At 39.0% G+C, this 72,089-nt stretch overlaps 4 pseudogenes; 2 read left to right on the top strand and 2 right to left on the bottom strand.

Annotated features, from left to right (window-relative positions):
• Positions 1-58,066: 58,066 nt before the first annotated feature.
• LOC134946464 (5S ribosomal RNA) lies at positions 58,067-58,184 on the bottom strand (annotated as a pseudogene).
• Positions 58,185-58,323: 139 nt separating this feature from the next.
• Positions 58,324-58,441, bottom strand: LOC134946243 (5S ribosomal RNA; annotated as a pseudogene).
• A 1,843-nt stretch (positions 58,442-60,284) lies between these two features.
• LOC134946063 (5S ribosomal RNA) lies at positions 60,285-60,402 on the top strand (annotated as a pseudogene).
• A 139-nt stretch (positions 60,403-60,541) lies between these two features.
• On the top strand, positions 60,542-60,659 carry LOC134946463 (5S ribosomal RNA; annotated as a pseudogene).
• The last annotated feature ends 11,430 nt before the right edge of the window (positions 60,660-72,089 follow it).

Here is a 72,089-nt window from a genome sequence, read left to right as displayed (position 1 = left end):
TTTAAAGCAGAAATTGGGGCACTTTTGAAATTTTCATTTTTGACCAACCGGGGCTTAGGGAATTTCTCATATGCCACAAAACGGTTGAAGCTCCTGTTCAAAAATCATGCTCCGAAATCAACTTCTGTCACCTCAGTGATACATTTTGGGATAGTACCTAAAGTTTAAAGCAGAAATTGGGGCACTTTTGAAATTTTCATTTTTGACCAAAATCGATGGGTCCGGGGCTTAGGGAATTTCTCATATGCCACATAACGGTTGAAGCTCCAGTTAAAAAATGATGCTCCGAAATCAACTTCTGTCACCTTAGTGATACATTTTGGGATAGTACCTAAAGTTTAAAGCAGAAATTGGGGCACTTTTGAAATTTTCATTTTTGACCAAAATCGACATGTCTGGGGCTTATGGAATTTCTCATATGCCACAAAACGGTTGAAACTCCTGTTCAAAAATCATGCTCCGAAATCAACTTCTGTCACCTCAGTGATAAAATTTGAGATAGTACCTAAAGTTTAAAGCAGAAATTGGGGCACTTTTGGAATTTTCATTTTTGACCAAAATCGACAAGTCCGGTGCTTAGGGAATTTCTCATATTCTGCAAAATGGTTGAAGCTCCTGTTCAAAAATCATGCTCCGAAATCTACTTCTGTCACCTCAGTGATACATTTTGGGATGGTAACTAAAGTTTAAAGCAGAAATTTGGGGCACTTTTGGAATTTTCATTTTTGACCAATATCGATGGGTCCGGGGCTTAGGGAATTTCTCATATGCTGCAAAATGGTTGAAGCTCCTGTTCAAAAATCATGCTCCGAAATCAACTTCTGTCACCTCAGTGATAAAATTTGGGATGGTACCTAAAGTTTAAAGCAGAAATTGGGGCACTTTTGGGATTTTCATTTTTGACCAAAATCGATGGGTCCGAGGCTTAGGGAATTTCTCATATGCTGCAAAATGGTTGAAGCTCCTGTTCAAAAATCTTGCTCTGAAATCAACTTCTGTCACCTCAGTGATACATTTTGGGATGGTACCTAAAGTTTAAAGCAGAAATTGGGGCACTTTTGGGATTTTCATTTTTGACCTATATCGATGGGTCCGGGGCTTAGGGAATTTCTCATATGCTGCAAAATGGTTGAAGCTCCTGTTCAAAAATCATGCTCCGAAATCAACTTCTGTCACCTCAGTGATAAAATTTGGGATGGTACCTAAAGTTTAAAGCAGAAATTGGGGCACTTTTGGGATTTTCATTTTTGACCAAAATCGATGGGTCCGAGGCTTAGGGATTTTCTCATATGCTGCAAAATGGTTGAAGCTCCTGTTCAAAAATCATGCTCCGAAATCAACTTCTGTCACCTCAGTGATAAAATTTGGGATGGTACCTAAAGTTTAAAGCAGAAATTGGGGCACTTTTGGGATTTTCATTTTTGACCTAAATCGATGGGTCCGAGGCTTAGGGAATTTCTCATATGCTGCAAAATGGTTGAAGCTCCTGTTCAAAAATCTTGCTCTGAAATCAACTTCTGTCACCTCAGTGATACATTTTGGGATGGTACCTAAAGTTTAAAGCAGAAATTGGGGCACTTTTGGGATTTTCATTTTTGACCAAAATCGATGGGTCCAGGGCTTAGGGAATTTCTCATATGCTGCAAAACGGTTGAAGCTCCTGTTCAAAAATCATGCTTCGAAATCAACCTCCTGTCACCTCAGTGATAAAATTTGGGATGGTACCTAAAGTTTAAAGCAGAAATTTGGGCACTTTTGGAATTTTAATTTTTGACCAAAATCGATGGGTCCGGGGCTTAGGGAATTTCTCATATGCCACATAACGGTTGAAGCTCCAGTTCAAAAATGATGCTCCGAAATCAACTTCTGTCACCTTAGTGATACATTTTGGGATAGTACCTAAAGTTTAAAGCAGAAATTGGGGCACTTTTGAAATTTTCATTTTTGACCAAAATCGACAGGTCTGGGGCTTATGGAATTTCTCATATGCCACAAAACGGTTGAAACTCCTGTTCAAAAATCATGCTCCGAAATCAACTTCTGTCACCTCAGTTATACATTTTGGGATAGTACCTAAAGTTTAAAGCAGAAATTGGGGCACTTTTGAAATTTTCATTTTTGACCAAAATCGACAGGTCCGGGGCTTAGGGAATTTCTCATATGCCACATAACGGTTGAAGCTCCTGTTCAAAAATGATGCTCCGAAATCAACTTCTGTCACCTCAGTGATACATTTTGGGATGGTAACTAAAGTTTAAAGCAGAAATTGGGGCACTTTGGGGATTTTAATTTTTGACCAAAATCGATGGGTCCAGGGGTTAGGGAATTTCTCATATGCTGCAAAATGGTTGAAGCTCCTGTTCAAAAATTATGCTCCGAAATCAACTTCTGTCACCTCAGTGATATATTTTGGGATGGTAACTAAAGTTTAAAGCAGAAATTGGGGCACTTTTGGAATTTTCATTTTTGATCAAAATCGACAGGTTCGGGGCTTAGGGAATTTCTCATATGCCGCAAAACGGTTGAAGCTCCTGTTCAAAAATCATGCTCCAAAATCAACTTCTGTCACCTCAGTGATACATTTTGGGATGGTAACTAAAGTTTAAAGCAGAAATTGGGGCACTTTTGGGATTTTCATTTTTGACCAAAATCGATGGGTCCAGGGGTTAGGGAATTTCTCATATGCTGCAAAATGGTTGAAGCTCCTGTTCAAAAATCATGCTCCGAAATCAACTTCTGTCACCTCAGTGATACATTTTGGGATGGTAACTAAAGTTTAAAGCAGAAATTGGGGCACTTTTGGAATTTTCATTTTTGACCAAAATCGATGGGTCCGAGGCTTAGGGAATTTCTCATATGCCGCAAAATGGTTGAAGCTCCTGTTCAAAAATCATGCTCTGAAATCAACTTCTGTCACCTCAGTGATACATTTTGGGATGGCACCTAAAGTTTAAAGCAGAAATTGGTACACTTTTGGAATTTTCATTTTTGACCAAAATCGATGGGTCCAGGGCTTAGGGAATTTCTCATATGCTGCAAAACTGTTGAAGCTCCTGTTCAAAAATCATGCTTCGAAATCAACTTCTGTCACCTCAGTGATAAAATTTGGGATAGTACCTAAAGTTTAAAGCAGAAATTGGGGCACTTTTGAAATTTTCATTTTTGACCAAAATCGACTGGTCTGGGCTTAGGGAATTTCTCATATGCTACATAACGGTTGAAGCTCCTGTTCAAAAATGATGCTCCGAAATCAACTTCTGTCACCTTAGTGATACATTTTTGGGATAGTACCTAAAGTTTAAAGCAGAAATTGGGGCACTTTTGAAATTTTCATTTTTGACCAACCGGGGCTTAGGGAATTTCTCATATGCCACAAAACGGTTGAAGCTCCTGTTCAAAAATCATGCTCCGAAATCAACTTCTGTCACCTCAGTGATACATTTTGGGATAGTACCTAAAGTTTAAAGCAGAAATTGGGGCACTTTTGAAATTTTCATTTTTGACCAAAATCGATGGGTCCGGGGCTTAGGGAATTTCTCATATTCCACATAACGGTTGAAGCTCCAGTTCAAAAATGATGCTCCGAAATCAACTTCTGTCACCTTAGTGATACATTTTGGGATAGTACCTAAAGTTTAAAGCAGAAATTGGGGCACTTTTGAAATTTTCATTTTTGACCAAAATCGACAGGTCTGGGGCTTATGGAATTTCTCATATGCCACAAAACGGTTGAAACTCCTGTTCAAAAATCATGCTCCGAAATCAACTTCTGTCACCTCAGTGATAAAATTTGGGATGGTACCTAAAGTTTAAAGCAGAAATTGGGGCACTTTTGGAATTTTCATTTTTGACCAAAATCGACAAGTCCGGTGCTTAGGGAATTTCTCATATTCTGCAAAATGGTTGAAGCTCCTGTTCAAAAATCATGCTCCGAAATCAACTTCTGTCACCTCAGTGATACATTTTGGGATGGTAACTAAAGTTTAAAGCAGAAATTGGGGCACTTTTGGAATTTTCATTTTTGACCAAAATCGATGGGTCCGGGGCTTAGGGAATTTCTCATATGCTGCAAAACGGTTGAAGCTCCTGTTCAAAAATCATGCTCCGAAATCAACTACTGTCACCTCAGTGAAACATTTTGGGATGGTACCTAAAGTTTAAAGCAGAAATTGGGGCACTTTTGGAATTTTCATTTTTGACCAATATCGATGAGTCCGGGGCTTAGGGAATTTCTCATATGCCACAAAACGGTTGAAGCTCCTGTTCAAAAATGATGCTCCGAAATCAACTTCTGTCACCTTAGTGATACATTTTGGGATAGTACCTAAAGTTTAAAGCAGAAATTGGGACACTTTTGAAATTTTCATTTTTGACCAAAATCGACAGGTCTGGGGCTTAGGGAATTTCTCATATGCCACAAAACGGTTGAAGCTCCTGTTCAAAAATGATGCTCCGAAATCAACTTCTGTTACCTTAGTGATACATTTTGGGATAGTACCTAAAGTTTAAAGCAGAAATTGGGGCACTTTTGAAATTTTCATTTTTGACCAACCGGGGCTTAGGGAATTTCTCATATGCCACAAAACGGTTGAAGCTCCTGTTCAAAAATCATGCTCCGAAATCAACTTCTGTCACCTCAGTGATACATTTTGGGATAGTACCTAAAGTTTAAAGCAGAAATTGGGGCACTTTTGAAATTTTCATTTTTGACCAAAATCGATGGGTCCGGGGCTTAGGGAATTTCTCATATGCCACATAACGGTTGAAGCTCCAGTTCAAAAATGATGCTCCGAAATCAACTTCTGTCACCTTAGTGATACATTTTGGGATAGTACCTAAAGTTTAAAGCAGAAATTGGGGCACTTTTGAAATTTTCATTTTTGACCAAAATCGACATGTCTGGGGCTTATGGAATTTCTCATATGCCACAAAACGGTTGAAACTCCTGTTCAAAAATCATGCTCCAAAATCAACTTCTGTCACCTCAGTGATAAAATTTGAGATGGTAACTAAAGTTTAAAGCAGAAATTGGGGCACTTTTGGAATTTTCATTTTTGACCAAAATCGACAAGTCCGGTGCTTAGGGAATTTCTCATATTCTGCAAAATGGTTGAAGCTCCTGTTCAAAAATCATGCTCCGAAATCTACTTCTGTCACCTCAGTGATACATTTTGGGATGGTAACTAAAGTTTAAAGCAGAAATTTGGGGCACTTTTGGAATTTTCATTTTTGACCAATATCGATGGGTCCGGGGCTTAGGGAATTTCTCATATGCTGCAAAATGGTTGAAGCTCCTGTTCAAAAATCATGCTCCGAAATCAACTTCTGTCACCTCAGTGATAAAATTTGGGATGGTACCTAAAGTTTAAAGCAGAAATTGGGGCACTTTTGGGATTTTCATTTTTGACCAAAATCGATGGGTCCGAGGCTTAGGGAATTTCTCATATGCTGCAAAATGGTTGAAGCTCCTGTTCAAAAATCTTGCTCTGAAATCAACTTCTGTCACCTCAGTGATACATTTTGGGATGGTACCTAAAGTTTAAAGCAGAAATTGGGGCACTTTTGGGATTTTCATTTTTGACCTATATCGATAGGTCCGGGGCTTAGGGAATTTCTCATATGCTGCAAAATGGTTGAAGCTCCTGTTCAAAAATCATGCTCCGAAATCAACTTCTGTCACCTCAGTGATAAAATTTGGGATGGTACCTAAAGTTTAAAGCAGAAATTGGGGCACTTTTGGGATTTTCATTTTTGACCAAAATCGATGGGTCCGAGGCTTAGGGAATTTCTCATATGCTGCAAAATGGTTGAAGCTCCTGTTCAAAAATCATGCTCCGAAATCAACTTCTGTCACCTCAGTGATAAAATTTGGGATGGTACCTAAAGTTTAAAGCAGAAATTGGGGCACTTTTGGGATTTTCATTTTTGACCAAAATCGATGGGTCCGAGGCTTAGGGAATTTCTCATATGCTGCAAAATGGTTGAAGCTCCTGTTCAAAAATCTTGCTCTGAAATCAACTTCTGTCACCTCAGTGATACATTTTGGGATGGTACCTAAAGTTTAAAGCAGAAATTGGGGCACTTTTGGGATTTTCATTTTTGACCAAAATCGATGGGTCCAGGGCTTAGGGAATTTCTCATATGCTGCAAAACGGTTGAAGCTCCTGTTCAAAAATCATGCTTCGAAATCAACCTCCTGTCACCTCAGTGATAAAATTTGGGATGGTACCTAAAGTTTAAAGCAGAAATTTGGGCACTTTTGGAATTTTAATTTTTGACCAAAATCGATGGGTCCGGGGCTTAGGGAATTTCTCATATGCCACATAACGGTTGAAGCTCCTGTTCAAAAATGATGCTCCGAAATCAACTTCTGTCACCTCAGTGATACATTTTGGGATGGTAACTAAAGTTTAAAGCAGAAATTGGGGCACTTTTGGAATTTTCATTTTTGACCAAAATCGATGGGTCCGAGGCTTAGGGAATTTCTCATATGCCGCAAAATGGTTGAAGCTCCTGTTCAAAAATCATGCTCTGAAATCAACTTCTGTCACCTCAGTGATACATTTTGGGATGGCACCTAAAGTTTAAAGCAGAAATTGGTACACTTTTGGAATTTTCATTTTTGACCAAAATCGATGGGTCCAGGGCTTAGGGAATTTCTCATATGCTGCAAAACTGTTGAAGCTCCTGTTCAAAAATCATGCTTCGAAATCAACTTCTGTCACCTCAGTGATAAAATTTGGGATAGTACCTAAAGTTTAAAGCAGAAATTGGGGCACTTTTGAAATTTTCATTTTTGACCAAAATCGACTGGTCTGGGCTTAGGGAATTTCTCATATGCTACATAACGGTTGAAGCTCCTGTTCAAAAATGATGCTCCGAAATCAACTTCTGTCACCTTAGTGATACATTTTTGGGATAGTACCTAAAGTTTAAAGCAGAAATTGGGGCACTTTTGAAATTTTCATTTTTGACCAACCGGGGCTTAGGGAATTTCTCATATGCCACAAAACGGTTGAAGCTCCTGTTCAAAAATCATGCTCCGAAATCAACTTCTGCCACCTCAGTGATACATTTTGGGATAGTACCTAAAGTTTAAAGCAGAAATTGGGGCACTTTTGAAATTTTCATTTTTGACCAAAATCGATGGGTCCGGGGCTTAGGGAATTTCTCATATTCCACATAACGGTTGAAGCTCCAGTTCAAAAATGATGCTCCGAAATCAACTTCTGTCACCTTAGTGATACATTTTGGGATAGTACCTAAAGTTTAAAGCAGAAATTGGGGCACTTTTGAAATTTTCATTTTTGACCAAAATCGACAGGTCTGGGGCTTATGGAATTTCTCATATGCCACAAAACGGTTGAAACTCCTGTTCAAAAATCATGCTCCGAAATCAACTTCTGTCACCTCAGTGATAAAATTTGGGATGGTACCTAAAGTTTAAAGCAGAAATTGGGGCACTTTTGGAATTTTCATTTTTGACCAAAATCGACAAGTCCGGTGCTTAGGGAATTTCTCATATTCTGCAAAATGGTTGAAGCTCCTGTTCAAAAATCATGCTCCGAAATCAACTTCTGTCACCTCAGTGATACATTTTGGGATGGTAACTAAAGTTTAAAGCAGAAATTGGGGCACTTTTGGAATTTTCATTTTTGACCAAAATCGATGGGTCCGGGGCTTAGGGAATTTCTCATATGCTGCAAAACGGTTGAAGCTCCTGTTCAAAAATCATGCTCCGAAATCAACTACTGTCACCTCAGTGAAACATTTTGGGATGGTACCTAAAGTTTAAAGCAGAAATTGGGGCACTTTTGGAATTTTCATTTTTGACCAATATCGATGAGTCCGGGGCTTAGGGAATTTCTCATATGCCACAAAACGGTTGAAGCTCCTGTTCAAAAATGATGCTCCGAAATCAACTTCTGTCACCTTAGTGATACATTTTGGGATAGTACCTAAAGTTTAAAGCAGAAATTGGGACACTTTTGAAATTTTCATTTTTGACCAAAATCGACAGGTCTGGGGCTTAGGGAATTTCTCATATGCCACAAAACGGTTGAAGCTCCTGTTCAAAAATGATGCTCCGAAATCAACTTCTGTTACCTTAGTGATACATTTTGGGATAGTACCTAAAGTTTAAAGCAGAAATTGGGGCACTTTTGAAATTTTCATTTTTGACCAACCGGGGCTTAGGGAATTTCTCATATGCCACAAAACGGTTGAAGCTCCTGTTCAAAAATCATGCTCCGAAATCAACTTCTGTCACCTCAGTGATACATTTTGGGATAGTACCTAAAGTTTAAAGCAGAAATTGGGGCACTTTTGAAATTTTCATTTTTGACCAAAATCGATGGGTCCGGGGCTTAGGGAATTTCTCATATGCCACATAACGGTTGAAGCTCCAGTTCAAAAATGATGCTCCGAAATCAACTTCTGTCACCTTAGTGATACATTTTGGGATAGTACCTAAAGTTTAAAGCAGAAATTGGGGCACTTTTGAAATTTTCATTTTTGACCAAAATCGACATGTCTGGGGCTTATGGAATTTCTCATATGCCACAAAACGGTTGAAACTCCTGTTCAAAAATCATGCTCCAAAATCAACTTCTGTCACCTCAGTGATAAAATTTGAGATGGTAACTAAAGTTTAAAGCAGAAATTGGGGCACTTTTGGAATTTTCATTTTTGACCAAAATCGACAAGTCCGGTGCTTAGGGAATTTCTCATATTCTGCAAAATGGTTGAAGCTCCTGTTCAAAAATCATGCTCCGAAATCTACTTCTGTCACCTCAGTGATACATTTTGGGATGGTAACTAAAGTTTAAAGCAGAAATTTGGGGCACTTTTGGAATTTTCATTTTTGACCAATATCGATGGGTCCGGGGCTTAGGGAATTTCTCATATGCTGCAAAATGGTTGAAGCTCCTGTTCAAAAATCATGCTCCGAAATCAACTTCTGTCACCTCAGTGATAAAATTTGGGATGGTACCTAAAGTTTAAAGCAGAAATTGGGGCACTTTTGGGATTTTCATTTTTGACCAAAATCGATGGGTCCGAGGCTTAGGGAATTTCTCATATGCTGCAAAATGGTTGAAGCTCCTGTTCAAAAATCTTGCTCTGAAATCAACTTCTGTCACCTCAGTGATACATTTTGGGATGGTACCTAAAGTTTAAAGCAGAAATTGGGGCACTTTTGGGATTTTCATTTTTGACCTATATCGATAGGTCCGGGGCTTAGGGAATTTCTCATATGCTGCAAAATGGTTGAAGCTCCTGTTCAAAAATCATGCTCCGAAATCAACTTCTGTCACCTCAGTGATAAAATTTGGGATGGTACCTAAAGTTTAAAGCAGAAATTGGGGCACTTTTGGGATTTTCATTTTTGACCAAAATCGATGGGTCCGAGGCTTAGGGAATTTCTCATATGCTGCAAAATGGTTGAAGCTCCTGTTCAAAAATCATGCTCCGAAATCAACTTCTGTCACCTCAGTGATAAAATTTGGGATGGTACCTAAAGTTTAAAGCAGAAATTGGGGCACTTTTGGGATTTTCATTTTTGACCAAAATCGATGGGTCCGAGGCTTAGGGAATTTCTCATATGCTGCAAAATGGTTGAAGCTCCTGTTCAAAAATCTTGCTCTGAAATCAACTTCTGTCACCTCAGTGATACATTTTGGGATGGTACCTAAAGTTTAAAGCAGAAATTGGGGCACTTTTGGGATTTTCATTTTTGACCAAAATCGATGGGTCCAGGGCTTAGGGAATTTCTCATATGCTGCAAAACGGTTGAAGCTCCTGTTCAAAAATCATGCTTCGAAATCAACCTCCTGTCACCTCAGTGATAAAATTTGGGATGGTACCTAAAGTTTAAAGCAGAAATTTGGGCACTTTTGGAATTTTAATTTTTGACCAAAATCGATGGGTCCGGGGCTTAGGGAATTTCTCATATGCCACATAACGGTTGAAGCTCCTGTTCAAAAATGATGCTCCGAAATCAACTTCTGTCACCTCAGTGATACATTTTGGGATGGTAACTAAAGTTTAAAGCAGAAATTGGGGCACTTTTGGGATTTTAATTTTTGACCAAAATCGATGGGTCCAGGGGTTAGGGAATTTCTCATATGCTGCAAAATGGTTGAAGCTCCTGTTCAAAAATTATGCTCCGAAATCAACTTCTGTCACCTCAGTGATATATTTTGGGATGGTAACTAAAGTTTAAAGCAGAAATTGGGGCACTTTTGGAATTTTCATTTTTGACCAAAATCGACAGGTCCGGGGCTTAGGGAATTTCTCATATGCCGCAAAACGGTTGAAGCTCCTGTTCAAAAATCATGCTCCAAAATCAACTTCTGTCACCTCAGTGATACATTTTGGGATGGCACCTAAAGTTTAAAGCAGAAATTGGTACACTTTTGGAATTTTCATTTTTGACCAAAATCGATGGGTCCAGGGCTTAGGGAATTTCTCATATGCTGCAAAACTGTTGAAGCTCCTGTTCAAAAATCATGCTTCGAAATCAACTTCTGTCACCTCAGTGATAAAATTTGGGATAGTACCTAAAGTTTAAAGCAGAAATTGGGGCACTTTTGAAATTTTCATTTTTGACCAAAATCGACTGGTCTGGGCTTAGGGAATTTCTCATATGCTACATAACGGTTGAAGCTCCTGTTCAAAAATGATGCTCCGAAATCAACTTCTGTCACCTTAGTGATACATTTTTGGGATAGTACCTAAAGTTTAAAGCAGAAATTGGGGCACTTTTGAAATTTTCATTTTTGACCAACCGGGGCTTAGGGAATTTCTCATATGCCACAAAACGGTTGAAGCTCCTGTTCAAAAATCATGCTCCGAAATCAACTTCTGTCACCTCAGTGATACATTTTGGGATAGTACCTAAAGTTTAAAGCAGAAATTGGGGCACTTTTGGGATTTTTATTTTTGACCAAAATCGATGGGTCCGGGGCTTAGGGAATTTCTCATATTCCACATAACGGTTGAAGCTCCAGTTCAAAAATGATGCTCCGAAATCAACTTCTGTCACCTTAGTGATACATTTTGGGATAGTACCTAAAGTTTAAAGCAGAAATTGGGGCACTTTTGAAATTTTCATTTTTGACCAAAATCGACAGGTCTGGGGCTTATGGAATTTCTCATATGCCACAAAACGGTTGAAACTCCTGTTCAAAAATCATGCTCCGAAATCAACTTCTGTCACCTCAGTGATAAAATTTGGGATGGTACCTAAAGTTTAAAGCAGAAATTGGGGCACTTTTGGAATTTTCATTTTTGACCAAAATCGACAAGTCCGGTGCTTAGGGAATTTCTCATATTCTGCAAAATGGTTGAAGCTCCTGTTCAAAAATCATGCTCCGAAATCAACTTCTGTCACCTCAGTGATACATTTTGGGATGGTAACTAAAGTTTAAAGCAGAAATTGGGGCACTTTTGGAATTTTCATTTTTGACCAAAATCGATGGGTCCGGGGCTTAGGGAATTTCTCATATGCTGCAAAACGGTTGAAGCTCCTGTTCAAAAATCATGCTCCGAAATCAACTACTGTCACCTCAGTGAAACATTTTGGGATGGTACCTAAAGTTTAAAGCAGAAATTGGGGCACTTTTGGAATTTTCATTTTTGACCAATATCGATGAGTCCGGGGCTTAGGGAATTTCTCATATGCCACAAAACGGTTGAAGCTCCTGTTCAAAAATGATGCTCCGAAATCAACTTCTGTCACCTTAGTGATACATTTTGGGATAGTACCTAAAGTTTAAAGCAGAAATTGGGACACTTTTGAAATTTTCATTTTTGACCAAAATCGACAGGTCTGGGGCTTAGGGAATTTCTCATATGCCACAAAACGGTTGAAGCTCCTGTTCAAAAATGATGCTCCGAAATCAACTTCTGTTACCTTAGTGATACATTTTGGGATAGTACCTAAAGTTTAAAGCAGAAATTGGGGCACTTTTGAAATTTTCATTTTTGACCAACCGGGGCTTAGGGAATTTCTCATATGCCACAAAACGGTTGAAGCTCCTGTTCAAAAATCATGCTCCGAAATCAACTTCTGTCACCTCAGTGATACATTTTGGGATAGTACCTAAAGTTTAAAGCAGAAATTGGGGCACTTTTGAAATTTTCATTTTTGACCAAAATCGATGGGTCCGGGGCTTAGGGAATTTCTCATATGCCACATAACGGTTGAAGCTCCAGTTCAAAAATGATGCTCCGAAATCAACTTCTGTCACCTTAGTGATACATTTTGGGATAGTACCTAAAGTTTAAAGCAGAAATTGGGGCACTTTTGAAATTTTCATTTTTGACCAAAATCGACATGTCTGGGGCTTATGGAATTTCTCATATGCCACAAAACGGTTGAAACTCCTGTTCAAAAATCATGCTCCGAAATCAACTTCTGTCACCTCAGTGATAAAATTTGAGATGGTAACTAAAGTTTAAAGCAGAAATTGGGGCACTTTTGGAATTTTCATTTTTGACCAAAATCGACAAGTCCGGTGCTTAGGGAATTTCTCATATTCTGCAAAATGGTTGAAGCTCCTGTTCAAAAATCATGCTCCGAAATCTACTTCTGTCACCTCAGTGATACATTTTGGGATGGTAACTAAAGTTTAAAGCAGAAATTTGGGGCACTTTTGGAATTTTCATTTTTGACCAATATCGATGGGTCCGGGGCTTAGGGAATTTCTCATATGCTGCAAAATGGTTGAAGCTCCTGTTCAAAAATCATGCTCCGAAATCAACTTCTGTCACCTCAGTGATAAAATTTGGGATGGTACCTAAAGTTTAAAGCAGAAATTGGGGCACTTTTGGGATTTTCATTTTTGACCAAAATCGATGGGTCCGAGGCTTAGGGAATTTCTCATATGCTGCAAAATGGTTGAAGCTCCTGTTCAAAAATCTTGCTCTGAAATCAACTTCTGTCACCTCAGTGATACATTTTGGGATGGTACCTAAAGTTTAAAGCAGAAATTGGGGCACTTTTGGGATTTTCATTTTTGACCTATATCGATGGGTCCGGGGCTTAGGGAATTTCTCATATGCTGCAAAATGGTTGAAGCTCCTGTTCAAAAATCATGCTCCGAAATCAACTTCTGTCACCTCAGTGATAAAATTTGGGATGGTACCTAAAGTTTAAAGCAGAAATTGGGGCACTTTTGGGATTTTCATTTTTGACCAAAATCGATGGGTCCGAGGCTTAGGGAATTTCTCATATGCTGCAAAATGGTTGAAGCTCCTGTTCAAAAATCATGCTCCGAAATCAACTTCTGTCACCTCAGTGATAAAATTTGGGATGGTACCTAAAGTTTAAAGCAGAAATTGGGGCACTTTTGGGATTTTCATTTTTGACCAAAATCGATGGGTCCGAGGCTTAGGGAATTTCTCATATGCTGCAAAATGGTTGAAGCTCCTGTTCAAAAATCTTGCTCTGAAATCAACTTCTGTCACCTCAGTGATACATTTTGGGATGGTACCTAAAGTTTAAAGCAGAAATTGGGGCACTTTTGGTATTTTCATTTTTGACCAAAATCGATGGGTCCAGGGCTTAGGGAATTTCTCATATGCTGCAAAACGGTTGAAGCTCCTGTTCAAAAATCATGCTTCGAAATCAACCTCCTGTCACCTCAGTGATAAAATTTGGGATGGTACCTAAAGTTTAAAGCAGAAATTTGGGCACTTTTGGAATTTTAATTTTTGACCAAAATCGATGGGTCCGGGGCTTAGGGAATTTCTCATATGCCACATAACGGTTGAAGCTCCTGTTCAAAAATGATGCTCCGAAATCAACTTCTGTCACCTCAGTGATACATTTTGGGATGGTAACTAAAGTTTAAAGCAGAAATTGGGGCACTTTTGGGATTTTAATTTTTGACCAAAATCGATGGGTCCAGGGGTTAGGGAATTTCTCATATGCTGCAAAATGGTTGAAGCTCCTGTTCAAAAATTATGCTCCGAAATCAACTTCTGTCACCTCAGTGATATATTTTGGGATGGTAACTAAAGTTTAAAGCAGAAATTGGGGCACTTTTGGAATTTTCATTTTTGACCAAAATCGACAGGTCCGGGGCTTAGGGAATTTCTCATATGCCGCAAAACGGTTGAAGCTCCTGTTCAAAAATCATGCTCCAAAATCAACTTCTGTCACCTCAGTGATACATTTTGGGATGGTAACTAAAGTTTAAAGCAGAAATTGGGGCACTTTTGGGATTTTTATTTTTGATAAAAATCGATGGGTCCAGGGGTTAGGGAATTTCTCATATTCTGCAAAATGGTTGAAGCTCCTGTTCAAAAATCATGCTCCGAAATCAACTTCTGTCACCTCAGTAATACATTTTGGGATGGTAACTAAAGTTTAAAGCAGAAATTGGGGCACTTTTGGAATTTTCATTTTTGACCAATATCGATGGGTCCGGGGCTTAGGGAATTTCTCATATGCTGCAAAATGGTTGAAGCTCCTGTTCAAAAATCATGCTCCGAAATCAACTTCTGTCACCTCAGTGAAAAAAATTGGGATGGTACCTAAAGTTTAAAGCAGAAATTGGGGCACTTTTGGAATTTTCATTTTTGACCAAAATCGATGGGTCCGAGGCTTAGGGAATTTCTCATATGCCGCAAAATGGTTGAAGCTCCTGTTCAAAAATCATGCTCTGAAATCAACTTCTGTCACCTCAGTGATACATTTTGGGATGGTACCTAAAGTTTAAAGTAGAAATTGGTGCACTTTTGGAATTTTCATTTTTGACCAAAATCGATGGGTCCAGGACTTAGGGAATTTCTCATATGCTGCAAAACGGTTGAAGCTCCTGTTCAAAAATCATGCTTCGAAATCAACTTCTGTCACCTCAGTGATAAAATTTGGGATAGTAACTAAAGTTTAAAGCAGAAATTGGGGCACTTTTGGAATTTTCATTTTTGACCAAAATCGACAGGTCCGGGGCTTAGGGAATTTCTCATATGCCACATAACGGTTGAAGCTCCTGTTCAAAAATGATGCTCCGAAATCAACTTCTGTCACCTCAGTGATAAATTTTGGGATGGTAACTAAAGTTTAAAGCAGAAATTGGGGCACTTTTGGAATTTTAATTTTTGACCAAAATCGACAGGTCCGGGGCTTAGGGAATTTCTCATATGCCGCAAAACGGTTGAAGCTCCTGTTCAAAAATCATGCTCCAAAATCAACTTCTGTCTCCTCAGTGATACATTTTGGGATGGTAACTAAAGTTTAAAGCAGAAATTGGGGCACTTTTGGGATTTTCATTTTTGACCAAAATCGATGGGTCCAGGGGTTAGGGAATTTCTCATATGCTGCAAAATGGTTGAAGCTCCTGTTCAAAAATCATGCTCCGAAATCAACTTCTGTCACCTCAGTGAAAAAAATTGGGATGGTACCTAAAGTTTAAAGCAGAAATTGGGGCACTTTTGGAATTTTCATTTTTGACCAAAATCGATGGGTCCGAGGGTTAGGGAATTTCTCATATGCCGCAAAATGGTTGAAGCTCCTGTTCAAAAATCATGCTCTGAAATCAACTTCTGTCACCTCAGTGATACATTTTGGGATGGTAACTAAAGTTTAAAGCAGAAATTGGGGCACTTTTGGAATTTTCATTTTTGACCAATATCGATGGGTCCGGGGCTTAGGCAATTTCTCATATGCTGCAAAATGGTTGAAGCTCCTGTTCAAAAATCATGCTCCGAAATCAACTTCAGTCACCTCAGTGATAAAATTTGGGATGGTACCTAAAGTTTAAAGCAGAAATTGGGGCACTTTTGGAATTTTCATTTTTGACCAAAATATATGGGTCCGGGGCTTAGGGAATTTCTCATATGCCGCAAAACGGTTGAAGCTCCTGTTCAAAAATCATGCTCCGAAATCAACTTCTGTCACCTCAGTGAAACATTTTGGGATGGTAACTAAAGTTTAAAGCAGAAATTGGGGCACTTTTGGGATTTATATTTTTGACCAAAATCGATGGGTCCAGGGGTTAGGGAATTTCTCATATGCTGCAAAATGGTTGAAGCTCCTGTTCAAAAATCTTGCTCTGAAATCAACTTCTGTCACATCAGTGATACATTTTGGGATGGTACCTAAAGTTTAAAGCAGAAATTGGGGCACTTTTGGGATTTTCATTTCTGACCAAAATCGATGGGACCAGGGGTTAGGGAATTTCTCATATTCTGCAAAATGGTTGAAGCTCCTGTTCAAAAATCATGCTCCGAAATCAACTTCTGTCACCTCAGTAATACATTTTGGGATGGTAACTAAAGTTTAAAGCAGAAATTGGGGCACTTTTGGAATTTTCATTTTTGACCAATATCGATGGGTCCGGGGCTTAGGGAATTTCTCATATGCCGCAAAACGGTTGAAGCTCCTGTTCAAAAATCATGCTCCAAAATCAACTTCTGTCACCTCAGTGATACATTTTGGGATGGTAACTAAAGTTTAAAGCAGAAATTGGGGCACTTTTGGGATTTTCATTTTTGACCAATATCGATGGGTCCAGGGGTTAGGGAATTTCTCATATGCTGCAAAATGGTTGAAGCTCCTGTTCAAAAATCATGCTCCGAAATCAACTTCTGTCACCTCAGTGAAAAAAATTGGGATGGTACCTAAAGTTTAAAGCAGAAATTTGGGCACTTTTGGAATTTTCATTTTTGACCAAAATCGATGGGTCCGGGGTTTAGGGAATTTCTAATATGGCGCAAAACGGTTGAAGCTCCTGTTCAAAAATGATGCTCCGAAATCAACTTCTGTCACCTCAGTGATACATTTTGGGATAGTACCTAAAGTTTAAAGCAGAAATTGGGGCACTTTTGAAATTTTCATTTTTGACCAAAATCGACAGGTCCGGGGCTTAGGGAATTTCTCATATGCTGCAAAACGGTTGAAGCTCCTGTTCAAAAATCATGCTCCAAAATCAACTTCTGTCACCTCAGTACATTTTGGGATGGTAACTAAAGTTTAAAGCAGAAATTGGGGCACTTCTGGGATTTTAATTTTTGACCAAAATCGATGGGTCCAGGGGTTAGGGAATTTCTCATATGCTGCAAAATGGTTGAAGCTCCTGTTCAAAAATCATGCTCCGAAATCAACTTCTGTCACCTCAGTGATATATTTTGGGATGGTAACTAAAGTTTAAAGCCGAAATTGGGGCACTTTTGGAATTTTCATTTTTGACCAAAATCGACAGGTCCGGGGCTTAGGGAATTTCTCATATGCTGCAAAACGGTTGAAGCTCCTGTTCAAAAATCATGCTCCAAAATCAACTTCTGTCACCTCAGTACATTTTGGGATGGTAACTAAAGTTTAAAGCAGAAATTGGGGCACTTTTGGAATTTTCATTTTTGACCAAAATCGATGGGTCCGGGGCTTAGGGAATTTCTCATATGCCGCAAAACGGTTGAAGCTCCTGTTCAAAAATCATGTTCCGAAATCTACTGTCACCTCAGTGAAACATTTTGGAATGGTACCTAAAGTTTAAAGCAGAAATTGGGGCACTTTTGGGATTTTCATTTCTGACCAAAATCGATGGGTCCAGGGGTTAGGGAATTTCTCATATGCTGCAAAATGGTTGAAGCTCCTGTTCAAAAATCATGCTCCGAAATCAACTTCTGTCACCTCAGTGAAAAAAATTGGGATGGCACCTAAAGTTTACAGCAGAAATTGGGGCACTTTTGGAATTTTCTTTTTTGACCAAAATCGATGGGTCCGAGGCTTAGGGAATTTCTCATATGCCGCAAAATGGTTGAAGCTCCTGTTCAAAAATCATGCTCTGAAATCAACTTCTGTCACCTCAGTGATACATTTTGGGATGGTACCTAAAGTTTAAAGTAGAAATTGGTGCACTTTTGGAATTTTCATTTTTGACCAAAATCGATGGGTCCAGGACTTAGGGAATTTCTCATATGCTGCAAAACGGTTGAAGCTCCTGTTCAAAAATCATGCTTCGAAATCAACTTCTGTCACCTCAGTGATAAAATTTGGGATGGTACCTAAAGTTTAAAGCAGAAATTTGGGCACTTTTGGAATTTTCATTTTTGACCAAAATCGATAGGTCCGGGGCTTAGGGAATTTCTCATATGCCGCAAAACGGTTGAAGCTCCTGTTCAAAAATCATGCTCCAAAATCAACTTCTGTCACCTCAGTGATACATTTTGGGATGGTAACTAAAGTTTAAAGCAGAAATTGGGGCACTTTTGGGATTTTCATTTTTGACCAAAATCGATGGGTCCAGGGGTTAGTGAATTTCTCATATGCTGCAAAATGGTTGAAGCTCCTGTTCAAAAATCATGCTCCGAAATCAACTTCTGTCACCTCAGTGAAAAAAATTGGGATGGTACCTAAAGTTTAAAGCAGAAATTGGGGCACTTTTGGAATTTTCATTTTTGACCAAAATCGATGGGTCCGAGGGTTAGGGAATTTCTCATATGCTGCAAAACGGTTGAAGCTCCTGTTCAAAAATGATGCTCCGAAATCAACTTCTGTCACCTCAGTTATACATTTTGGGATAGTAACTAAAGTTTAAAGCAGAAATTGGGGCACTTTTGGAATTTTCATTTTTGACCAAAATCGACAGGTCCGGGGCTTAGGGAATTTCTCATATGCCACATAACGGTTGAAGCTCCTGTTCAAAAATGATGCTCCGAAATCAACTTCTGTCACCTCAGTGATACATTTTGGGATGGTAACTAAAGTTTAAAGCAGAAATTGGGGCACTTTTGGAATTTTAATTTTTGACCAAAATCTACAGGTCCGGGGCTTAGGGAATTTCTCATATGCCGCAAAACGGTTGAAGCTCCTGTTCAAAAATCATGCTCCGAAATCAACTTCTGTCACCTCAGTGAAAAAAATTGGGATGGTACCTAAAGTTTAAAGCAGAAATTGGGGCACTTTTGGAATTTTCATTTTTGACCAAAATCGATGGGTCCGGTGCTTAGGGAATTTCTCATATGCCACAAAATGGTTGAAGCTCCTGTTCAAAAATCATGCTCTGAAATCAACTTCTGTCACCTCAGTGATACATTTTGGGATGGTACCTAAAGTTTAAAGTAGAAATTGGGGCACTTTTGGAATTTTCATTTTTGACCAAAATCAATGGGTCCAGGACTTAGGGAATTTCTCATATGCTGCAAAACGGTTGAAGCTCCTGTTCAAAAATCATGCTTCGAAATCAACTTCTGTCACCTCAGTGATAAAATTTGGGATGGTACCTAAAGTTTAAAGCAGAAATTTGGGCACTTTTGGAATTTTCAATTTTTACCAAAATCGATGGGTCCGGGGCTTAGGGAATTTCTCATATGCCGCAAAACGGTTGAAGCTCCTGTTCAAAAATGATGCTCCGAAATCAACTTCTGTCACCTCAGTTATACATTTTGGGATAGTACCTAAAGTTTAAAGCAGAAATTGGGGCACTTTTGGAATTTTCATTTTTGACCAAAATCGATGGGTCCGAGGCTTAGGGAATTTCTCATATGCCGCAAAATGGTTGAAGCTCCTGTTCAAAAATCATGCTCTGAAATCAACTTCTGTCACCTCAGTGATACATTTTGGGATGGTACCTAAAGTTTAAAGTAGAAATTGGGGCACTTTTGGAATTTTCATTTTTGACCAAAATCGATGGGTCCAGGACTTAGGGAATTTCTCATATGCTGCAAAACGGTTGAAGCTCCTGTTCAAAAATCATGCTTCGAAATCAACTTCTGTCACCTCAGTGATAAAATTTGGGATGGTAACTAAAGTTTAAAGCAGAAATTGGGGCACTTTCGGGATTTTCATTTTTGACCAAAATCGATGGGTCCAGGGGTTAGGGAATTTCTCATATGCTGCAAAATGGTTGAAGCTCCTGTTCAAAAATCATGCTCCGAAATCAACTTCTGTCACCTCAGTGATACATTTTGGGATGGTAACTAAAGTTTAAAGCAGAAATTGGGGCACTTTTGGAATTTTCATTTTTGACCAAAATCGATGGGTCCGGGGCTTAGGGAATTTCTCATATGCCGCAAAACGGTTGAAGCTCCTGTTCAAAAATCATGTTCCGAAATCTACTGTCACCTCAGTGAAACATTTTGGGATGGTACCTAAAGTTTAAAGCAGAAATTGGGGCACTTTTGGGATTTTTATTTTTGATAAAAATCGATGGGTCCAGGGGTTAGGGAATTTCTCATATTCTGCAAAATGGTTGAAGCTCCTGTTCAAAAATCATGCTCCGAAATCAACTTCTGTCACCTCAGTGATACATTTTGGGATGGTAACTAAAGTTTAAAGCAGAAATTGGGGCACTTTTGGAATTTTCATTTTTGACCAATATCGATGGGTCCGGGGCTTAGGGAATTTCTCATATGCTGCAAAATGGTTGAAGCTCCTGTTCAAAAATCATGCTCCGAAATCAACTTCTGTCACCTCAGTGATAAAAGTTGGGATGGTACCTAAAGTTTAAAGCAGAAATTGGGGCACTTTTGGAATTTTCATTTTTGACCAAAATCGATGGGTCCGAGGCTTAGGGAATTTCTCATATGCCGCAAAATGGTTGAAGCTCCTGTTCAAAAATCATGCTCTGAAATCAACTTCTGTCACCTCAGTGATACATTTTGGGATGGCACCTAAAGTTTAAAGCAGAAATTGGTACACTTTTGGAATTTTCATTTTTGACCAAAATCGCTGGGTCCAGGGCTTAGGGAATTTCTCATATGCTGCAAAACTGTTGAAGCTCCTGTTCAAAAATCATGCTTCGAAATCAACTTCTGTCACCTCAGTGATAAAATTTGGGATAGTACCTAAAGTTTAAAGCAGAAATTGGGGCACTTTTGAAATTTTCATTTTTGACCAAAATCGACTGGTCTGGGCTTAGGGAATTTCTCATATGCTACATAACGGTTGAAGCTCCTGTTCAAAAATCATGCTCCGAAATCAACTTCTGTCACCTCAGTGATACATTTTGGGATAGTACCTAAAGTTTAAAGCAGAAATTGGGGCACTTTTGAAATTTTCATTTTTGACCAAAATCGATGGGTCCGGGGCTTAGGGAATTTCTCATATGCCACATAACGGTTGAAGCTCCAGTTCAAAAATGATGCTCCGAAATCAACTTCTGTCACCTTAGTGATACATTTTTGGATAGTACCTAAAGTTTAAAGCAGAAATTGGGGCACTTTTGAAATTTTCATTTTTGACCAAAATCGACAGGTCTGGGGCTTATGGAATTTCTCATATGCCACAAAACGGTTGAAACTCCTGTTCAAAAATCATGCTCCGAAATCAACTTCTGTCACCTCAGTGATAAAATTTGGGATGGTACCTAAAGTTTAAAGCAGAAATTGGGGCACTTTTGGAATTTTCATTTTTGACCAAAATCGACAAGTCCGGTGCTTAGGGAATTTCTCATATTCTGCAAAATGGTTGAAGCTCCTGTTCAAAAATCATGCTCCGAAATCAACTTCTGTCACCTCAGTGATACATTTTGGGATGGTAACTAAAGTTTAAAGCAGAAATTGGGGCACTTTTGGAATTTTCATTTTTGACCAAAATCGATGGGTCCGGGGCTTAGGGAATTTCTCATATGCTGCAAAACGGTTGAAGCTCCTGTTCAAAAATCATGCTCCGAAATCAACTACTGTCACCTCAGTGAAACATTTTGGGATGGTACCTAAAGTTTAAAGCAGAAATTGGGGCACTTTTGGAATTTTCATTTTTGACCAATATCGATGAGTCCGGGGCTTAGGGAATTTCTCATATGCCACAAAACGGTTGAAGCTCCTGTTCAAAAATGATGCTCCGAAATCAACTTCTGTCACCTTAGTGATACATTTTGGGATAGTACCTAAAGTTTAAAGCAGAAATTGGGACACTTTTGAAATTTTCATTTTTGACCAAAATCGACAGGTCTGGGGCTTAGGGAATTTCTCATATGCCACAAAACGGTTGAAGCTCCTGTTCAAAAATGATGCTCCGAAATCAACTTCTGTTACCTTAGTGATACATTTTGGGATAGTACCTAAAGTTTAAAGCAGAAATTGGGGCACTTTTGAAATTTTCATTTTTGACCAACCGGGGCTTAGGGAATTTCTCATATGCCACAAAACGGTTGAAGCTCCTGTTCAAAAATCATGCTCCGAAATCAACTTCTGTCACCTCAGTGATACATTTTGGGATAGTACCTAAAGTTTAAAGCAGAAATTGGGGCACTTTTGAAATTTTCATTTTTGACCAAAATCGATGGGTCCGGGGCTTAGGGAATTTCTCATATGCCACATAACGGTTGAAGCTCCAGTTCAAAAATGATGCTCCGAAATCAACTTCTGTCACCTTAGTGATACATTTTGGGATAGTACCTAAAGTTTAAAGCAGAAATTGGGGCACTTTTGAAATTTTCATTTTTGACCAAAATCGACAGGTCTGGGGCTTATGGAATTTCTCATATGCCACAAAACGGTTGAAACTCCTGTTCAAAAATCATGCTCCGAAATCAACTTCTGTCACCTCAGTGATAAAATTTGAGATGGTACCTAAAGTTTAAAGCAGAAATTGGGGCACTTTTGGAATTTTCATTTTTGACCAAAATCGACAAGTCCGGTGCTTAGGGAATTTCTCATATTCTGCAAAATGGTTGAAGCTCCTGTTCAAAAATCATGCTCCGAAATCAACTTCTGTCACCTCAGCGATACATTTTGGGATGGTAACTAAAGTTTAAAGCAGAAATTGGGGCACTTTTGGAATTTTCATTTTTGACCAAAATCGATGGGTCCGGGGCTTAGGGAATTTCTCATATGCCGCAAAACGGTTGAAGCTCCTGTTCAAAAATCATGCTCCGAAATCAACTACTGTCACCTCAGTGAAACATTTTGGGATGGTACCTAAAGTTTAAAGCAGAAATTGGGGCACTTTTGGGATTTTTATTTTTGACCAAAATCGATGGGTCCAGGGGTTAGGGAATTTCTCATATTCTGCAAAATGGTTGAAGCTCCTGTTCAAAAATCATGCTCCGAAATCTACTTCTGTCACCTCAGTGATACATTTTGGGATGGTAACTAAAGTTTAAAGCAGAAATTGGTGCACTTTTGGAATTTTCATTTTTGACCAATATCGATGGGTCCAGGGCTTAGGGAATTTCTCATATGCTGCAAAACGGTTGAAGCTCCTGTTCAAAAATCATGCTTCGAAATCAACTTCTGTCACCTCAGTGATAAAATTTGAGATGGTACCTAAAGTTTAAAGCAGAAATTGGGGCACTTTTGGAATTTTAATTTTTGACCAAAATCGATGGGTCCGGGGCTTAGGGAATTTCTCATATTCTGCAAAATGGTTGAAGCTCCTGTTCAAAAATCATGCTCCGAAATCAACTTCTGTCACCTCAGTGATACATTTTGGGATGGTAACTAAAGTTTAAAGCAGAAATTGGGGCACTTTTGGAATTTTCATTTTTGACCAATATCGATGGGTCCGGGGCATAGGGAATTTCTCATATGCTGCAAAATGGTTGAAGCTCCTGTTCAAAAATCATGCTCCGAAATCAACTTCTGTCACCTCAGTGATAAAATTTGGGATGGTAACTAAAGTTTAAAGCAGAAATTGGGGCACTTTTGGAATTTTCATTTTTGACCAAAATCGATGGGTCCGGGACTTAGGGAATTTCTCATATGCCGCAAAACGGTTGAAGCTCCTGTTCAAAAATCATGCTCCGAAATCAACTACTGTCACCTCAGTGAAACATTTTGGGATGGTACCTAAAGTTTAAAGCAGAAATTGGGGCACTTTTGGGATTTTTATTTTTGACCAAAATCGATGGGTCCAGGGGTTAGGGAATTTCTCATATTCTGCAAAATGGTTGAAGCTCCTGTTCAAAAATCATGCTCCGAAATCTACTTCTGTCACCTCAGTGATACATTTTGGGATGGTAACTAAAGTTTAAAGCAGAAATTTGGGGCACTTTTGGAATTTTCATTTTTGACCAATATCGATGGGTCCGGGGCTTAGGGAATTTCTCATATGCTGCAAAATGGTTGAAGCTCCTGTTCAAAAATCATGCTCCGAAATCAACTTCTGTCACCTCAGTGATAAAATTTGGGATGGTACCTAAAGTTTAAAGCAGAAATTGGGGCACTTTTGGGATTTTCATTTTTGACCAAAATCGATGGGTCCGAGGCTTAGGGAATTTCTCATATGCTGCAAAATGGTTGAAGCTCCTGTTCAAAAATCTTGCTCTGAAATCAACTTCTGTCACCTCAGTGATACATTTTGGGATGGTACCTAAAGTTTAAAGCAGAAATTGGGGCACTTTTGGGATTTTCATTTTTGACCTATATCGATGGGTCCGGGGCTTAGGGAATTTCTCATATGCTGCAAAATGGTTGAAGCTCCTGTTCAAAAATCATGCTCCGAAATCAACTTCTGTCACCTCAGTGATAAAATTTGGGATGGTACCTAAAGTTTAAAGCAGAAATTGGGGCACTTTTGGGATTTTCATTTTTGACCAAAATCGATGGGTCCGAGGCTTAGGGAATTTCTCATATGCTGCAAAATGGTTGAAGCTCCTGTTCAAAAATCATGCTCCGAAATCAACTTCTGTCACCTCAGTGATAAAATTTGGGATGGTACCTAAAGTTTAAAGCAGAAATTGGGGCACTTTTGGGATTTTCATTTTTGACCAAAATCGATGGGTCCAGGGCTTAGGGAATTTCTCATATGCTGCAAAACGGTTGAAGCTCCTGTTCAAAAATCATGCTTCGAAATCAACCTCCTGTCACCTCAGTGATAAAATTTGGGATGGTACCTAAAGTTTAAAGCAGAAATTTGGGCACTTTTGGAATTTTAATTTTTGACCAAAATCGATGGGTCCGGGGCTTAGGGAATTTCTCATATGCCACATAACGGTTGAAGCTCCAGTTCAAAAATGATGCTCCGAAATCAACTTCTGTCACCTTAGTGATACATTTTGGGATAGTACCTAAAGTTTAAAGCAGAAATTGGGGCACTTTTGAAATTTTCATTTTTGACCAAAATCGACAGGTCTGGGGCTTATGGAATTTCTCATATGCCACAAAACGGTTGAAACTCCTGTTCAAAAATCATGCTCCGAAATCAACTTCTGTCACCTCAGTTATACATTTTGGGATAGTACCTAAAGTTTAAAGCAGAAATTGGGGCACTTTTGAAATTTTCATTTTTGACCAAAATCGACAGGTCCGGGGCTTAGGGAATTTCTCATATGCCACATAACGGTTGAAGCTCCTGTTCAAAAATGATGCTCCGAAATCAACTTCTGTCACCTCAGTGATACATTTTGGGATGGTAACTAAAGTTTAAAGCAGAAATTGGGGCACTTTTGGGATTTTAATTTTAGACCAAAATCGATGGGTCCAGGGGTTAGGGAATTTCTCATATGCTGCAAAATGGTTGAAGCTGCTGTTCAAAAATTATGCTCCGAAATCAACTTCTGTCACCTCAGTGATATATTTTGGGATGGTAACTAAAGTTTAAAGCAGAAATTGGGGCACTTTTGGAATTTTCATTTTTGACCAAAATCGACAGGTCCGGGGCTTAGGGAATTTCTCATATGCCGCAAAACGGTTGAAGCTCCTGTTCAAAAATCATGCTCCAAAATCAACTTCTGTCACCTCAGTGATACATTTTGGGATGGTAACTAAAGTTTAAAGCAGAAATTGGGGCACTTTTGGGATTTTCATTTTTGACCAAAATAGATGGGTCCAGGGGTTAGGGAATTTCTCATATGCTGCAAAATGGTTGAAGCTCCTGTTCAAAAATCATGCTCCGAAATCAACTTCTGTCACCTCAGTGATACATTTTGGGATGGTAACTAAAGTTTAAAGCAGAATTTGGGGCACTTTTGGAATTTTCATTTTTGAACAAAATCGATGGGTCCGGGGCTTAGGGAATTTCTCATATGCCGCAAAACGGTTGAAGCTCCTGTTCAAAAATCATGTTCCGAAATCTACTGTCACCTCAGTGAAACATTTTGGGATGGTACCTAAAGTTTAAAGCAGAAATTGGGGCACTTTTGGGATTTTTATTTTTGATAAAAATAGATGGGTCCAGGGGTTAGGGAATTTCTCATATTCTGCAAAATGGTTGAAGCTCCTGTTCAAAAATCATGCTCCGAAATCAACTTCTGTCACCTCAGTAATACATTTTGGGATGGTAACTAAAGTTTAAAGCAGAAATTGGGGCACTTTTAAAATTTTCATTTTTGACCAATATCGATGGGTCCGGGGCTTAGGGAATTTCTCATATGCTGCAAAATGGTTGAAGCTCCTGTTCAAAAATCATGCTCCGAAATCAACTTCTGTCACCTCAGTGAAAAAAATTGGGATGGTACCTAAAGTTTAAAGCAGAAATAGGGGCACTTTTGGAATTTTCATTTTTGACCAAAATCGATGGGTCCGAGGCTTAGGGAATTTCTCATATGCCGCAAAATGGTTGAAGCTCCTGTTCAAAAATCATGCTCTGAATTCAACTTCTGTCACCTCAGTGATACATTTTGGGATGGTACCTAAAGTTTAAAGTAGAAATTGGGGCACTTTTGGAATTTTCATTTTTGACCAAAATCGATGGGTCCAGGACTTAGGGAATTTCTCATATGCTGCAAAACGGTTGAAGCTCCTGTTCAAAAATCATGCTTCGAAATCAACTTCTGTCACCTCAGTGATAAAATTTGGGATGGTACCTAAAGTTTAAAGCAGAAATTTGGGCACTTTTGGAATTTTCAATTTTTACCAAAATCGATGGGTCCGGGGCTTAGGGAATTTCTCATATGCCGCAAAACGGTTGAAGCTCCTGTTCAAAAATGATGCTCCGAAATCAACTTCTGTCACCTCAGTTATACATTTTGGGATAGTACCTAAAGTTTAAAGCAGAAATTGGGGCACTTTTGAAATTTTCATTTTTGACCAAAATCGACAGGTCCGGGGCTTAGGGAATTTCTCATATGCCACATAACGGTTGAAGCTCCTGTTCAAAAATGATGCTCCGAAATCAACTTCTGTCACCTCAGTGATACATTTTGGGATGGTAACTAAAGTTTAAAGCAGAAATTGGGGCACTTTTGGGATTTTAATTTTTGACCAAAATCGATGGGTCCAGGGGTTAGGGAATTTCTCATATGCTGCAAAATGGTTGAAGCTCCTGTTCAAAAATCATGCTCCGAAATCAACTTCTGTCACCTCAGTGATATATTTTGGGATGGTAACTAAAGTTTAAAGCCGAAATTGGGGCACTTTTGGAATTTTAATTTTTGACCAAAATCGACAGGTCCGGGGCTTAGGGAATTTCTCATATGCCGCAAAACGGTTGAAGCTCCTGTTCAAAAATCATGCTCCAAAATCAACTTCTGTCACCTCAGTGATACATTTTGGGATGGTAACTAAAGTTTAAAGCAGAAATTGGGGCACTTTTGGGATTTTCATTTTTGACCAAAATCGATGGGTCCAGGGGTTAGGGAATTTCTCATATGCTGCAAAATGGTTGAAGCTCCTGTTCAAAAATCATGCTCCGAAATCAACTTCTGTCACCTCAGTGATACATTTTGGGATGGTAACTAAAGTTTAAAGCAGAAATTGGGGCACTTTTGGAATTTTCATTTTTGACCAAAATCGATGGGTCCGGGGCTTAGGGAATTTCTCATATGCCGCAAAACGGTTGAAGCTCCTGTTCAAAAATCTTGTTCCGAAATCTACTGTCACCTCAGTGAAACATTTTGGGATGGTACCTAAAGTTTAAAGCAGAAATTGGGGCACTTTTGGGATTTTTATTTTTGATAAAAATCGATGGGTCCAGGGGTTAGGGAATTTCTCATATTCTGCAAAATTGTTGAAGCTCCTGTTCAAAAATCATGCTCCGAAATCAACTTCTGTCACCTCAGTGATACATTTTGGGATGGTAACTAAAGTTTAAAGCAGAAATTGGGGCACTTTTGGAATTTTCATTTTTGACCAATATCGATGGGTCCGGGGCTTAGGGAATTTCTCATATGCTGCAAAATGGTTGAAGCTCCTCTTCAAAAATCATGCTCCGAAATCAACTTCTGTCACCTCAGTGATAAAATTTGGGATGGTACCTAAAGTTTAAAGCAGAAATTGGGGCACTTTTGGAATTTTCTTTTTTGACCAAAATCGATGGGTCCGAGGCTTAGGGAATTTCTCATATGCCGCAAAATGGTTGAAGCTCCTGTTCAAAAATCATGCTCTGAAATCAACTTCTGTCACCTCAGTGATACATTTTGGGATGGCACCTAAAGTTTAAAGCAGAAATTGGTACACTTTTGGAATTTTCATTTTTGACCAAAATCAATGGGTCCTGGGCTTAGGGAATTTCTCATATGCTGCAAAACTGTTGAAGCTCCTGTTCAAAAATCATGCTTCGAAATCAACTTCTGTCACCTCAGTGATAAAATTTGGGATGGTACCTAAAGTTTAAAGCAGAAATTGGGGCACTTTTGAAATTTTCATTTTTGACCAAAATCGACAGGTCTGGGTCTCATATGCTACATAACGGTTGAAGCTCCTGTTCAAAAATGATGCTCCGAAATCAACTTCTGTCACCTTAGTGATACATTTTGGGATAGTACCTAAAGTTTAAAGCAGAAATTGGGGCACTTTTGAAATTTTCATTTTTGACCAACCGGGGCTTAAGGAATTTCTCATATGCCACAAAACGGTTGAAGCTCCTGTTCAAAAATCATGCTCCGAAATCAACTTCTGTCACCTCAGTGATACATTTTGGGATAGTACCTAAAGTTTAAAGCAGAAATTGGGGCACTTTTGAAATTTTCATTTTTGACCAAAATCGATGGGTCCGGGGCTTAGGGAATTTCTCATATGCCACATAACGGTTGAAGCTCCAGTTCAAAAATGATGCTCCGAAATCAACTTCTGTCACCTTAGTGATACATTTTGGGATAGTACCTAAAGTTTAAAGCAGAAATTGGGGCACTTTTGAAATTTTCATTTTTGACCAAAATCGACAGGTCTGGGGCTTATGGAATTTCTCATATGCCACAAAACGGTTGAAACTCCTGTTTAAAAATCATGCTCCGAAATCAACTTCTGTCACCTCAGTGATAAAATTTGAAATGGTACCTAAAGTTTAAAGCAGAAATTGGGGCACTTTTGGAATTTTCATTTTTGACCAAAATCGACAAGTCCGGTGCTTAGGGAATTTCTCATATTCTGCAAAATGGTTGAAGCTCCTGTTCAAAAATCATGCTCCGAAATCAACTTCTGTCACCTCAGTGATACATTTTGGGATGGTAACTAAAGTTTAAAGCAGAAATTGGGGCACTTTTGGAATTTTCATTTTTGACCAAAATCGATGGGTCCGGGGCTTAGGGAATTTCTCATATGCTGCAAAACGGTTGAAGCTCCTGTTCAAAAATCATGCTCCGAAATCAACTTCTGTCACCTCAGTGATACATTTTGGGATGGTAACTAAAGTTTAAAGCAGAAATTGGGGCACTTTTGGAATTTTCATTTTTGACCAATATCGATGGGTCCAAGGCTTAGGGAATTTCTCATATGCCACAAAACGGTTGAAGCTCCTGTTCAAAAATGATGCTCCGAAATCAACTTCTGTCACCTCAGTGATACATTTTGGGATGGTAACTAAAGTTTAAAGCAGAAATTGGGGCACTTTTGGAATTTTCATTTTTGACCAATATCGATGGGTCCGGGGCTTAGGGAATTTCTCATATGCTGCAAAATGGTTGAAGCTCCTGTTCAAAAATCATGCTCCGAAATCAACTTCTGTCACCTCAGTGATAAAAGTTGGGATGGTACCTAAAGTTTAAAGCAGAAATTGGGGCACTTTTGGAATTTTCATTTTTGACCAAAATCGATGGGTCCGAGGCTTAGGGAATTTCTCATATGCCGCAAAATGGTTGAAGCTCCTGTTCAAAAATCATGCTCTGAAATCAACTTCTGTCACCTCAGTGATACATTTTGGGATGGCACCTAAAGTTTAAAGCAGAAATTGGTACACTTTTGGAATTTTCATTTTTGACCAAAATCGCTGGGTCCAGGGCTTAGGGAATTTCTCATATGCTGCAAAACTGTTGAAGCTCCTGTTCAAAAATCATGCTTCGAAATCAACTTCTGTCACCTCAGTGATAAAATTTGGGATAGTACCTAAAGTTTAAAGCAGAAATTGGGGCACTTTTGAAATTTTCATTTTTGACCAAAATCGACTGGTCTGGGCTTAGGGAATTTCTCATATGCTACATAACGGTTAAAGCTCCTGTTCAAAAATGATGCTCCGAAATCAACTTCTGTCACCTTAGTGATACATTTTGGGATAGTACCTAAAGTTTAAAGCAGAAATTGGGGCACTTTTGAAATTTTCATTTTTGACCAACCGGGGCTTAGGGAATTTCTCATATGCCACAAAACGGTTGAAGCTCCTGTTCAAAAATCATGCTCCGAAATCAACTTCTGTCACCTCAGTGATACATTTTGGGATAGTACCTAAAGTTTAAAGCAGAAATTGGGGCACTTTTGAAATTTTCATTTTTGACCAAAATCGACAGGTCTGGGGCTTATGGAATTTCTCATATGCCACAAAACGGTTGAAACTCCTGTTCAAAAATCATGCTCCGAAATCAACTTCTGTCACCTCAGTGATACATTTTGGGATGGTAACTAAAGTTTAAAGCAGAAATTGGGGCACTTTTGGAATTTTCATTTTTGACCAAAATCGATGGGTCCGGGGCTTAGGGAATTTCTCATATGCTGCAAAACGGTTGAAGCTCCTGTTCAAAAATCATGCTCCGAAATCAACTACTGTCACCTCAGTGAAACATTTTGGGATGGTACCTAAAGTTTAAAGCAGAAATTGGGGCACTTTTGGAATTTTCATTTTTGACCAATATCGATGAGTCCGGGGCTTAGGGAATTTCTCATATGCCACAAAACGGTTGAAGCTCCTGTTCAAAAATGATGCTCCGAAATCAACTTCTGTCACCTTAGTGATACATTTTGGGATAGTACCTAAAGTTTAAAGCAGAAATTGGGACACTTTTGAAATTTTCATTTTTGACCAAAATCGACAGGTCTGGGGCTTAGGGAATTTCTCATATGCCACAAAACGGTTGAAGCTCCTGTTCAAAAATGATGCTCCGAAATCAACTTCTGTTACCTTAGTGATACATTTTGGGATAGTACCTAAAGTTTAAAGCAGAAATTGGGGCACTTTTGAAATTTTCATTTTTGACCAACCGGGGCTTAGGGAATTTCTCATATGCCACAAAACGGTTGAAGCTCCTGTTCAAAAATCATGCTCCGAAATCAACTTCTGTCACCTCAGTGATACATTTTGGGATAGTACCTAAAGTTTAAAGCAGAAATTGGGGCACTTTTGAAATTTTCATTTTTGACCAAAATCGATGGGTCCGGGGCTTAGGGAATTTCTCATATGCCACATAACGGTTGAAGCTCCAGTTCAAAAATGATGCTCCGAAATCAACTTCTGTCACCTTAGTGATACATTTTGGGATAGTACCTAAAGTTTAAAGCAGAAATTGGGGCACTTTTGAAATTTTCATTTTTGACCAAAATCGACAGGTCTGGGGCTTATGGAATTTCTCATATGCCACAAAACGGTTGAAACTCCTGTTCAAAAATCATGCTCCGAAATCAACTTCTGTCACCTCAGTGATAAAATTTGAGATGGTACCTAAAGTTTAAAGCAGAAATTGGGGCACTTTTGGAATTTTCATTTTTGACCAAAATCGACAAGTCCGGTGCTTAGGGAATTTCTCATATTCTGCAAAATGGTTGAAGCTCCTGTTCAAAAATCATGCTCCGAAATCAACTTCTGTCACCTCAGTGATACATTTTGGGATGGTAACTAAAGTTTAAAGCAGAAATTGGGGCACTTTTGGAATTTTCATTTTTGACCAAAATCGATGGGTCCGGGGCTTAGGGAATTTCTCATATGCCGCAAAACGGTTGAAGCTCCTGTTCAAAAATCATGCTCCGAAATCAACTACTGTCACCTCAGTGAAACATTTTGGGATGGTACCTAAAGTTTAAAGCAGAAATTGGGGCACTTTTGGGATTTTTATTTTTGACCAAAATCGATGGGTCCAGGGGTTAGGGAATTTCTCATATTCTGCAAAATGGTTGAAGCTCCTGTTCAAAAATCATGCTCCGAAATCTACTTCTGTCACCTCAGTGATACATTTTGGGATGGTAACTAAAGTTTAAAGCAGAAATTGGTGCACTTTTGGAATTTTCATTTTTGACCAATATCGATGGGTCCAGGGCTTAGGGAATTTCTCATATGCTGCAAAACGGTTGAAGCTCCTGTTCAAAAATCATGCTTCGAAATCAACTTCTGTCACCTCAGTGATAAAATTTGAGATGGTACCTAAAGTTTAAAGCAGAAATTGGGGCACTTTTGGAATTTTAATTTTTGACCAAAATCGATGGGTCCGGGGCTTAGGGAATTTCTCATATTCTGCAAAATGGTTGAAGCTCCTGTTCAAAAATCATGCTCCGAAATCAACTTCTGTCACCTCAGTGATACATTTTGGGATGGTAACTAAAGTTTAAAGCAGAAATTGGGGCACTTTTGGAATTTTCATTTTTGACCAATATCGATGGGTCCGGGGCATAGGGAATTTCTCATATGCTGCAAAATGGTTGAAGCTCCTGTTCAAAAATCATGCTCCGAAATCAACTTCTGTCACCTCAGTGATAAAATTTGGGATGGTAACTAAAGTTTAAAGCAGAAATTGGGGCACTTTTGGAATTTTCATTTTTGACCAAAATCGATGGGTCCGGGGCTTAGGGAATTTCTCATATGCCGCAAAACGGTTGAAGCTCCTGTTCAAAAATCATGCTCCGAAATCAACTACTGTCACCTCAGTGAAACATTTTGGGATGGTACCTAAAGTTTAAAGCAGAAATTGGGGCACTTTTGGGATTTTTATTTTTGACCAAAATCGATGGGTCCAGGGGTTAGGGAATTTCTCATATTCTGCAAAATGGTTGAAGCTCCTGTTCAAAAATCATGCTCCGAAATCTACTTCTGTCACCTCAGTGATACATTTTGGGATGGTAACTAAAGTTTAAAGCAGAAATTTGGGGCACTTTTGGAATTTTCATTTTTGACCAATATCGATGGGTCCGGGGCTTAGGGAATTTCTCATATGCTGCAAAATGGTTGAAGCTCCTGTTCAAAAATCATGCTCCGAAATCAACTTCTGTCACCTCAGTGATAAAATTTGGGATGGTACCTAAAGTTTAAAGCAGAAATTGGGGCACTTTTGGGATTTTCATTTTTGACCAAAATCGATGGGTCCGAGGCTTAGGGAATTTCTCATATGCTGCAAAATGGTTGAAGCTCCTGTTCAAAAATCTTGCTCTGAAATCAACTTCTGTCACCTCAGTGATACATTTTGGGATGGTACCTAAAGTTTAAAGCAGAAATTGGGGCACTTTTGGGATTTTCATTTTTGACCTATATCGATGGGTCCGGGGCTTAGGGAATTTCTCATATGCTGCAAAATGGTTGAAGCTCCTGTTCAAAAATCATGCTCCGAAATCAACTTCTGTCACCTCAGTGATAAAATTTGGGATGGTACCTAAAGTTTAAAGCAGAAATTGGGGCACTTTTGGGATTTTCATTTTTGACCAAAATCGATGGGTCCGAGGCTTAGGGAATTTCTCATATGCTGCAAAATGGTTGAAGCTCCTGTTCAAAAATCATGCTCCGAAATCAACTTCTGTCACCTCAGTGATAAAATTTGGGATGGTACCTAAAGTTTAAAGCAGAAATTGGGGCACTTTTGGGATTTTCATTTTTGACCAAAATCGATGGGTCCAGGGCTTAGGGAATTTCTCATATGCTGCAAAACGGTTGAAGCTCCTGTTCAAAAATCATGCTTCGAAATCAACCTCCTGTCACCTCAGTGATAAAATTTGGGATGGTACCTAAAGTTTAAAGCAGAAATTTGGGCACTTTTGGAATTTTAATTTTTGACCAAAATCGATGGGTCCGGGGCTTAGGGAATTTCTCATATGCCACATAACGGTTGAAGCTCCAGTTCAAAAATGATGCTCCGAAATCAACTTCTGTCACCTTAGTGATACATTTTGGGATAGTACCTAAAGTTTAAAGCAGAAATTGGGGCACTTTTGAAATTTTCATTTTTGACCAAAATCGACAGGTCTGGGGCTTATGGAATTTCTCATATGCCACAAAACGGTTGAAACTCCTGTTCAAAAATCATGCTCCGAAATCAACTTCTGTCACCTCAGTTATACATTTTGGGATAGTACCTAAAGTTTAAAGCAGAAATTGGGGCACTTTTGAAATTTTCATTTTTGACCAAAATCGACAGGTCCGGGGCTTAGGGAATTTCTCATATGCCACATAACGGTTGAAGCTCCTGTTCAAAAATGATGCTCCGAAATCAACTTCTGTCACCTCAGTGATACATTTTGGGATGGTAACTAAAGTTTAAAGCAGAAATTGGGGCACTTTTGGGATTTTAATTTTAGACCAAAATCGATGGGTCCAGGGGTTAGGGAATTTCTCATATGCTGCAAAATGGTTGAAGCTGCTGTTCAAAAATTATGCTCCGAAATCAACTTCTGTCACCTCAGTGATATATTTTGGGATGGTAACTAAAGTTTAAAGCAGAAATTGGGGCACTTTTGGAATTTTCATTTTTGACCAAAATCGACAGGTCCGGGGCTTAGGGAATTTCTCATATGCCGCAAAACGGTTGAAGCTCCTGTTCAAAAATCATGCTCCAAAATCAACTTCTGTCACCTCAGTGATACATTTTGGGATGGTAACTAAAGTTTAAAGCAGAAATTGGGGCACTTTTGGGATTTTCATTTTTGACCAAAATAGATGGGTCCAGGGGTTAGGGAATTTCTCATATGCTGCAAAATGGTTGAAGCTCCTGTTCAAAAATCATGCTCCGAAATCAACTTCTGTCACCTCAGTGATACATTTTGGGATGGTAACTAAAGTTTAAAGCAGAATTTGGGGCACTTTTGGAATTTTCATTTTTGAACAAAATCGATGGGTCCGGGGCTTAGGGAATTTCTCATATGCCGCAAAACGGTTGAAGCTCCTGTTCAAAAATCATGTTCCGAAATCTACTGTCACCTCAGTGAAACATTTTGGGATGGTACCTAAAGTTTAAAGCAGAAATTGGGGCACTTTTGGGATTTTTATTTTTGATAAAAATCGATGGGTCCAGGGGTTAGGGAATTTCTCATATTCTGCAAAATGGTTGAAGCTCCTGTTCAAAAATCATGCTCCGAAATCAACTTCTGTCACCTCAGTAATACATTTTGGGATGGTAACTAAAGTTTAAAGCAGAAATTGGGGCACTTTTAAAATTTTCATTTTTGACCAATATCGATGGGTCCGGGGCTTAGGGAATTTCTCATATGCTGCAAAATGGTTGAAGCTCCTGTTCAAAAATCATGCTCCGAAATCAACTTCTGTCACCTCAGTGAAAAAAATTGGGATGGTACCTAAAGTTTAAAGCAGAAATTGGGGCACTTTTGGAATTTTCATTTTTGACCAAAATCGATGGGTCCGAGGCTTAGGGAATTTCTCATATGCCGCAAAATGGTTGAAGCTCCTGTTCAAAAATCATGCTCTGAAATCAACTTCTGTCACCTCAGTGATACATTTTGGGATGGTACCTAAAGTTTAAAGTAGAAATTGGGGCACTTTTGGAATTTTCATTTTTGACCAAAATCGATGGGTCCAGGACTTAGGGAATTTCTCATATGCTGCAAAACGGTTGAAGCTCCTGTTCAAAAATCATGCTTCGAAATCAACTTCTGTCACCTCAGTGATAAAATTTGGGATGGTACCTAAAGTTTAAAGCAGAAATTTGGGCACTTTTGGAATTTTCAATTTTTACCAAAATCGATGGGTCCGGGGCTTAGGGAATTTCTCATATGCCGCAAAACGGTTGAAGCTCCTGTTCAAAAATGATGCTCCGAAATCAACTTCTGTCACCTCAGTTATACATTTTGGGATAGTACCTAAAGTTTAAAGCAGAAATTGGGGCACTTTTGAAATTTTCATTTTTGACCAAAATCGACAGGTCCGGGGCTTAGGGAATTTCTCATATGCCACATAACGGTTGAAGCTCCTGTTCAAAAATGATGCTCCGAAATCAACTTCTGTCACCTCAGTGATACATTTTGGGATGGTAACTAAAGTTTAAAGCAGAAATTGGGGCACTTTTGGGATTTTAATTTTTGACCAAAATCGATGGGTCCAGGGGTTAGGGAATTTCTCATATGCTGCAAAATGGTTGAAGCTCCTGTTCAAAAATCATGCTCCGAAATCAACTTCTGTCACCTCAGTGATATATTTTGGGATGGTAACTAAAGTTTAAAGCCGAAATTGGGGCACTTTTGGAATTTTAATTTTTGACCAAAATCGACAGGTCCGGGGCTTAGGGAATTTCTCATATGCCGCAAAACGGTTGAAGCTCCTGTTCAAAAATCATGCTCCAAAATCAACTTCTGTCACCTCAGTGATACATTTTGGGATGGTAACTAAAGTTTAAAGCAGAAATTGGGGCACTTTTGGAATTTTCATTTTTGACCAAAATCGATGGGTCCGGGGCTTAGGGAATTTCTCATATGCCGCAAAACGGTTGAAGCTCCTGTTCAAAAATCTTGTTCCGAAATCTACTGTCACCTCAGTGAAACATTTTGGGATGGTACCTAAAGTTTAAAGCAGAAATTGGGGCACTTTTGGGATTTTTATTTTTGATAAAAATCGATGGGTCCAGGGGTTAGGGAATTTCTCATATTCTGCAAAATTGTTGAAGCTCCTGTTCAAAAATCATGCTCCGAAATCAACTTCTGTCACCTCAGTGATACATTTTGGGATGGTAACTAAAGTTTAAAGCAGAAATTGGGGCACTTTTGGAATTTTCATTTTTGACCAATATCGATGGGTCCGGGGCTTAGGGAATTTCTCATATGCTGCAAAATGGTTGAAGCTCCTCTTCAAAAATCATGCTCCGAAATCAACTTCTGTCACCTCAGTGATAAAATTTGGGATGGTACCTAAAGTTTAAAGCAGAAATTGGGGCACTTTTGGAATTTTCTTTTTTGACCAAAATCGATGGGTCCGAGGCTTAGGGAATTTCTCATATGCCGCAAAATGGTTGAAGCTCCTGTTCAAAAATCATGCTCTGAAATCAACTTCTGTCACCTCAGTGATACATTTTGGGATGGCACCTAAAGTTTAAAGCAGAAATTGGTACACTTTTGGAATTTTAATTTTTGACCAAAATCAATGGGTCCTGGGCTTAGGGAATTTCTCATATGCTGCAAAACTGTTGAAGCTCCTGTTCAAAAATCATGCTTCGAAATCAACTTCTGTCACCTCAGTGATAAAATTTGGGATGGTACCTAAAGTTTAAAGCAGAAATTGGGGCACTTTTGAAATTTTCATTTTTGACCAAAATCGACAGGTCTGGGGCTTAGGGAATTTCTCATATGCTACATAACGGTTGAAGCTCCTGTTCAAAAATGATGCTCCGAAATCAACTTCTGTCACCTTAGTGATACATTTTGGGATAGTACCTAAAGTTTAAAGCAGAAATTGGGGCACTTTTGAAATTTTCATTTTTGACCAACCGGGGCTTAAGGAATTTCTCATATGCCACAAAACGGTTGAAGCTCCTGTTCAAAAATCATGCTCCGAAATCAACTTCTGTCACCTCAGTGATACATTTTGGGATAGTACCTAAAGTTTAAAGCAGAAATTGGGGCACTTTTGAAATTTTCATTTTTGACCAAAATCGATGGGTCCGGGGCTTAGGGAATTTCTCATATGCCACATAACGGTTGAAGCTCCAGTTCAAAAATGATGCTCCGAAATCAACTTCTGTCACCTTAGTGATACATTTTGGGATAGTACCTAAAGTTTAAAGCAGAAATTGGGGCACTTTTGAAATTTTCATTTTTGACCAAAATCGACAGGTCTGGGGCTTATGGAATTTCTCATATGCCACAAAACGGTTGAAACTCCTGTTTAAAAATCATGCTCCGAAATCAACTTCTGTCACCTCAGTGATAAAATTTGAAATGGTACCTAAAGTTTAAAGCAGAAATTGGGGCACTTTTGGAATTTTCATTTTTGACCAAAATCGACAAGTCCGGTGCTTAGGGAATTTCTCATATTCTGCAAAATGGTTGAAGCTCCTGTTCAAAAATCATGCTCCGAAATCAACTTCTGTCACCTCAGTGATACATTTTGGGATGGTAACTAAAGTTTAAAGCAGAAATTGGGGCACTTTTGGAATTTTCATTTTTGACCAAAATCGATGGGTCCGGGGCTTAGGGAATTTCTCATATGCTGCAAAACGGTTGAAGCTCCTGTTCAAAAATCATGCTCCGAAATCAACTTCTGTCACCTCAGTGATACATTTTGGGATGGTAACTAAAGTTTAAAGCAGAAATTGGGGCACTTTTGGAATTTTCATTTTTGACCAATATCGATGGGTCCAAGGCTTAGGGAATTTCTCATATGCCACAAAACGGTTGAAGCTCCTGTTCAAAAATGATGCTCCGAAATCAACTTCTGTCACCTTAGTGATACATTTTGGGATAGTACCTAAAGTTTAAAGCAGAAATTGGGACACTTTTGAAATTTTCATTTTTGACCAAAATCGACAGGTCTGGGGCTTAGGGAATTTCTCATATGCCACAAAACGGTTGAAGCTCCTGTTCAAAAATGATGCTCTGAAATCAACTTCTGTTACCTTAGTGATACATTTTGGGATAGTACCTAAAGTTTAAAGCAGAAATTGGGGCACTTTTGAAATTTTCATTTTTGACCAACCGGGGCTTAGGGAATTTCTCATATGCCACAAAACGGTTGAAGCTCCTGTTCAAAAATCATGCTCCGAAATCAACTTCTGTCACCTTAGTGATACATTTTGGGATAGTACCTAAAGTTTAAAGCAGAAATTGGGACACTTTTGAAATTTTCATTTTTGACCAAAATCGACAGGTCTGGGGCTTAGGGAATTTCTCATATGCCACAAAACGGTTGAAGCTCCTGTTCAAAAATGATGCTCTGAAATCAACTTCTGTTACCTTAGTGATACATTTTGGGATAGTACCTAAAGTTTAAAGCAGAAATTGGGGCACTTTTGAAATTTTCATTTTTGACCAACCGGGGCTTAGGAAATTTCTCATATGCTGCAAAATGGTTGAAGCTCCTGTTCAAAAATCTTGCTCTGAAATCAACTTCTGTCACCTTAGTGATACATTTTGGGATAGTACCTAAAGTTTAAAGCAGAAATTGGGGCACTTTTGAAATTTTCATTTTTGACCAAAATCGACAGGTCTGGGGCTTATGGGATTTCTCATATGCCAGAAAACGGTTGAAACTCCTGTTCAAAAATCATGCTCCGAAATCAACTTCTGTCACCTCAGTGATAAAATTTGAGATGGTACCTAAAGTTTAAAGCAGAAATTGGGGCACTTTTGGAATTTTCATTTTTGACCAAAATCGACAAGTCCGGTGCTTAGGGAATTTCTCATATTCTGCAAAATGGTTGAAGCTCCTGTTCAAAAATCATGCTCCGAAATCAACTTCTGTCACCTCAGTGATACATTTTGGGATGGTAACTAAAGTTTAAAGCAGAAATTGGGGCACTTTTGGAATTTTCATTTTTGACCAAAATCGATGGGTCCGGGGCTTAGGGAATTTCTCATATGCCGCAAAACGGTTGAAGCTCCTGTTCAAAAATCATGCTCCGAAATCAACTACTGTCACCTCAGTGAAACATTTTGGGATGGTACCTAAAGTTCAAAGCAGAAATTGGGGCACTTTTGGGATTTTTATTTTTGACCAAAATCGATGGGTCCAGGGGTTAGGGAATTTCTCATATTCTGCAAAATGGTTGAAGCTCCTGTTCAAAAATCATGCTCCGAAATCTACTTCTGTCACCTCAGTGATACATTTTGGGATGGTAACTAAAGTTTAAAGCAGAAATTGGGGCACTTTTGGAATTTTCATTTTTGACCAATATCGATGGGTCCGGGGCTTAGGGAATTTCTCATATGCTGCAAAATGGTTGAAGCTCCTGTTCAAAAATCATGCTCCGAAATCAACTTCTGTCACCTCAGTGATAAAATTTGGGATGGTACCTAAAGTTTAAAGCAGAAATTGGGGCAGTTTTGGGATTTTCATTTTTGACCAAAATCGATGGGTCCGAGGCTTAGGGAATTTCTCATATGCTGCAAAATGGTTGAAGCTCCTGTTCAAAAATCTTGCTCTGAAATCAACTTCTGTCACCTCAGTGATACATTTTGGGATGGTACCTAAAGTTTAAAGCAGAAATTGGGGCACTTTTGGGATTTTCATTTTTGACCAAAATCGATGGGTCCAGGGGTTAGGGAATTTCTCATATTCTGCAAAATGGTTGAAGCTCCTGTTCAAAAATCATGCTCCGAAATCAACTTCTGTCACCTCAATGATACATTTTGGGATGGTACCTAAAGTTTAAAGTAGAAATTGGTGCACTTTTGGAATTTTCATTTTTGACCAAAATCGATGGGTCCAGGGCTTAGGGAATTTCTCATATGCTGCAAAACGGTTGAAGCTCCTGTTCAAAAATCATGCTTCGAAATCAACTTCTGTCACCTCAGTGATAAAATTTGAGATGGTACCTAAAGTTTAAAGCAGAAATTTGGGCACTTTTGGAATTTTAATTTTTGACCAAAATCGATGGGTACGGGGCTTAGGGAATTTCTCATATTCTGCAAAATGGTTGAAGCTCCTGTTCAAAAATCATGCTCCGAAATCAACTTCTGTCACCTCAGTGATACATTTTGGGATGGTAACTAAAGTTTAAAGCAGAAATTGGGGCACTTTTGGAATTTTCATTTTTGACCAATATCGATGGGTCCGGGGCTTAGGGAATTTCTCATATGCTGCAAAATGGTTGAAGCTCCTGTTCAAAAATCATGCTCCGAAATCAACTTCTGTCACCTCAGTGATAAAATTTGGGATGGTAACTAAAGTTTAAAGCAGAAATTGGGGCACTTTTGGAATTTTCATTTTTGACCAAAATCGATGGGTCCGGGGCTTAGGGAATTTCTCATATGCCGCAAAACGGTTGAAGCTCCTGTTCAAAAATCATGCTCCGAAATTAACTACTGTCACCTCAGTGAAACATTTTGGGATGGTACCTAAAGTTTAAAGCAGAAATTGGGGCACTTTTGGGATTTTTATTTTTGACCAAAATCGATGGGTCCAGGGGTTAGGGAATTTCTCATATTCTGCAAAATGGTTGAAGCTCCTGTTCAAAAATCATGCTCCGAAATCTACTTCTGTCACCTCAGTGATACATTTTGGGATGGTAACTAAAGTTTAAAGCAGAAATTTGGGGCACTTTTGGAATTTTCATTTTTGACCAATATCGATGGGTCCGGGGCTTAGGGAATTTCTCATATGCTGCAAAATGGTTGAAGCTCCTGTTCAAAAATCATGCTCCGAAATCAACTTCTGTCACCTCAGTGATAAAATTTGGGATGGTACCTAAAGTTTAAAGCACAAATTGGGGCACTTTTGGGATTTTCATTTTTGACCAAAATCGATGGGTCCGAGGCTTAGGGAATTTCTCATATGCTGCAAAATGGTTGAAGCTCCTGTTCAAAAATCATGCTCCGAAATCAACTTCTGTCACCTCAGTGATAAAATTTGGGATGGTACCTAAAGTTTAAAGCAGAAATTGGGGCACTTTTGAAATTTTAATTTTTGACCAAAATTGACAGGTCTGGGGCTTAGGGAATTTCTCATATGCCGCAAAACGGTTGAAGCTCCTGTTCAAAAATCATGCTCCGAAATCAACTACTGTCACCTCAGTGAAACATTTTGGGATGGTACCTAAAGTTTAAAGCAGAAATTGGGGCACTTTTGGGATTTTTATTTTTGACCAAAATCGATGGGTCCAGGGGTTAGGGAATTTCTCATATTCTGCAAAATGGTTGAAGCTCCTGTTCAAAAATCATGCTCCGAAATCAACTTCTGTCACCTCAGTGATACATTTTGGGATGGTAACTAAAGTTTAAAGCAGAAATTGGGGCACTTTTGGAATTTTCATTTTTGACCAATATCGATGGGTCCGGGGCTTAGGGAATTTCTCATATGCTGCAAAATGGTTGAAGCTCCTGTTCAAAAATCATGCTCCGAAATCAACTTCTGTCACCTCAGTGATAAAATTTGGGATGGTACCTAAAGTTTAAAGCAGAAATTGGGGCACTTTTGGAATTTTCATTTTTGACCAAAATCGATGGGTCCGAGGCTTAGGGAATTTCTCATATGCCGCAAAATGGTTGAAGCTCCAGTTCAAAAATCATGCTCTGAAATCAACTTCTGTCACCTCAGTGATACATTTTGGGATGGCACCTAAAGTTTAAAGCAGAAATTGGTACACTTTTGGAATTTTCATTTTTGACCAAAATCGATGGGTCCAGGGCTTAGGGAATTTCTCATATGCTGCAAAACTGTTGAAGCTCCTGTTCAAAAATCATGCTTCGAAATCAACTTCTGTCACCTCAGTGATAAAATTTGGGATGGTACCTAAAGTTTAAAGCAGAAATTGGGGCACTTTTGAAATTTTCATTTTTGACCAAAATTGACAGGTCTGGGGCTTAGGGAATTTCTCATATGCTACATAATGGTTGAAGCTCCTGTTCAAAAATGATGCTCCGAAATCAACTTCTGTCACCTCAGTGAAACATTTTGGGATGGTACCTAAAGTTTAAAGCAGAAATTGGGGCACTTTTGGGATTTTTATTTTTGACCAAAATCGATGGGTCCAGGGGTTAGGGAATTTCTCATATTCTGCAAAATGGTTGAAGCTCCTGTTCAAAAATCATGCTCCGAAATCTACTTCTGTCACCTCAGTGATACATTTTGGGATGGTAACTAAAGTTTAAAGCAGAAATTGGGGCACTTTTGAAATTTTCATTTTTGACCAAAATTGACAGGTCTGGGGCTTAGGGAATTTCTCATATGCTACATAACGGTTGAAGCTCCTGTTCAAAAATGATGCTCCGAAATCAACTTCTGTCACCTTAGTGATACATTTTGGGATAGTACCTAAAGTTTAAAGCAGAAATTGGGGCACTTTTGGAATTTTCATTTTTGACCAAAATCGACAGGTCTGAGGCTTATGGAATTTCTCATATGCCACAAAACGGTTGAAACTCCTGTTCAAAAATCATGCTCCGAAATCAACTTCTGTCACCTCAGTGATAAAATTTGGGATGGTACCTAAAGTTTAAAGCAGAAATTGGGGCACTTTTGGAATTTTCATTTTTGACCAAAATCGACAAGTCCGGTGCTTAGGGAATTTCTCATATTCTGCAAAATGGTTGAAGCTCCTGTTCAAAAATCATGCTCCGAAATCAACTACTGTCACCTCAGTGAAACATTTTGGGATGGTACCTTAAGTTTAAAGCAGAAATTGGGGCACTTTTGGGATTTTTATTTTTGACCAAAATAGATGGGTCCAGGGGTTAGGGAATTTCTCATATTCTGCAAAATGGTTGAAGCTCCTGTTCAAAAATCATGCTCCGAAATCTACTTCTGTCACCTCAGTGATACATTTTGGGATGGTAACTAAAGTTTAAAGCAGAAATTGGGGCACTTTTGGAATTTTCATTTTTGACCAAAATCGATGGGTCCGGGGCTTAGGGAATTTCTCATATGCTGCAAAACGGTTGAAGCTCCTGTTCAAAAATCATGCTCCGAAATCAACTACTGTCACCTCAGTGAAACATTTTGGGATGGTACCTAAAGTTTAAAGCAGAAATTGGGGCACTTTTGGGATTTTTATTTTTGACCAAAATCGATGGGTCCAGGGGTTAGGGAATTTCTCATATTCTGCAAAATGGTTGAAGCTCCTGTTCAAAAATCATGCTCCGAAATCTACTTCTGTCACCTCAGTGATACATTTTGGGATGGTAACTAAAGTTTAAAGCAGAAATTGGGGCACTTTTGGAATTTTCATTTTTGACCAATATCGATGGGTCCGGGGCTTAGGGAATTTCTCATATGCTGCAAAATGGTTGAAGCTCCTGTTCAAAAATCATGCTCCGAAATCAACTTCTGTCACCTCAGTGATAAAATTTGGGATGGTACCTAAAGTTTAAAGCAGAAATTGGGGCACTTTTGGGATTTTTATTTTTGACCAAAATCGATGGGTCCGAGGCTTAGGGAATTTCTCATATGCTGCAAAATGGTTGAAGCTCCTGTTCAAAAATCTTGCTCTGAAATCAAATTCTGTCACCTCAGTGATACATTTTGGGATGGTACCTAAAGTTTAAAGCAGAAATTGGGGCACTTTTGGGATTTTCATTTTTGACCTATATCGATGGGTCCGGGGCTTAGGGAATTTCTCATATGCTGCAAAATGGTTGAAGCTCCTGTTTAAAAATCATGCTCCGAAATCAACTTCTGTCACCTCAGTGATAAAATTTGGGATGGTAACTAAAGTTTAAAGCAGAAATTGGGGCACTTTTGGAATTTTCATTTTTGACCAAAATCGATGGGTCCGGGGCTTAGGGAATTTCTCATATGCCGCAAAACGGTTGAAGCTCCTGTTCAAAAATCATGCTCCGAAATCAACTACTGTCACCTCAGTGAAACATTTTGGGATGGTACCTAAAGTTTAAAGCAGAAATTGGGGCACTTTTGGGATTTTTATTTTTGACCAAAATCGATGGGTCCAGGGGTTAGGGAATTTCTCATATTCTGCAAAATGGTTGAAGCTCCTGTTCAAAAATCATGCTCCGAAATCAACTTCTGTCACCTCAGTGATACATTTTGGGATGGTAACTAAAGTTTAAAGCAGAAATTGGGGCACTTTTGGAATTTTCATTTTTGACCAATATCGATGGGTCCGGGGCTTAGGGAATTTCTCATATGCTGCAAAATGGTTGAAGCTCCTGTTCAAAAATCATGCTCCGAAATCAACTTCTGTCACCTCAGTGATAAAATTTGGGATGGTACCTAAAGTTTAAAGCAGAAATTGGGGCACTTTTGGAATTTTCATTTTTGACCAAAATCGATGGGTCCGAGGCTTAGGGAATTTCTCATATGCCGCAAAATGGTTGAAGCTCCAGTTCAAAAATCATGCTCTGAAATCAACTTCTGTCACCTCAGTGATACATTTTGGGATGGCACCTAAAGTTTAAAGCAGAAATTGGTACACTTTTGGAATTTTCATTTTTGACCAAAATCGATGGGTCCAGGGCTTAGGGAATTTCTCATATGCTGCAAAACTGTTGAAGCTCCTGTTCAAAAATCATGCTTCGAAATCAACTTCTGTCACCTCAGTGATAAAATTTGGGATGGTACCTAAAGTTTAAAGCAGAAATTGGGGCACTTTTGAAATTTTCATTTTTGACCAAAATTGACAGGTCTGGGGCTTAGGGAATTTCTCATATGCTACATAATGGTTGAAGCTCCTGTTCAAAAATGAAGCTCCGAAATCAACTTCTGTCACCTCAGTTAAACATTTTGGGATGGTACCTAAAGTTTAAAGCAGAAATTGGGGCACTTTGGGATTTTTATTTTTGACCAAAATCGATGGGTCCAGGGGTTAGGGAATTTCTCATATTCTGCAAAATGGTTGAAGCTCCTGTTCAAAAATCATGCTCCGAAATCAACTTCTGTCACCTCAGTGATACATTTTGGGATGGTAACTAAAGTTTAAAGCAGAAATTGGGGCACTTTTGAAATTTTCATTTTTGACCAAAATTGACAGGTCTGGGGCTTAGGGAATTTCTCATATGCTACATAACGGTTGAAGCTCCTGTTCAAAAATGATGCTCCGAAATCAACTTCTGTCACCTTAGTGATACATTTTGGGATAGTACCTAAAGTTTAAAGCAGAAATTGGGGCACTTTTGAAATTTTCATTTTTGACCAAAATCGACAGGTCTGGGGCTTATGGAATTTCTCATATGCCACAAAACGGTTGAAACTCCTGTTCAAAAATCATGCTCCGAAATCAACTTCTGTCACCTCAGTGATAAAATTTGGGATGGTACCTAAAGTTTAAAGCAGAAATTGGGGCACTTTTGGAATTTTCATTTTTGACCAAAATCGACAAGTCCGGTGCTTAGGGAATTTCTCATATTCTGCAAAATGGTTGAAGCTCCTGTTCAAAAATCATGCTCCGAAATCAACTACTGTCACCTCAGTGAAACATTTTGGGATGGTACCTAAAGTTTAAAGCAGAAATTGGGGCACTTTTGGGATTTTTATTTTTGACCAAAATAGATGGGTCCAGGGGTTAGGGAATTTCTCATATTCTGCAAAATGGTTGAAGCTCCTGTTCAAAAATCATGCTCCGAAATCTACTTCTGTCACCTCAGTGATACATTTTGGGATGGTAACTAAAGTTTAAAGCAGAAATTGGGGCACTTTTGGAATTTTCATTTTTGACCAAAATCGATGGGTCCGGGGCTTAGGGAATTTCTCATATGCTGCAAAACGGTTGAAGCTCCTGTTCAAAAATCATGCTCCGAAATCTACTTCTGTCACCTCAGTGATACATTTTGGGATGGTAACTAAAGTTTAAAGCAGAAATTGGGGCACTTTTGGAATTTTCATTTTTGACCAATATCGATGGGTCCGGGACTTAGGGAATTTCTCATATGCTGCAAAATGGTTGAAGCTCCTGTTCAAAAATCATGCTCCGAAATCAACTTCTGTCACCTCAGTGATAAAATTTGGGATGGTACCTAAAGTTTAAAGCAGAAATTGGGGCAGTTTTGGGATTTTCATTTTTGACCAAAATCGATGGGTCCGAGGCTTAGGGAATTTCTCATATGCTGCAAAATGGTTGAAGCTCCTGTTCAAAAATCTTGCTCTGAAATCAACTTCTGTCACCTCAGTGATACATTTTGGGATGGTACCTAAAGTTTAAAGCAGAAATTGGGGCACTTTTGGGATTTTCATTTTTGACCAAAATCGATGGGTCCAGGGGTTAGGGAATTTCTCATATTCTGCAAAATGGTTGAAGCTCCTGTTCAAAAATCATGCTCCGAAATCAACTTCTGTCACCTCAATGATACATTTTGGGATGGTAACTAAAGATTAAAGCAGAAATTGGGGCACTTTTGGAATTTTCATTTTTGACCAATATCGATGGGTCCGGGGCTTAGGGAATTTCTCATATGCTGCAAAATGGTTGAAGCTCCTGTTCAAAAATCATGCTCCGAAATCAACTTCTGTCACCTCAGTGATAAAATTTGGGATGGTACCTAAAGTTTAAAGCAGAAATTGGGGCACTTTTGGAATTATCATTTTTGACCAAAATCGATGGGTCCGAGGCTTAGGGAATTTCTCATATGCCACAAAACGGTTGAAGCTCCTGTTCAAAAATCATACTCCGAAATCAACTTCTGTCACCTCAGTGATAAAATTTGGGATGGTACCTAAAGTTTAAAGCAGAAATTGGGGCACTTTTGGAATTTTCATTTTTGACCAAAATCGACAAGTCCGGTGCTTAGGGAATTTCTCATATTCTGCAAAATGGTTGAAGCTCCTGTTCAAAAATCATGCTCCGAAATCAACTTCTGTCACCTCAGTGATACATTTTGGGATGGTAACTAAAGTTTAAAGCAGAAATTGGGGCACTTTTGGAATTTTTATTTTTGACCAAAATCGATGGGTTCGGGGCTTAGGGAATTTCTCATATGCCGCAAAACGGTTGAAGCTCCTGTTCAAAAATCATGCTCCGAAATCAACTACTGTCACCTCAGTGAAACATTTTGGGATGGTACCTAAAGTTTAAAGCAGAAATTGGGGCACTTTTGGGATTTTTATTTTTGACCAAAATCGATGGGTCCAGGGGTTAGGGAATTTCTCATATTCTGCAAAATGGTTGAAGCTCCTGTTCAAAAATCATGCTCCGAAATCTACTTCTGTCACCTCAGTGATACATTTTGGGATGGTAACTAAAGTTTAAAGCAGAAATTGGGGCACTTTTGGCATTTTCATTTTTGACCAATATCGATGGGTCCGGGGCTTAGGGAATTTCTCATATGCTGCAAAATGGTTGAAGCTCCTGTTCAAAAATCATGCTCCGAAATCAACTTCTGTCACCTCAGTGATAAAATTTGGGATGGTACCTAAAGTTTAAAGCAGAAATTGGGGCACTTTTGGGATTTTCATTTTTGACCAAAATCGATGGGTCCGAGGCTTAGGGAATTTCTCATATGCTGCAAAATGGTTGCAGCTCCTGTTCAAAAATCTTGCTCTGAAATCAACTTCTGTCACCTCAGTGATACATTTTGGGATGGTACCTAAAGTTTAAAGCAGAAATTGGGGCACTTTTGGGATTTTCATTTTTGACCAAAATCGATGGGTCCAGGGGTTAGGGAATTTCTCATATTCTGCAAAATGGTTGAAGCTCCTGTTCAAAAATCATGCTCCGAAATCAACTTCTGTCACCTCAGTGATAAAATTTGGGATGGTACCTAAAGTTTAAAGCAGAAATTGGGGCACTTTTGGAATTTTCATTTTTGACCAAAATCGATGGGTCCGAGGCTTAGGGAATTTCTCATATGCCGCAAAATGGTTGAAGCTCCTGTTCAAAAATCATGCTCTGAAATCAACTTCTGTCACCTCAGTGATACATTTTGGGATGGTACCTAAAGTTTAAAGTAGAAATTGGTGCACTTTTGGAATTTTCATTTTTGACCAAAATCGATGGGTCCGAGGCTTAGGGAATTTCTCATATGCCGCAAAATGGTTGAAGCTCCTGTTCAAAAATCATGCTCCGAAATTACCTACTGTCACCTCAGTGAAACATTTTGGGATGGTACCTAAAGTTTAAAGCAGAAATTTGGGAACTTTTGGAATTTTAATTTTTGACCAAAATCGATGGGTCCGGGGCTTAGGGAATTTCTCATATTCTGCAAAATGGTTGAAGCTCCTGTTCAAAAATCATGCTCCGAAATCAACTTCTGTCACCTCAGTGATACATTTTGGGATGGTAACTAAAGTTTAAAGCAGAAATTGGGGCACTTTTGGAATTTTCATTTTTGACCAATATCGATGGGTCCGGGGCTTAGGGAATTTCTCATATGCTGCAAAATGGTTGAAGCTCCTGTTCAAAAATCATGCTCCGAAATCAACTTCTGTCACCTCAGTGATAAAATTTGGGATGGTAACTAAAGTTTAAAGCAGAAATTGGGGCACTTTTGGAATTTTCATTTTTGACCAAAATCGATGGGTCCGGGGCTTAGGGAATTTCTCATATGCCGCAAAACGGTTGAAGCTCCTGTTCAAAAATCATGCTCCGAAATTACCTACTGTCACCTCAGTGAAACATTTTGGGATGGTACCTAAAGTTTAAAGCAGAAATTGGGGCACTTTTGGGATTTTTATTTTTGACCAAAATCGATGGGTCCAGGGGTTAGGGAATTTCTCATATTCTGCAAAATGGTTGAAGCTCCTGTTCAAAAATCATGCTCCGAAATCTACTTCTGTCACCTCAGTGATACATTTTGGGATGGTAACTAAAGTTTAAAGCAGAAATTTGGGGCACTTTTGGAATTTTCATTTTTGACCAATATCGATGGGTCCGGGGCTTAGGGAATTTCTCATATGCTGCAAAATGGTTGAAGCTCCTGTTCAAAAATCATGCTCCGAAATCAACTTCTGTCACCTCAGTGATAAAATTTGGGATGGTACCTAAAGTTTAAAGCAGAAATTGGGGCACTTTTGGGATTTTCATTTTTGACCAAAATCGATGGGTCCGAGGCTTAGGGAATTTCTCATATGCTGCAAAATGGTTGAAGCTCCTGTTCAAAAATCATGCTCCGAAATCAACTTCTGTCACCTCAGTGATAAAATTTGGGATGGTACCTAAAGTTTAAAGCAGAAATTGGGGCACTTTTGGGATTTTTATTTTTGACCAAAATCGATGGGTCCGAGGCTTAGGGAATTTCTCATATGCTGCAAAATGGTTGAAGCTCCTGTTCAAAAATCTTGCTCTGAAATCAAATTCTGTCACCTCAGTGATACATTTTGGGATGGTACCTAAAGTTTAAAGCAGAAATTGGGGCACTTTTGGGATTTTCATTTTTGACCTATATCGATGGGTCCGGGGCTTAGGGAATTTCTCATATGCTGCAAAATGGTTGAAGCTCCTGTTTAAAAATCATGCTCCGAAATCAACTTCTGTCACCTCAGTGATAAAATTTGGGATGGTAACTAAAGTTTAAAGCAGAAATTGGGGCACTTTTGGAATTTTCATTTTTGACCAAAATCGATGGGTCCGGGGCTTAGGGAATTTCTCATATGCCGCAAAACGGTTGAAGCTCCTGTTCAAAAATCATGCTCCGAAATCAACTACTGTCACCTCAGTGAAACATTTTGGGATGGTACCTAAAGTTTAAAGCAGAAATTGGGGCACTTTTGGGATTTTTATTTTTGACCAAAATCGATGGGTCCAGGGGTTAGGGAATTTCTCATATTCTGCAAAATGGTTGAAGCTCCTGTTCAAAAATCATGCTCCGAAATCAACTTCTGTCACCTCAGTGATACATTTTGGGATGGTAACTAAAGTTTAAAGCAGAAATTGGGGCACTTTTGGAATTTTCATTTTTGACCAATATCGATGGGTCCGGGGCTTAGGGAATTTCTCATATGCTGCAAAATGGTTGAAGCTCCTGTTCAAAAATCATGCTCCGAAATCAACTTCTGTCACCTCAGTGATAAAATTTGGGATGGTACCTAAAGTTTAAAGCAGAAATTGGGGCACTTTTGGAATTTTCATTTTTGACCAAAATCGATGGGTCCGAGGCTTAGGGAATTTCTCATATGCCGCAAAATGGTTGAAGCTCCAGTTCAAAAATCATGCTCTGAAATCAACTTCTGTCACCTCAGTGATACATTTTGGGATGGCACCTAAAGTTTAAAGCAGAAATTGGTACACTTTTGGAATTTTCATTTTTGACCAAAATCGATGGGTCCAGGGCTTAGGGAATTTCTCATATGCTGCAAAACTGTTGAAGCTCCTGTTCAAAAATCATGCTTCGAAATCAACTTCTGTCACCTCAGTGATAAAATTTGGGATGGTACCTAAAGTTTAAAGCAGAAATTGGGGCACTTTTGAAATTTTCATTTTTGACCAAAATTGACAGGTCTGGGGCTTAGGGAATTTCTCATATGCTACATAATGGTTGAAGCTCCTGTTCAAAAATGAAGCTCCGAAATCAACTTCTGTCACCTCAGTGAAACATTTTGGGATGGTACCTAAAGTTTAAAGCAGAAATTGGGGCACTTTGGGATTTTTATTTTTGACCAAAATCGATGGGTCCAGGGGTTAGGGAATTTCTCATATTCTGCAAAATGGTTGAAGCTCCTGTTCAAAAATCATGCTCCGAAATCTACTTCTGTCACCTCAGTGATACATTTTGGGATGGTAACTAAAGTTTAAAGCAGAAATTGGGGCACTTTTGAAATTTTCATTTTTGACCAAAATTGACAGGTCTGGGGCTTAGGGAATTTCTCATATGCTACATAACGGTTGAAGCTCCTGTTCAAAAATGATGCTCCGAAATCAACTTCTGTCACCTTAGTGATACATTTTGGGATAGTACCTAAAGTTTAAAGCAGAAATTGGGGCACTTTTGAAATTTTCATTTTTGACCAAAATCGACAGGACTGGGGCTTATGGAATTTCTCATATGCCACAAAACGGTTGAAACTCCTGTTCAAAAATCATGCTCCGAAATCAACTTCTGTCACCTCAGTGATAAAATTTGGGATGGTACCTAAAGTTTAAAGCAGAAATTGGGGCACTTTTGGAATTTTCATTTTTGACCAAAATCGACAAGTCCGGTGCTTAGGGAATTTCTCATATTCTGCAAAATGGTTGAAGCTCCTGTTCAAAAATCATGCTCCGAAATCAACTACTGTCACCTCAGTGAAACATTTTGGGATGGTACCTAAAGTTTAAAGCAGAAATTGGGGCACTTTTGGGATTTTTATTTTTGACCAAAATAGATGGGTCCAGGGGTTAGGGAATTTCTCATATTCTGCAAAATGGTTGAAGCTCCTGTTCAAAAATCATGCTCCGAAATCAACTTCTGTCACCTCAGTGATAAAATTTGGGATGGTACCTAAAGTTTAAAGCAGAAATTGGGGCAGTTTTGGGATTTTCATTTTTGACCAAAATTGATGGGTCCGAGGCTTAGGGAATTTCTCATATGCTGCAAAATGGTTGAAGCTCCTGTTCAAAAATCTTGCTCTGAAATCAACTTCTGTCACCTCAGTGATACATTTTGGGATGGTACCTAAAGTTTAAAGCAGAAATTGGGGCACTTTTGGGATTTTCATTTTTGACCAAAATCGATGGGTCCAGGGGTTAGGGAATTTCTCATATTCTGCAAAATGGTTGAAGCTCCTGTTCAAAAATCATGCTCCGAAATCAACTTCTGTCACCTCAATGATACATTTTGGGATGGTAACTAAAGATTAAAGCAGAAATTGGGGCACTTTTGGAATTTTCATTTTTGACCAATATCGATGGGTCCGGGGCTTAGGGAATTTCTCATATGCTGCAAAATGGTTGAAGCTCCTGTTCAAAAATCATGCTCCGAAATCAACTTCTGTCACCTCAGTGATAAAATTTGGGATGGTACCTAAAGTTTAAAGCAGAAATTGGGGCACTTTTGGAATTATCATTTTTGACCAAAATCGATGGGTCCGAGGCTTAGGGAATTTCTCATATGCCACAAAACGGTTGAAGCTCCTGTTCAAAAATCATACTCCGAAATCAACTTCTGTCACCTCAGTGATAAAATTTGGGATGGTACCTAAAGTTTAAAGCAGAAATTGGGGCACTTTTGGAATTTTCATTTTTGACCAAAATCGACAAGTCCGGTGCTTAGGGAATTTCTCATATTCTGCAAAATGGTTGAAGCTCCTGTTCAAAAATCATGCTCCGAAATCAACTTCTGTCACCTCAGTGATACATTTTGGGATGGTAACTAAAGTTTAAAGCAGAAATTGGGGCACTTTTGGAATTTTTATTTTTGACCAAAATCGATGGGTTCGGGGCTTAGGGAATTTCTCATATGCCGCAAAACGGTTGAAGCTCCTGTTCAAAAATCATGCTCCGAAATCAACTACTGTCACCTCAGTGAAACATTTTGGGATGGTACCTAAAGTTTAAAGCAGAAATTGGGGCACTTTTGGAATTTTCATTTTTGACCAAAATCGATGGGTCCGAGGCTTAGGGAATTTCTCATATGCCGCAAAATGGTTGAAGCTCCTGTTCAAAAATCATGCTCTGAAATCAACTTCTGTCACCTCAGTGATACATTTTGGGATGGTACCTAAAGTTTAAAGTAGAAATTGGTGCACTTTTGGAATTTTCATTTTTGACCAAAATCGATGGGTCCGAGGCTTAGGGAATTTCTCATATGCCGCAAAATGGTTGAAGCTCCTGTTCAAAAATCATGCTCTGAAATCAACTTCTGTCACCTCAGTGATACATTTTGGGATAGTACCTAACTTTTAAAGCAGAAATTGGGGCACTTTGAAATTTTCATTTTTGACCAACCGGGGCTTAGAGAATTTCTCATATGCTACAAAACGGTTGATGCTCCTGTTCAAAAATCATGCTTCGAAATCAAATTCTGTCTCCTCAGTGATAAATTTACCCCAATGGGTCTGGGGCTTAGGGAATTTCTCATGTGCCGCAAAACGGTTGAAGCTCCTGTTCAAAAATCATGCTCCGAAATCAACTTCTGTCACCTCAGTGATAAAATTTGGGATGGTAACTAAAGTTTAAAGCAGAAATTGGGGCACTTTTGGGATTTTCATTTTTGACCAAAATCGATGGGTCCAGGGGTTAGGGAATTTCTCATATGCTGCAAAATGGTTGAAGCTCCTGTTCAAAAATCTTGCTCTGAAATCAACTTCTGTCACCTCAGTGATACATTTTGGGATGTTACCTAAAGTTTAAAGCAGAAATTGGGGCACTTTTGGGATTTTAATTTTTGACCAAAATCGATGGGTCCAGGGGTTAGGGAATTTCTCTATTCTGCAAAATGGTTGAAGCTCCTGTTCAAAAATCATGCTCCGAAATCAACTTCTGTCACCTCAGTGATACATTTTGGGATGGTAACTAAAGTTTAAAGCAGAAATTGGGGCACTCTTGGAATTTTCATTTTTGACCAATATCGATGGGTCCGGGGCTTAGGGAATTTCTCATATGCTACATAACGGTTGAAGCTCCTGTTCAAAAATTATGCTCCGAAATCAACTTCTGTCACCTTAGTGATACATTTTGGGATAGTACCTAAAGTTTAAAGCAGAAATTGGGTCACTTTTGAAATTTTCATTTTTGACCAACCGGGGCTTAGGGAATTTCTCATATGCCACAAAACGGTTGAAGCTCCTGTTCAAAAATCATGCTCCGAAATCAACTTCTGTCACCTCAGTGATAAATTTACCCCAATGGGTCTGGGGCTTAGGGAATTTCTCATATGCCGCAAAACGGTTGAAGCTCCTGTTCAAAAATCATGCTCCGAAATCAACTTCTGTCACCTCAGTGATAAAATTTGGGATGGTACCTAAAGTTTAAAACAGAAATTGGGGCACTTTTGGAATTTTCATTTTTGACCAATATCGATGGGTCCGGGGCTTAGGGAATTTCTCATATGCTGCAAAATGGTTGAAGCTCCTGTTCAAAAATCATGCTCCGAAATCAACTTCTGTCACCTCAGTGATATATTTTGGGATGGTAACTAAAGTTTAAAGCCGAAATTGGGGCACTTTTGGAATTTTAATTTTTGACCAAAATCGATGGGTCCAGGGGTTAGGGAATTTCTCATATGCTGCAAAATGGTTGAAGCTCCTGTTCAAAAATCATGCTCCGAAATCAACTTCTGTCACCTCAATGATACATTTTGGGATGGTAACTAAAGATTAAAGTAGAAATTGGGGCACTTTTGGAATTTTCATTTTTGACCAATATCGATGGGTCCGGGGCTTAGGGAATTTCTCATATGCTGCAAAATGGTTGAAGCTCCTGTTCAAAAATCATGCTCCGAAATCAACTTCTGTCACCTCAGTGATAAATTTACCCCAATGGGTCTGGGGCTTAGGGAATTTCTCATATGCCGCAAAACGGTTGAAGCTCCTGTTCAAAAATCATGCTCCGAAATCAACTTCTGTCACCTCAGTGATAAAATTTGGGATGGTACCTAAAGTTTAAAACAGAAATTGGGGCACTTTTGGAATTTTCATTTTTGACCAATATCGATGGGTCCGGGGCTTAGGGAATTTCTCATATGCTGCAAAATGGTTGAAGCTCCTGTTCAAAAATCATGCTCCGAAATCAACTTCTGTCACCTCAGTGATATATTTTGGGATGGTAACTAAAGTTTAAAGCCGAAATTGGGGCACTTTTGGAATTTTAATTTTTGACCAAAATCGATGGGTCCAGGGGTTAGGGAATTTCTCATATGCTGCAAAATGGTTGAAGCTCCTGTTCAAAAATCATGCTCCGAAATCAACTTCTGTCACCTCAGTGATACATTTTGGGATGGTAACTAAAGTTTAAAGCAGAAATTGGGGCACTTTTGGAATTTTCATTTTTGACCAAAATCGATGGGTCCGGGGCTTAGGGAATTTCTCATATGCCGCAAAACGGTTGAAGCTCCTGTTCAAAAATCATGTTCCGAAATCTACTGTCACCTCAGTGAAACATTTTGGGATGGTGCCTAAAGTTTAAAGCAGAAATTGGGGCACTTTTGGGATTTTTATGTTTGATAAAAATCGATGGGTCCAGGGGTTAGGGAATTTCTCATATTCTGCAAAATGGTTGAAGCTCCTGTTCAAAAATCATGCTCCGAAATCAACTTCTGTCACCTCAGTGATACATTTTGGGATGGTAACTAAAGTTTAAAGCAGAAATTGGGGCACTTTTGGAATTTTCATTTTTGACCAATATCGATGGGTCCGGGGCTTAGGGAATTTCTCATATGCTGCAAAATGGTTGAAGCTCCTGTTCAAAAATCATGCTCTGAAATCAACTTCTGTCACCTCAGTGATACATTTTGGGATGGCACCTAAAGTTTAAAGCAGAAATTGGTACACTTTTGGAATTTTCATTTTTGACCAAAATCGATGGGTCCAGGGCTTAGGGAATTTCTCATATGCTGCAAAACTGTTGAAGCTCCTGTTCAAAAATCATGCTTCGAAATCAACTTCTGTCACCTCAGTGATAAAATTTGGGATGGTACCTAAAGTTTAAAGCAGAAATTGGGGCACTTTTGAAATTTTCATTTTTGACCAAAATTGACAGGTCTGGGGCTTAGGGAATTTCTCATATGCTACATAATGGTTGAAGCTCCTGTTCAAAAATGATGCTCCGAAATCAACTTCTGTCACCTTAGTGATACATTTTGGGATAGTACCTTAAGTTTAAAGCAGAAATTGGGGCACTTTTGAAATTTTCATTTTTGACCAAAATCGACAGGTCCGGGGCTTAGGGAATTTCTCATATGCCACAAAACGTTTGAAGCTCCTGTTCAAAAATGATGCTCCGAAATCAACTTCTGTTACCTTAGTGATACATTTTGGGATAGTACCTAAAGTTTAAAGCAGATATTGGGGCACTTTTGAAATTTTCATTTTTGACCAACCGGGGCTTAGGGAATTTCTCATATGCCACAAAACGGTTGAAGCTCCTGTTCAAAAATCATGCTCCGAAATCAACTTCTGTCACCTCAGTGATACATTTTGGGATAGTACCTAAAGTTTAAAGCAGAAATTGGGGCACTTTTGAAATTTTCATTTTTGACCAAAATCGATGGGTCCGGGGCTTAGGGAATTTCTCATATGCCACATAACGGTTGAAGCTCCAGTTCAAAAAGTATGCTCCGAAATCAACTTCTGTCACCTTAGTGATACATTTTGGGATAGTACCTAAAGTTTAAAGCAGAAATTGGGGCACTTTTGAAATTTTCATTTTTGACCAAAATCGACAGGTCTGGGGCTTATGGAATTTCTCATATGCCACAAAACGGTTGAAACTCCTGTTCAAAAATCATGCTCCGAAATCAACTTCTGTCACCTCAGTGATAAAATTTGGGATGGTACCTAAAGTTTAAAGCAGAAATTGGGGCACTTTTGGAATTTTCATTTTTGACCAAAATCGACAAGTCCGGTGCTTAGGGAATTTCTCATATTCTGCAAAATGGTTGAAGCTCCTGTTCAAAAATCATGCTCCGAAATCAACTTCTGTCACCTCAGTGATACATTTTGGGATGGTAACTAAAGTTTAAAGCAGAAATTGGGGCACTTTTAGGATTTTTATTTTTGACCAAAATCGATGGGTCCAGGGGTTAGGGAATTTCTCATATTCTGCAAAATGGTTGAAGCTCCTGTTCAAAAATCATGCTCCGAAATCTACTTCTGTCACCTCAGTGATACATTTTGGGATGGTAACTAAAGTTTAAAGCAGAAATTGGGGCACTTTTGGAATTTTCATTTTTGACCAATATCGATGGGTCCGGGGCTTAGGGAATTTCTCATATGCTGCAAAATGGTTGAAGCCTACAGTTGGGAAGGAGAGACAAGACAAAAAACCCTTGTTTGGGAGCACTCATTTATATTAAATTAAATTAGACAAGGTAAGTACAGTAAAAGATGAATACGATAAAACTTAACCTTTAATTGTTTCTCAAATAAAAGGAAGAAAAAAAGGGGGGGAGGAATAATAAGAAAAATATAGGACTCGTGTCTGGTATTTTAGCGAAAAAAACTTGTTTAACCCTTTTAGCAAATGAGGTACAAGTGGCTAGGAGAAGGTGAAGATATTGGAAGTGATAAATTGGAAGAATATAAGTGTGTTCTAGTGAAATGAGTATATCCAGGACAGTCACTATACATGCCTCAACACAAAGGTATCCAAATGGAGAGTGATATGGTAGCAAGTTTGAATGAGCAATGTTGAATCTTGTATGAGAGATAGAGGAAAAAGGGGGCCCACTGCACCTGGTATTCTCAGGGGGTTTCCCATCCTGATACTGACCAGGCCATACCTGCTTAGCTTCCGAGATCGGACAGGATCGGGCGCATTCAGGGTAGTATGGCCGTGGGCCTGGGGTGAGAAAGAAATGAAAGAAAATAGGAGCAAGATTTCAATGTCCGTGCTGAATACAAATCCACCATGGGTGGTCCGGGAGTGTTTTTCCAGAAACAGACATAGAGGTATAGTCAGTTTTGGAGAATTAAAATGGGGCCCACCGCACCTGGTATTCTCAGGGGGTTTTCCTTCCTAATACTAGCCAGGCCACACCGGCTTAGCTTCCGAGATTGGACAGGATCGGGCGTATTCAGGGTAGTATGGCCGTGGGCCAGTGTGAGGAAAAAATTGAGTGGAAAGGGAGAATGCACTGTTTTAGTGTACTTCACACTCAACCACAACCACTGATGGTTTCGGGATAGTATTTCCAGACAATATATAAAAAATAATTGGTGTCTGGATTTAGGGAGGATGTGTGTAGTTGGGGAAATTTATGAGAGTGATATATGGTGTGAGTGTGTGTGAATCATGTCGATTAATGGAAAGATTTTGGAAAGAGATGTGTTAAGAGGTAGAATGAGGCTTGAAAAAATCACTCTAATTACATGATATAAAGGACAAAGCACACAGAGTGGGTTAGTCCCTAAGCAAAAGAAGATAAATGTTCGTATATTAGGAGGGAGCTCAGGGCTGGCTCCCAAGTGACAATACTTAACTTTAATTCCTGAGTAGGAAGGATTGAATACCTCTATCTCATATCAAATATCAAATAGTCAGAGATGGAGTATGAAAAATGCTACCATAAAACATATGCATGTTGAAAAAACATAAATTCACTTGTGTATTTAGATCACATTTAGGTATCTGTATATAATAATGGAACCTTGGAGGCAAGGGCGGGTATGAGGACTGAGTGCTACAGATTATCACTGTAATTTAGAAAGCTGTTGTGAAACAGAAAATATAGTATTTTGATTACATTGCGATATCTGTGACAAAGGTAAATAAGGTGGTATATAATGGTCTAATGACCGTTACCACTATCATGGGGTAAATTGACACCTCTTTACAGACTGATGATAAATATAGGCATAATTGATGACCCTGATGGTCTGATGAAATCACCCAGTATGGGTCGTTTGTAAGGAGGGAGCACACTGTTGAGCGCAAGAGACAGTGCTATGCACTGTATAATCAGTTTCGAGCAGGGAAAAGATTTCCGTGCTGCACTGATTAGGAGTGATGCGCCTAAGACCCTGGTGGTCTAGTGTTGAATACCCTGGCCGCACGATCTGCGGCGGATGTTATCTGTTAAACTTACCTGTTCAAAGTCCTGCTGGTCCCGCTGTTAGTGACGAGCGCGGCCGCCCGACCCATACTGGGTGATTTCATCAGACCATCAGGGTCATCAATTATGCCTATATTTATCATCAGTCTGTAAAGAGGTGTCAATTTACCCCATGATAGTGGTAACGGTCATCAGACCATTATATACCACCTTATTTACCTTTGTCACAGATATCGCAATGTAATCAAAATACTATATTTTCTGTTTCACAACAGCTTTCTAAATTACAGTGATAATCTGTAGCACTCAGTCCTCATACCCGCCCTTGCCTCCAAGGTTCCATTATTATATACAGATACCTAAATGTGATCTAAATACACAAGTGAATTTATGTTTTTTCAACATGCATATGTTTTATGGTAGCATTTTTCATACTCCATCTCTGACTATTTGATATTTGATATGAGATAGAGGTATTCAATCCTTCCTACTCAGGAATTAAAGTTAAGTATTGTCACTTGGGAGCCAGCCCTGAGCTCCCTCCTAATATACGAACATTTATCTTCTTTTGCTTAGGGACTAACCCACTCTGTGTGCTTTGTCCTTTATATCATGTAATTAGAGTGATTTTTTCAAGCCTCATTCTACCTCTTAACACATCTCTTTCAAAAATCTTTCCATTAATCGACATGATTCACACACACTCACACCATATATCACTCTCATAAATTTCCCCAACTACACACATCCTCCCTAAATCCAGACACCAATTATTTTTTATATATTGTCTGGAAATACTTTCCCGAAACCATCAGTGGTTGTGGTTGAGTGTGAAGTACACTAAAACAGTGCATTCTCCCTTTCCACTCAATTTTTTCCTCACACTGGCCCACGGCCATACTACCCTGAATACGCCCGATCCTGTCCAATCTCGGAAGCTAAGCAGGTGTGGCCTGGCTAGTATTAGGAAGGAAAACCCCCTGAGAATACCAGGTGCGGTGGGCCCCATTTTAATTCTCCAAAACTGACTATACCTCTATGTCTGTTTCTGGAAAAACACTCCCAGACCACCCATGGTGGATTTGTATTCAGCACGGACATTGAAATCTTGCTCCTATTTTCTTTCATTTCTTTCTCACCCCAGGCCCACGGCCATACTACCCTGAATGCGCCCGATCCTGTCCGATCTCGGAAGCTAAGCAGGTATGGCCTGGTCAGTATCAGGATGGGAAACCCCCTGAGAATACCAGGTGCAGTGGGCCCCCTTTTTCCTCTATCTCTCATACAAGATTCAACATTGCTCATTCAAACTTGCTACCATATCACTCTCCATTTGGATACCTTTGTGTTGAGGCATGTATAGTGACTGTCCTGGATATACTCATTTCACTAGAACACACTTATATTCTTCCAATTTATCACTTCCAATATCTTCACCTTCTCCTAGCCACTTGTACCTCATTTGCTAAAAGGGTTAAACAAGTTTTTTTCGCTAAAATACCAGACACGAGTCCTAAATTTTTCTTATTATTCCTCCCCCCCTTTTTTTCTTCCTTTTATTTGAGAAACAATTAAAGGTTAAGTTTTATCGTATTCATCTTTTACTGTACTTACCTTGTCTAATTTAATTTAATATAAATGAGTGCTCCCAAACAAGGGTTTTTTGTCTTGTCTCTCCTTCCCAACTGTAGTCTAATCTACAAATTTCCTGGGAGCACCGCCAATCATTAGCAGTTCCTAATCACATTTTTTCAACTGCATTTATATTGGTTTTCCTATGCTATTCATACATCTTACTTAGATTATTAACACTAGTGCGGTTCCAAATTCAACTTTATATACAAAATGGTTGAAGCTCCTGTTCAAAAATCATGCTCCGAAATCAACTTCTGTCACCTCAGTGATAAAATTTGGGATGGTACCTAAAGTTTAAAGCAGAAATTGGGGCAGTTTTGGGATTTTCATTTTTGACCAAAATCGATGGGTCCGAGGCTTAGGGAATTTCTCATATGCTGCAAAATGGTTGAAGCTCCTGTTCAAAAATCTTGCTCTGAAATCAACTTCTGTCACCTCAGTGATACATTTTGGGATGGTACCTAAAGTTTAAAGCAGAAATTGGGGCACTTTTGGGATTTTCATTTTTGACCAAAATCGATGGGTCCAGGGGTTAGGGAATTTCTCATATTCTGCAAAATGGTTGAAGCTCCTGTTCAAAAATCATGCTCCGAAATCAACTTCTGCCACCTCAATGATACATTTTGGGATGGTAACTAAAGATTAAAGCAGAAATTGGGGCACTTTTGGAATTTTCATTTTTGACCAAAATCGATGGGTCCGAGGCTTAGGGAATTTCTCATATGCCGCAAAATGGTTGAAGCTCCTGTTCAAAAATCTTGCTCTGAAATCAACTTCTGTCACCTCAGTGATACATTTTGGGATGGTACCTAAAGTTTAAAGTAGAAATTGGTGCACTTTTGGAATTTTCATTTTTGACCAAAATCGAAGGGTCCAGGGCTTAGGGAATTTCTCATATGCTGCAAAACGGTTGAAGCTCCTGTTCAAAAATCATGCTTCGAAATCAACTTCTGTCACCTCAGTGATAAAATTTGAGATGGTACCTAAAGTTTAAAGCAGAAATTTGGGCACTTTTGGAATTTTAATTTTTGACCAAAATCGATGGGTCCGGGGCTTAGGGAATTTCTCATATTCTGCAAAATGGTTGAAGCTCCTGTTCAAAAATCATGCTCCGAAATCAACTTCTGTCACCTCAGTGATACATTTTGGGATGGTAACTAAAGTTTAAAGCAGAAATTGGGGCACTTTTGGAATTTTCATTTTTGACCAATATCGATGGGTCCGGGGCTTAGGGAATTTCTCATATGCTGCAAAATGGTTGAAGCTCCTGTTCAAAAATCATGCTCCGAAATCAACTTCTGTCACCTCAGTGATATATTTTGGGATGGTAACTAAAGTTTAAAGCCGAAATTGGGGCACTTTTGGAATTTTAATTTTTGACCAAAATCGATGGGTCCAGGGGTTAGGGAATTTCTCATATGCTGCAAAATGGTTGAAGCTCCTGTTCAAAAATCATGCTCCGAAATCAACTTCTGTCACCTCAGTGATACATTTTGGGATGGTAACTAAAGTTTAAAGCAGAAATTGGGGCACTTTTGGAATTTTCATTTTTGACCAAAATCGATGGGTCCGGGGCTTAGGGAATTTCTCATATGCCGCAAAACGGTTGAAGCTCCTGTTCAAAAATCATGTTCCGAAATCTACTGTCACCTCAGTGAAACATTTTGGGATGGTGCCTAAAGTTTAAAGCAGAAATTGGGGCACTTTTGGGATTTTTATGTTTGATAAAAATCGATGGGTCCAGGGGTTAGGGAATTTCTCATATTCTGCAAAATGGTTGAAGCTCCTGTTCAAAAATCATGCTCCGAAATCAACTTCTGTCACCTCAGTGATACATTTTGGGATGGTAACTAAAGTTTAAAGCAGAAATTGGGGCACTTTTGGAATTTTCATTTTTGACCAATATCGATGGGTCCGGGGCTTAGGGAATTTCTCATATGCTGCAAAATGGTTGAAGCTCCTGTTCAAAAATCATGCTCCGAAATCAACTTCTGTCACCTCAGTGATAAAATTTGGGATGGTACCTAAAGTTTAAAGCAGAAATTGGGGCACTTTTGGAATTTTCATTTTTGACCAAAATCGATGGGTCCGAGGCTTAGGGAATTTCTCATATGCCGCAAAATGGTTGAAGCTCCAGTTCAAAAATCATGCTCTGAAATCAACTTCTGTCACCTCAGTGATACATTTTGGGATGGCACCTAAAGTTTAAAGCAGAAATTGGTACACTTTTGGAATTTTCATTTTTGACCAAAATCGATGGGTCCAGGGCTTAGGGAATTTCTCATATGCTGCAAAACTGTTGAAGCTCCTGTTCAAAAATCATGCTTCGAAATCAACTTCTGTCACCTCAGTGATAAAATTTGGGATGGTACCTAAAGTTTAAAGCAGAAATTGGGGCACTTTTGAAATTTTCATTTTTGACCAAAATTGACAGGTCTGGGGCTTAGGGAATTTCTCATATGCTACATAATGGTTGAAGCTCCTGTTCAAAAATGATGCTCCGAAATCAACTTCTGTCACCTTAGTGATACATTTTGGGATAGTACCTTAAGTTTAAAGCAGAAATTGGGGCACTTTTGAAATTTTCATTTTTGACCAAAATCGACAGGTCTGGGGCTTATGGAATTTCTCATATGCCACAAAACGGTTAAAACTCCTGTTCAAAAATCATGCTCCGAAATCAACTTCTGTCACCTCAGTGATAAAATTTGGGATGGTACCTAAAGTTTAAAGCAGAAATTGGGGCACTTTTGGAATTTTCATTTTTGACCAAAATCGACAAGTCCGGTGCTTAGGGAATTTCTCATATTCTGCAAAATGGTTGAAGCTCCTGTTCAAAAATCATGCTCCGAAATCAACTACTGTCACCTCAGTGAAACATTTTGGGATGGTACCTAAAGTTTAAAGCAGAAATTGGGGCACTTTTGGGATTTTTATTTTTGACCAAAATCGATGGGTCCAGGGGTTAGGGAATTTCTCATATTCTGCAAAATGGTTGAAGCTCCTGTTCAAAAATCATGCTCCAAAATCTACTTCTATCACCTCAGTGATACATTTTGGGATGGTAACTAAAGTTTAAAGCAGAAATTGGGGCACTTTTGAAATTTTCATTTTTGACCAAAATTGACAGGTCTGGGGCTTAGGGAATTTCTTATATGCTACATAACGGTTGAAGCTCCTGTTCAAAAATGATGCTCCGAAATCAACTTCTGTCACCTTAGTGATACATTTTGGGATAGTACCTAAAGTTTAAAGCAGAAATTGGGGCACTTTTGAAATTTTCATTTTTGACCAAAATCGACAGGTCTGGGGCTTATGGAATTTCTCATATGCCACAAAACGGTTGAAACTCCTGTTCAAAAATCATGCTCCGAAATCAACTTCTGTCACCTCAGTGATAAAATTTGGGATGGTACCTAAAGTTTAAAGCAGAAATTGGGGCACTTTTGGAATTTTCATTTTTGACCAAAATCGACAAGTCCGGTGCTTAGGGAATTTCTCATATTCTGCAAAATGGTTGAAGCTCCTGTTCAAAAATCATGCTCCGAAATCAACTACTGTCACCTCAGTGAAACATTTTGGGATGGTACCTAAAGTTTAAAGCAGAAATTGGGGCACTTTTGGGATTTTTATTTTTGACCAAAATCGATGGGTCCAGGGGTTAGGGAATTTCTCATATTCTGCAAAATGGTTGAAGCTCCTGTTCAAAAATCATGCTCCGAAATCTACTTCTGTCACCTCAGTGATACATTTTGGGATGGTAACTAAAGTTTAAAGCAGAAATTGGGGCACTTTTGGAATTTTCATTTTTGACCAAAATCGATGGGTCCGGGGCTTAGGGAATTTCTCATATGCTGCAAAACGGTTGAAGCTCCTGTTCAAAAATCATGCTCCGAAATCAACTACTGTCACCTCAGTGAAACATTTTGGGATGGTACCTAAAGTTTAAAGCAGAAATTGGGGCACTTTTGGGATATTCATTTTTGACCAAAATCGATGGGTCCAGGGGTTAGGAAATTTCTCATATTCTGCAAAATGGTTGAAGCTCCTGTTCAAAAATCATGCTCCGAAATCTACTTCTGTCACCTCAGTGATACATTTTGGGATGGTAACTAAAGTTTAAAGCAGAAATTGGGGCACTTTTGGAATTTTCATTTTTGACCAATATCGATGGGTCCGGGGCTTAGGGAATTTCTCATATGCCACAAAACGGTTGAAGCTCCTGTTCAAAAATGATGCTCCGAAATCAACTTCTGTCACCTTAGTGATACATTTTGGGATAGTACCTAAAGTTTAAAGCAGAAATTGGGACACTTTTGAAATTTTCATTTTTGACCAAAATTGACAGGTCTGGGGCTTAGGGAATTTCTCATATGCCACAAAACGGTTGAAGCTCCTGTTCAAAAATGATGCTCCGAAATCAACTTCTGTTACCTTAGTGATACATTTTGGGATAGTACCTAAAGTTTAAAGCAGATATTGGGGCACTTTTGAAATTTTCATTTTTGACCAACCGGGGCTTAGGGAATTTCTCATATGCCACAAAACGGTTGAAGCTCCTGTTCAAAAATCATGCTCCGAAATCAACTTCTGTCACCTCAGTGATACATTTTGGGATAGTACCTAAAGTTTAAAGCAGAAATTGGGGCACTTTTGAAATTTTCATTTTTGACCAAAATCGATGGGTCCGGGGCTTAGGGAATTTCTCATATGCCACATAACGGTTGAAGCTCCAGTTCAAAAATGATGCTCCGAAATCAACTTCTGTCACCTTAGTGATACATTTTGGGATAGTACCTAAAGTTTAAAGCAGAAATTGGGGCACTTTTGAAATTTTCATTTTTGACCAAAATCGACAGGTCTGGGGCTTATGGAATTTCTCATATGCCACAAAACGGTTGAAACTCCTGTTCAAAAATCATGCTCCGAAATCAACTTCTGTCACCTCAGTGATAAAATTTGGGATGGTACCTAAAGTTTAAAGCAGAAATTGGGGCACTTTTGGAATTTTCATTTTTGACCAAAATCGACAAGTCCGGTGCTTAGGGAATTTCTCATATTCTGCAAAATGGTTGAAGCTCCTGTTCAAAAATCATGCTCCGAAATCAACTTCTGTCACCTCAGTGATACATTTTGGGATGGTAACTAAAGTTTAAAGCAGAAATTGGGGCACTTTTGGAATTTTCATTTTTGACCAAAATCGATGGGTCCGGGGCTTAGGGAATTTCTCATATGCCGCAAAACGGTTGAAGCTCCTGTTCAAAAATCATGCTCCGAAATCAACTACTGTCACCTCAGTGAAACATTTTGGGATGGTACCTAAAGTTTAAAGCAGAAATTGGGGCACTTTTGGGATTTTTATTTTTGACCAAAATCGATGGGTCCAGGGATTAGGGAATTTCTCATATTCTGCAAAATGGTTGAAGCTCCTGTTCAAAAATCATGCTCCGAAATCTACTTCTGTCACCTCAGTGATACATTTTGGGATGGTAACTAAAGTTTAAAGCAGAAATTGGGGCACTTTTGGAATTTTCATTTTTGACCAATATCGATGGGTCCGGGGCTTAGGGAATTTCTCATATGCTGCAAAATGGTTGACGCTCCTGTTCAAAAATCATGCTCCGAAATCAACTTCTGTCACCTCAGTGATAAAATTTGGGATGGTACCTAAAGTTTAAAGCAGAAATTGGGGCAGTTTTGGGATTTTCATTTTTGACCAAAATCGATGGGTCCGAGGCTTAGGAAATTTCTCATATGCTGCAAAATGGTTGAAGCTCCTGTTCAAAAATCTTGCTCTGAAATCAACTTCTGTCACCTCAGTGATACATTTTGGGATGGTACCTAAAGTTTAAAGCAGAAATTGGGGCACTTTTGGGATTTTCATTTTTGACCAAAATCGATGGGTCCAGGGGTTAGGGAATTTCTCATATTCTGCAAAATGGTTGAAGCTCCTGTTCAAAAATCATGCTCCGAAATCAACTTCTGTCACCTCAATGATACATTTTGGGATGGTAACTAAAGATTAAAGCAGAAATTGGGGCACTTTTGGAATTTTCATTTTTGACCAATATCGATGGGTCCGGGGCTTAGGGAATTTCTCATATGCTGCAAAATGGTTGAAGCTCCTGTTCAAAAATCATGCTCCGAAATCAACTTCTGTCACCTCAGTGATAAAATTTGGGATGGTACCTAAAGTTTAAAGCAGAAATTGGGGCACTTTTGGAATTTTCATTTTTGACCAAAATCGATGGGTCCGAGGCTTAGGGAATTTCTCATATGCCGCAAAATGGTTGAAGCTCCTGTTCAAAAATCTTGCTCTGAAATCAACTTCTGTCACCTCAGTGATACATTTTGGGATGGTACCTAAAGTTTAAAGTAGAAATTGGTGCACTTTTGGAATTTTCATTTTTGACCAAAATCGATGGGTCCAGGGCTTAGGGAATTTCTCATATGCTGCAAAACGGTTGAAGCTCCTGTTCAAAAATCATGCTTCGAAATCAACTTCTGTCACCTCAGTGATAAAATTTGAGATGGTACCTAAAGTTTAAAGCAGAAATTTGGGCACTTTTGGAATTTTAATTTTTGACCAAAATCGATGGGTCCGGGGCTTAGGGAATTTCTCATATTCTGCAAAATGGTTGAAGCTCCTGTTCAAAAATCATGCTCCGAAATCAACTTCTGTCACCTCAGTGATACATTTTGGGATGGTAACTAAAGTTTAAAGCAGAAATTGGGGCACTTTTGGAATTTTCATTTTTGACCAATATCGATGGGTCCGGGGCTTAGGGAATTTCTCATATGCTGCAAAATGGTTGAAGCTCCTGTTCAAAAATCATGCTCCGAAATCAACTTCTGTCACCTCAGTGATAAAATTTGGGATGGTAACTAAAGTTTAAAGCAGAAATTGGGGCACTTTTGGAATTTTCATTTTTGACCAAAATCGATGGGTCAGGGGCTTAGGGAATTTCTCATATGCCGCAAAACGGTTGAAGCTCCTGTTCAAAAATCATGCTCCGAAATCAACTACTGTCACCTCAGTGAAACATTTTGGGATGGTACCTAAAGTTTAAAGCAGAAATTGGGGCACTTTTGGGATTTTTATTTTTGACCAAAATCGATGGGTCCAGGGGTTAGGGAATTTCTCATATTCTGCAAAATGGTTGAAGCTCCTGTTCAAAAATCATGCTCCGAAATCTACTTCTGTCACCTCAGTGATATATTTTGGGATGGTAACTAAAGTTTAAAGCCGAAATTGGGGCACTTTTGGAATTTTAATTTTTGACCAAAATCGATGGGTCCAGGGGTTAGGGAATTTCTCATATGCTGCAAAATGGTTGAAGCTCCTGTTCAAAAATCATGCTCCGAAATCAACTTCTGTCACCTCAGTGATATATTTTGGGATGGTAACTAAAGTTTAAAGCAGAAATTGGGGCACTTTTGGAATTTTCATTTTTGACCAAAATCGATGGGTCCGGGGCTTAGGGAATTTCTCATATGTCGCAAAACGGTTGAAGCTCCTGTTCAAAAATCATGTTCCGAAATCTACTGTCACCTCTGTGAAACATTTTGGGATGGTGCCTAAAGTTTAAAGCAGAAATTGGGGCACTTTTGGGATTTTTATGTTTGATAAAAATCGATGGGTCCAGGGGTTAGGGAATTTCTCATATTCTGCAAAATGGTTGAAGCTCCTGTTCAAAAATCATGCTCCGAAATCAACTTCTGTCACCTCAGTGATACATTTTGGGATGGTAACTAAAGTTTAAAGCAGAAATTGGGGCACTTTTGGAATTTTCATTTTTGACCAATATCGATGGGTCCGGGGCTTAGGGAATTTCTCATATGCTGCAAAATGGTTGAAGCTCCTGTTCAAAAATCATGCTCCGAAATCAACTTCTGTCACCTCAGTGATAAAATTTGGGATGGTACCTAAAGTTTAAAGCAGAAATTGGGGCACTTTTGGAATTTTCATTTTTGACCAAAATCGATGGGTCCGAGGCTTAGGGAATTTCTCATATGCCGCAAAATGGTTGAAGCTCCAGTTCAAAAATCATGCTCTGAAATCAACTTCTGTCACCTCAGTGATACATTTTGGGATGGCACCTAAAGTTTAAAGCAGAAATTGGTACACTTTTGGAATTTTCATTTTTGACCAAAATCGATGGGTCCAGGGCTTAGGGAATTTCTCATATGCTGCAAAACTGTTGAAGCTCCTGTTCAAAAATCATGCTTCGAAATCAACTTCTGTCACCTCAGTGATAAAATTTGGGATGGTACCTAAAGTTTAAAGCAGAAATTGGGGCACTTTTGAAATTTTCATTTTTGACCAAAATTGACAGGTCTGGGGCTTAGGGAACTTCTCATATGCTACATAATGGTTGAAGCTCCTGTTCAAAAATGATGCTCCGAAATCAACTTCTGTCACCTTAGTGATACATTTTGGGATAGTACCTTAAGTTTAAAGCAGAAATTGGGGCACTTTTGAAATTTTCATTTTTGACCAAAATCGACAGGTCTGGGGCTTATGGAATTTCTCATATGCCACAAAACGGTTAAAACTCCTGTTCAAAAATCATGCTCCGAAATCAACTTCTGTCACCTCAGTGATAAAATTTGGGATGGTACCTAAAGTTTAAAGCAGAAATTGGGGCACTTTTGGAATTTTCATTTTTGACCAAAATCGACAAGTCCGGTGCTTAGGGAATTTCTCATATGCTGCAAAATGGTTGAAGCTCCTGTTCAAAAATCTTGCTCTGAAATCAACTTCTGTCACCTCAGTGATACATTTTGGGATGGTACCTAAAGTTTAAAGCAGAAATTGGGGCACTTTTGGGATTTTCATTTTTGACCAAAATCGATGGGTCCAGGGGTTAGGGAATTTCTCATATTCTGCAAAATGGTTGAAGCTCCTGTTCAAAAATCATGCTCCGAAATCAACTTCTGTCACCTCAATGATACATTTTGGGATGGTAACTAAAGATTAAAGCAGAAATTGGGGCACTTTTGGAATTTTCATTTTTGACCAATATCGATGGGTCCGGGGCTTAGGGAATTTCTCATATGCTGCAAAATGGTTGAAGCTCCTGTTCAAAAATCATGCTCCGAAATCAACTTCTGTCACCTCAGTGATAAAATTTGGGATGGTACCTAAAGTTTAAAGCAGAAATTGGGGCACTTTTGGAATTTTCATTTTTGACCAAAATCGATGGGTCCGAGGCTTAGGGAATTTCTCATATGCCGCAAAATGGTTGAAGCTCCTGTTCAAAAATCTTGCTCTGAAATCAACTTCTGTCACCTCAGTGATACATTTTGGGATGGTACCTAAAGTTTAAAGTAGAAATTGGTGCACTTTTGGAATTTTCATTTTTGACCAAAATCGATGGGTCCAGGGCTTAGGGAATTTCTCATATGCTGCAAAACGGTTGAAGCTCCTGTTCAAAAATCATGCTTCGAAATCAACTTCTGTCACCTCAGTGATAAAATTTGAGATGGTACCTAAAGTTTAAAGCAGAAATTTGGGCACTTTTGGAATTTTAATTTTTGACCAAAATCGATGGGTCCGGGGCTTAGGGAATTTCTCATATTCTGCAAAATGGTTGAAGCTCCTGTTCAAAAATCATGCTCCGAAATCAACTTCTGTCACCTCAGTGATACATTTTGGGATGGTAACTAAAGTTTAAAGCAGAAATTGGGGCACTTTTGGAAGTTTCATTTTTGACCAATATCGATGGGTCCGGGGCTTAGGGAATTTCTCATATGCTGCAAAATGGTTGAAGCTCCTGTTCAAAAATCATGCTCCGAAATCAACTTCTGTCACCTCAGTGATAAAATTTGGGATGGTAACTAAAGTTTAAAGCAGAAATTGGGGCACTTTTGGAATTTTCATTTTTGACCAAAATCGATGGGTCAGGGGCTTAGGGAATTTCTCATATGCCGCAAAACGGTTGAAGCTCCTGTTCAAAAATCATGCTCCGAAATCAACTACTGTCACCTCAGTGAAACATTTTGGGATGGTACCTAAAGTTTAAAGCAGAAATTGGGGCACTTTTGGGATTTTTATTTTTGACCAAAATCGATGGGTCCAGGGGTTAGGGAATTTCTCATATTCTGCAAAATGGTTGAAGCTCCTGTTCAAAAATCATGCTCCGAAATCTACTTCTGTCACCTCAGTGATATATTTTGGGATGGTAACTAAAGTTTAAAGCCGAAATTGGGGCACTTTTGGAATTTTAATTTTTGACCAAAATCGATGGGTCCAGGGGTTAGGGAATTTCTCATATGCTGCAAAATGGTTGAAGCTCCGGTTCAAAAATCATGCTCCGAAATCAACTTCTGTCACCTCAGTGATATATTTTGGGATGGTAACTAAAGTTTAAAGCCGAAATTGGGGCACTTTTGGAATTTTAATTTTTGACCAAAATTGATGGGTCCAGGGGTTAGGGAATTTCTCATATGCTGCAAAATGGTTGAAGCTCCTGTTCAAAAATCATGCTCCGAAATCAACTTCTGTCACCTCAGTGATACATTTTGGGATGGTAACTAAAGTTTAAAGCAGAAATTGGGGCACTTTTGGAATTTTCATTTTTGACCAAAATCGATGGGTCCGGGGCTTAGGGAATTTCTCATATGTCGCAAAACGGTTGAAGCTCCTGTTCAAAAATCATGTTCCGAAATCTACTGTCACCTCAGTGAAACATTTTGGGATGGTGCCTAAAGTTTAAAGCAGAAATTGGGGCACTTTTGGGATTTTTATGTTTGATAAAAATCGATGGGTCCAGGGGTTAGGGAATTTCTCATATTCTGCAAAATGGTTGAAGCTCCTGTTCAAAAATCATGCTCCGAAATCAACTTCTGTCACCTCAGTGATACATTTTGGGATGGTAACTAAAGTTTAAAGCAGAAATTGGGGCACTTTTGGAATTTTCATTTTTGACCAATATCGATGGGTCCGGGGCTTAGGGAATTTCTCATATGCTGCAAAATGGTTGAAGCTCCTGTTCAAAAATCATGCTCCGAAATCAACTTCTGTCACCTCAGTGATAAAATTTGGGATGGTACCT

This window comes from Pseudophryne corroboree, chromosome 7 (assembly GCF_028390025.1).
Source record: "Pseudophryne corroboree isolate aPseCor3 chromosome 7, aPseCor3.hap2, whole genome shotgun sequence".
Classification (NCBI taxonomy): Eukaryota; Metazoa; Chordata; class Amphibia; order Anura; family Myobatrachidae; genus Pseudophryne; species Pseudophryne corroboree.
This window is presented reverse-complemented; position numbering and strand designations above follow the sequence as displayed.